The 72,089-nt window shown below is 47.7% G+C and overlaps 1 long non-coding RNA gene across 1 annotated transcript; it reads left to right on the top strand.

The window, feature by feature from the left end:
* Positions 1–49,320: 49,320 nt before the first annotated feature.
* LOC147691739 (uncharacterized) lies at positions 49,321–65,781 on the top strand. Its single transcript, XR_015299790.1, has 5 exons — positions 49,321–50,032; positions 50,120–50,308; positions 52,256–52,434; positions 65,159–65,304; positions 65,382–65,781. It is a non-coding gene; the product is annotated as an uncharacterized LOC147691739 (long non-coding RNA).
* Positions 65,782–72,089: the final 6,308 nt, after the last annotated feature.

Raw genomic sequence — 72,089 nt, 5'->3', positions numbered from 1 at the left:
GGATAATAATGGATAGTGGTGGGTGGAAAATTACTATTTCTACTCTGAAGTGTGCTTCCCTCAGGGAAAGTGCTGGATAGTGGTTGTGATAAAATTACTATTCCAACTTCGATGGATGCTTGACTCAGGGAAATTAATGGATAGTGGTGGGGAAAAAAATACTATTCCTACTCCGAAGGGTGCTTGCCTCAGGGAAAGTGTAGGATAGTGGTGCGAATACATTTACTATTCCTACTAGAAGGGTGCTTGCCCCTTGGAAAATGCTGGATGCTGGTGGGGGCAAAAATACAATTCCTACTCTGCCAAGTGCTTACCTCAGGGAAAGTGCTGCATGGTGGTGAGGGTAAATATTCCAAAGGGTGCTTGCCTCAGGGAAAGTGCTGGATAGTGGTGGGGATAAATTTACTATTCCTACTCCGAAGGGTGCTTGGCTCTTGGAAAATGCTGGATTCTGGTGGGGGTAAAATACTATTCCTACTCCAACAAGTGCTTACCTCAGGGAAAGTGCTGCATGGTGGTGGGGGTACATGTACTATTCCTACTAAAATGGGAACTTGCCTCTGTAAAAGTGCTGGATGGGATAGGGGATAAATAACATTCCTTCTCTAATATGTGCTCGCCTCTGTAAATTGCTGGATGTTGTTTTTTACTTTCAAAATATTTTTTTTAAATGTAATTATTAATTATACATTTTCATATGTCAACAGATAACTGCATCAACAAAAAACAGTTGGAAACAATTACTATATATTTTTGTTGAAAAGAATGAAAAGAAGACCAACACAAAATTATTACAAAAGGTAAATTATTTTGAAAAATGTACATGAAAAACCACAAAAGCAATGATGTTGTAAATTAAAACAAGTTCCCTAAATAGAATTACATCCCATTTACATTTTTAAAACAATGTAAATATTTATATTCTTCCAGATATTACAACTATAAACATCTTAACTTTTCGGAAAGTCAAGCAACAAAACAAGAAACATCTGCAGGTGATTTTTACATTAAAAAATGTCAAAAAAGTTTCTTAGCAGAAAAGAAATGAATAGTATTTAAATACAAAAAAAAGCTCTTCTCCCAAAAAATAATACTTTTTGAACATAAATAAATATGTAATTTGTCTCATAAATAATATTGCAAAAAAGACAAAAACTATTGTAAAAAAACATTAACCTGTTCTTCATTAACCCAAACTATTTAATTCTATTTCAGGTGAATATTTTTCCAAATATCACCAACAACGAACAATAATATTTTTCTACTATTTCAGACCACAATAAAATTCAACCTGGTCAAGAAGCCAAAAACCACAAGAAAAACCTTTCAAAAAAGGTAAGATACCCAACATTTTACATAAATAAAATTACTTAACCATATTTTTCTCCCTAGAAATCTTTATTTGAATAAGATAACACTGATAAAGCGCATACAATCTTTTGCCTTTCAGAATCAGCTAATAAACAAAACCGTCCTCCTAAGTAAAAGCATCAAGCAATATCTTTTCAAAAGGTAAGAATCTAAAAATATTTAACAATAAAACAACGTTACCATCTTTCGCTCCCAATAAAGCTTTTTTTAAGTAACATATCACCAAAACTAGAAATGCACCATGTTTAAAATATTAAATCTAAAAACAACAATTGATGGACAGAATGCAGAACAATGTCATACATTCACCCATTACAGAGATCTGGGCCTAAATCCATCGTTTTTTTGCACTCCACACCACCCCAGTTCAGGGGAAGGGTATGCTCAGACGTGAGTCCCGTGCTCTCCACACCACTGGGGTCAAGCTATCCTGGGGCTGATAGCCAGAAACCGGTCCTAGGATGCTTGATTCCGGTCCAGGGAAGACATGGCTTTGCAGTTTGGGCTGGACTGTTCCCATGAGGCTTAGGGTCAAGGCTGATTTGCATATGGCCATGTATGAACTGGGGTGGTGTGGAGTGCAACAAAACGATGGATTTAGGCCCAGATCTCTGTACTGGGGTGAATGTATGACATTGTTCTGCATTCTGTCCACCAACTGTTGGTTTTGCATTAAAATATTAAATCTAACTTCAAACAGCATTAATTTTAAACAGTAAAAAAACGTGCAGATATTGTACTGTTTCTTTTTCTTCAAAACAGATAAACACTAGAAATTAAAAATAAACCAACTTTTTTTTTCTTTTTCTATCCATATCAGAAAATGACTTAAAATCAAGAAGTGAAATATATAATCTCCAGCCAGGGAATCCGTCTACTCAAACATAGTGGGTTTGTTCATTGTAAGGAGAGACTAACTGAGCCCAGATGTCACTGGAGGTGTGTGCAATACTACTCAATGCATGCAACAGGGAGAGCGGTTACTCTTGGTGACTGTGTTTTAAAACCACAGAACATAACCACTCTGCCTCTGCAATGGAGATTAAGGTTAGAGAAACAGTTAATGAAATTAAAGATATTGCATCCTCCTCCAATGAACCCCGTGGTGAAGTTTTGAGGGAGGTAGCACAACACATTCCACCACATGTTGCAAGTAGTATGCCCACAATTCCTAATCTGAAAAGAATCGTTCAGATATTGTACTGTTTCTTTTTCTTCAAAACAGATAAATACTAGAAATTAAAAATAAACCACCTTTTTTTTCTTTTTTCAATCCATATCAGAAAATGACTTCAAATCAAGAAGCGAAATATATAACCTCCAGCCGGGGAAACCATCTACTCAAACATAGTGGGTATGTTCATTGTAGGGAGAGACTAACTGAGCCCAGATGACATTGGAGGCGTGTGCAATACTACTCAACACATTCAACAGGCAGAGCGGTTACTCTTGGTGACTCTGTTTTAAGAACCACAGAACATAACCACTCTGCCTCTGCAATGGAGATTGAGGTTAGAGAAACAGTTAATGAAATTAAAGATATTGCATCCACCTCCAATGAACCCTGTGGTGCAGTTTTGAGGGAGGTAGCACAACACATTTCACCATATCTTGCAAGTAGTATGCCCACAATTCCTAATCTGACAAGAATTGTTCAACGTAAAAAACAGGCTAGTAACCCACAGAGAGTAACACCCCAAACCTTTTCTGACATGATCATTCCACCTGAACTCTCTGTAACTGTTACTAATGAACCTTTTCTTTTGCATGACAACAAAAACCCTCAAAAAAGAATTGTAATCTTTAGCACACACCATAATCTTGTAATTTTGGAGAACAGTGATATTTGGATGATGGATGAGACGTTTAAAAGCAGACCCCATCCACTCACCCAAATATTCACTATTCACACATATATTAATAACAAAGTAGTACTCTTAGTTTAAAGTTTACTCCCTGATAAACAATCCTCAACATACAATGAATTATTGTCAGTGATAAAAAGTAAAACATAAAACAAAAGTCCTAGAAAAGTACTAATTAACTGTGAATTACCTATTATTAATACTATTATGAAATTGTTCACAGATACCCATATTCAAGGATTCTTTTTCACATTTCTCAGGCATATTGGCGAAAAATTAAAAAAACATACTTAGTTGAGGATTATATCTCAGATAGCAAACTACAGTTTGAACTAAAAAAAACTAACAGCTCTTTGCTTTGTTCCTCCTGACAGTGTAGACAAGTACTAGACTTCAATTTCAGAATCGGAATACTTTACATCAAAGAAAGATAAATTGGCACCTATTCTAAATTATTTCGAAGACACGTGGATTGGCCATCTAAGCAGGTCGGGTCGTAGGAGGAAGCCACGTTTCCATGTGAAGTGGTGGAACTGCTAGAGGGAGGAGCAAAAACAAAAAATGCCATAGAGGGATGGCAAACTCCTTCAATAAATCAATTGGCAAACCTCATCCTAATTTCCATATTTCTTGGAGATTTTGAGGAAGGGGCAAAGTTTCCAAGAAATGGGAATGTCAAAATTATTAACAGGTAGTCTGAACCCACGTATATCTAAAAGAACAAAAGAAATGTCTGAAAGTCTATTGGGTGCAATTCAACAGTTTACGTTGATGGTGGCTTCAGACTACCTTGATAATCATGCACACATCCTACATTTCTAACCTACACTATCTTCTTACTTGCCTGTTTTGCTCTAAAAAAATAACCCTAATTGTTTTGGATTTTTTTTTTAAATATTAATTTTAATATCAAAAGTCGGGTCTCCTTACCTTCAGATGTCTTAATTTTTCAACTCTTGGACTTACGTAGCATCCATTTTTTCTCTAAGAGTTCTTTTTCTTTTTTAAATCCATTGCAAATAATACACATTCCTTTTGGTAAATCCATAACCCGAATAATCTTTTAAGGTATGCACATTTATTTTAAAATAAAAAATGTGTGCATACCTAAAAAATGCACCCCAAAAAAACACAAAAAAGTGTTGATTTTCTGAAAAAAAAAAAAAAATCCACTGATGCAATCCAATCTAATTCGAAAACCATTGCAATTCGATACCAAGTTCCACAATCTATCGCCAAAAATCCATCTCGATAAAATGTAAGTCGCACTTCCAAAATCCCAAAAACAAAAAGCTAATAGATTTAAAAATATGAGATCTTCTATTTTCCCAAAAAGATTACCTTTTTTCTATCATATTAAAAATACATCTAACAGCGACAAAGAAAAATCTGTTAAAAAAAAAGTGGCAAACTGATTTAAAGTGAAATTGTTGGTTAACACGCAACAAAAGTATCAAAAACACATTTATTACATGTATCTACCTACCTCCTCTCTCCTTACAATAAACATTACCACTAATCTATGTATTTTTTTGTTGTCTCCCTGATTTTCCAATGCCTATGTAACTATTTAATTACTAATTTTATTCTTAATTTTATTATTAATTTTACACACATATAAAATTAATTTCCCTAATGATCCTAATTATTGCACATTTTTTATATTTGTTTGTTAAAATTTAAACTATTAAATCATCAAAATGTATAATATATTTTTATTTTCTAATCAATTTTTAAAATGTATTTAATTAAACTTAGTTTGTAATTCCCTCTAACAAAACTATTTTCACAAAAGTTAAAATATTATTTTGATGATAATTTATGCTCTAGTATTATCTTTAATAACTGAGTATTTTCCTAAATTTCCTAAACTTATTTTTTTCATTCAAATGTTTTTATATATTATAAACATCCCTTTAATTCTCATTATAATAGTGAACATTTTTTTTATTAAACACACTGTAGGATTAATTTTAATACATGCGTAATATTAATATATATCAATGTATGTATTTTATTTATTAACTTACAAATACTCTTGATCTTAATTTAGTACCTGAGTATTAACAATTATTTACACAACAGTTACTTATTTTTCTAATATTTTTTTTTGAATCAATCTCTTCTCCCTAATAATATTGATTTATTACAATACATTAATTTTACTAAATTTTAAAATATACTCTTTTAAAAAAATATATATTTATTTGCATTTTCAATCAATCAATCATGACATTTATAAAGCACACTACATACTTGTTAGGGTCTCAAGGCGCTGGGGGGGGGGCGCTGCTAGTGATCAAAGAGCCAGGTCTTGAGGAGTCTTCTGAAGGCCAGTAGGTCCTGGGTCTGCCGTAGGTTGGTGGGGAGGGTGTTCCAGGTCTTGGCGACGAGGTGGGAGAAGGATCTGCCGGCAGCGGTCGTTCTTCGGATGCGCGGGGACTGTGGCGGGGGCGAGGCTGGTGGAGCGGAGTGGAGCTGGCAGGTGGGGGAGTAGAAGTTGAGTCGTCTGTTGAGGTATGCTGGGCAGTCTTGTGGAGAACTTTGTGTGCTGGATGAGGAGTTTGAAGGTTATCCTCTTGTTGACGGGGAGCCAGTGCATGTCTCTCAGGTGGGGTGTGACATGGCCGCGGCGGGGGATGTCGAGGATCAGACGTGCTGTGGCGTTCTGGATGCGTTGCAATCGTCTCATGAGCTTTGCCGACGTTCCTACGTAGAGGGTGTGTCAGTAGTACAGCCTGCTGGTGACGAGTGCCTGGGTGACTTTTCTTCTCCTCTCAGTGGGGATCCACTTGAAGATCCTGCGGAGCATTCAGAGGTTGTTGAAGCAGGATGAGAAGACGTCCTTGACCTGCTTAGTCATGGAGAGGGTGGAGTTGAGGATGACATCTAGGTTGCGTGTGTGGTCGGTGGGTGTCAGGCTGTTCCAAGTGTTGTCAGCCACCAGGAGTCGTCATAGGCTGAAGGAGTGGAGCCGAGGATGAGGACCTCTGTCTTGTCCAAGTTCAGCTTCAGTTGGCTGTTCCTCATCCATTCGGCGACAGCCTTCATTCCTTTGTGGAGGTTGGTTTTGGCAGTGTGAGGGTCTTTGGTGACGGAGATGATCAGGTGGGTGTCATCGGCGTACGAAATGATGTTGAGGTCTTGCTGTTGGGCGACATGGGCGAGGGTTGCCATGTAGATGTTGAACAGCGTCGGGCTGAGGGAAGAGCCCTGGGGTATGCTGCAGATAAGTTCTGTGGCAACGGAGTTGAAGGGGGGAGGCAGACGCTCTGAGTTCTGCCGGAGAGGAAGGATGTGGCCTTCTCTTGGTTCCCGGCGTCGTGTAGGTGTGTTCGTAGTGTGCGGTGGCAGACCGCGTCGAAGGCGGCTGACAGATCCAGGAGGATGAGGGCTGCTGTTTCTCCGTTGTCAAGCAGGGTCCTGATGTCATCGGTGGCAGCTATGAGGGAGATTTCAGTGCTGTAGTTGCTGTGGAACCCAGACTGAGACGGGTCCAGGGTGCTGTTCTCCTCGAGGAAGTAGATTTTCTCAGTGACCTTCGCCGGGAACAGGAGCAGGGAGATGGGCCGGAAGTTCTTGAGGTCCTTGGGTCTGCCTTGGGTTTCTTGAGTAAGGCATTGATCTCGGTGTGCTTCCAGCTTTCCGGGAAGGTTGCTGTCTCAAAGGAGATGTTGATTACTTTCCGGAGGTGGGTGCGATAGCTGTGCTGACTTTGTTGAAGATGTGGTGAGGGCATGGGTCTAATGGTGATCCAAAGTGGATGGTGTTCATGATCTCGCTGGTGTCCTTGTTGTTGATGCTGGTCCAGGAGAGCAGGCGGTTGGTGCAGATGGTGGTCACTGGGGCGGTGGTTGTCGGGGCAGTCATGGCGTTGAAGCTGTTGTGGATGATGGCGATCTTTCAGTGGCAGAAGGTGGCAAGCACGTTGCACAGGTCTTGCGAAGGCAGGATGTCGTTGGTGTTGGATCGTTCCTTCACGATGTTGAAGAGCTCTTTGCTGTTGTGTGCGGTGTTATCCAGGCGGTCTTTGAATGAGGCCCTCTTGGCGGCTCTGATGAGTTGATGGTGTCTGCAGTTGGTGTTCTTGTGGGCTGCATAGCTGTCCGGTGTTCGTTCGCGGAGCCAGTTCTTCTCCAGTTTTCGGCATGTTTATTTGGAGGCCTGGAGGTCTTCGGTGAACTAGATGGCTTTCTTGTTGGTGTGGCTTTTGGAGGGTGTCTTGAGCGGGGCAAGGGTGTTGGCGCAGTCGTTGATCCATTCTCTGAGGTTGCGGGCGGCGGTGTCGGGGTAGATGGAGTCGGTGGGTGGGCTCTGGGTGAGGGTGGTGGTTAGCTGGTCATCTGTGACCTTGCTCCAGCAGCATCGAGGCCTCTGATGGGTGCGGTGGTGAGTGGTCGGCTGCCTGAAGGTGAAGTGGATGCAGTGGTGGTCGGTCCAGTGGGGTGTGGTGGTGTGGTTGAAGGAGACGTGGGGGCTTGCGGTGAAGATGGGGTCAAGCGTGTGGCCGGCGGCGTGGGCTGGTGTTGTCACGAGCTGTCCGAGTCTGAGGTTGGCGAGGTTGGCGATCAGGGTGGTGGAGTTGGTGTTGTTGTTGTTCTCGGGGTGGAAGTTCAGGTCCCTGAGGAGGATGTAGTCAGTGGAGGCGAGGGCGTGTGTGCTGATGAAGTCGGCGATGGAGTCACTGAACTGTGGTCAGGGTCCGGGGGGTCTGTAGACAAGGGTGCCTCTGAGGGTGGTGTTGAGGTCGGTGTGAATCTGGAAGTGCATGTGTTCAGCAGTGCTGAGGGTGTCATTGGTGTTGGTCGAGACTCTGATGGTGTTCCTGTGGACGATGGCGATTCCTCCTCCTAGGCCGTTAGTGTGGTCAATGCGGGTGATCTTGAAGCCTTCCGGGATGGTTATGGCGATGTCGGGAGCTGAGTTGGGGTTCAGCCAGGTCTCCATTAGGAAGACGATGTCTGGGGAGGTAGAGTCGAGCGGGTGTTGAGAAGTATGCATCTAAAATAGTTGGGTCCTTTGGTTGGTGGTTTTGCGGGCCGAGTGCTGGTGAAGCTGCAGTTCCGGCAGTGAAGGGTCCTTGGGTGCGCTTCGGGGTGGCCTGGTAGCAGGTGTGTTCTCATCCTGGGTTGAGTTTGAGGAGGGTGCTGGCATTGTAGCGCTGTCGGGCATTGTGGTGTTTGCAGGGGCCAGGGGTTCTGGCGATGGGCGTGGTCCAGGCCCGGACGGGCGCAGATGAGCTTGCCTTAGGTGCGCCTTCAGCGCGCCAGTGGTGCATCTGCTGCACGGCCTCCATATAAGGGTAGGTGGGAGGGAGGAGCAGCTGGGAGGCGGGAGCAGGGCAGGCGAATGGGAGTGCGGGGGGTGGGTCGCAGGAACTCAGCAGCAAGAAAACGGGTGAGGGGCACCAATTTGGTGAAACAGGAGTAAACAAGATGGCACAGAAAGAAAAGATGGGCACAGAAACAAAGCAGGAACAGCAGATCTCAGCAGAGGCACACAACAACACAATTAGGCAGATACAGCAATACAATGCAGGTGGCGAGGAAGGCACAGGCAGGTGGAGCCGTGCAGCAGTGTCGGGGGCGACCTGCCTGTGAGCAGCGTTAGAGCAGGGTTAGAGGTCGCACTTTCAACCAATACAAAACAGCTAGCTTGTGACAATTAGTGACAATCGCGTCAAAGCACCAACATACTACCCACCTCAAAAGACACATCACCCCCCTCATTCCATGAACCGGGGAGACACACGGTCTCGTCGTAGGTATCAAATCTGGCAGGAACCTCCCCATCTTCCTTGTCTTCCACAAGGGTCAGAGACACAGGCCCCAATCTGGAGACCAGTTATGTCCAAAAACTGTGTTATGCTAGTCAACTCCCAGGCCTCCATCCAATCCATGGTAGTTTGTCCATTTCGCCCATACCCTATGGAACTTCCGGGGGCACCCTCTCGCTCTGCGTGTAACCCTTTCTGCCGCCATATACATGTCCATCCCTCTCCTCCATTCTCCTAATTGGGGAGGTAGCGACGCCCCCATGTGCGTGCCACGTCTCTTTTTGCTATCACTAATGCCAGTAATGCAAAAGTAAGCTGCGGGCGTTCCAAGTCAACATCTCTGGGTATGCCCAGCAGTACAAATTTAGGATCTAGAGGGAGTGTTTTGTCCAATACTTTACTCAGTTCTCCCAATACGTGTACCCAATATGTGTGTATGATGGGGCAGTCCCAGATAATATGATAGAAGTCCCCCTGTGGCTGTCTGCAACGCAGGCAGTGCGGTTCGCTGGCTCTTCCCATTCGATGGAGTTTGGCCCTGTTATAATACACCCTGTGTAGTATCTTGTATTGGATAAGTCGGAGGCGGAATTTAATTGCCACCTTCCTTAGGTGCATCAGGGCCGCCTCCCATTCCACTGTTTCCAGTGTGCCCAGGTTCTGCTCCCATGTTTCCCTCAGTTTCCCCAGTCTGTCTGGCATGTTATTATTCAGTGTCCTGTACGGTAGAGAGACTGCCTTGTTGGGTATCTGCTCTTGCAGTAGGCGTCCCTCCAGTGGGGCATAGTCTGGCAGTGGAGGGGAAAGTGAGCTTTCGGCTGTCCAGGCATGTCACAGTTGCGCATACTTAAAAATTTGAGTAGAGTGCAGCCCATACTCCGTTGCCAGTCTCCTGAAGTTCTCTCCTCGCCACCACATTGCCTAAATTGGAAATGCCGATGGAATCCCAACCTCCAAAGCCCTTAAGTTTGTTGAGTTCCCTCAACCAGGTGCAGTTCCAGATCGGTGTCTGTTTAGTTGGTTTGTGTGCCCAGCCCATTGCCTTAGTCGCCCTGTCCCAGACTTCCAATGTTATTTGCATGGCCGGGAGTAAGCGCCTCCTATCTTGCCCCATATAGAAAATATAAGCATGGCATGTGCCATTGTGCCCTCTCTAACCTATAGGAGGGGTGATCAGCCGGGACATGGATCTAATCATTCACCGGTCATGGATCCAATCATTCACCGGTGCCAGATGCTCCACCCAGTAATAGACCTCAATGTCAGGCAGGGAAATCCCTCCGTTATATTGGTTTCGCTGCAGCGTGCCTAGGGCGATCTGTGGTTGCTTCCCGAGCCAGAGCAGGGAGCACAATTCTGCATCTATCACCCGAAATGTCTGCCTGGGGAGGGGGAAGTACTCATTTTGGAGGGCATATAGGAAGGAGGGCAAGGTGATAATTTTGAACATCGCAGCTCGGCCAAGGATCGTGAGAGGGAGTGATTTCCACCTCAGCGCGTCAGCCGCGAAGTTCGTTGTGACCCACTGAATATTGTTTTTTTTAATAATTCTTTTTATTGAAAGAAAACATCAGCAAAAGAGAAATTGTACAGAGGTTCATTCAAAGTTGCAGATTCCACAGTGGGGGGTTACAGGATAAACAATACAAATAAATGAAAGGGAATTTCACAGGGAGGGGGGTCATCAAGAACAACATGTCGGGGTGGTGTACAAATTTCTCTGTGGCGATTCCAGGGCCCCCAGACCATCGACCACTTTTGAGGGCAACCCCTTGCAAGATATGTTGTTTTCTCCCTGAACATACACCAATCTAAATTGTTTTCCCACGCTTCCAAGGTGGGAGGTTGCTCCGCACCCCACAACTGGGCTATGTTCCTTTTGGCTAACATAAAACCCAGAGTGGCTCATTGTGTTTGCGAGGTGTTTAAGTCAGTGGGCTCCCAAATATTCAAGAGGCACCTCCTCGCCTTCGGTGCCAGGGGAATCCCCAGTACCTTATGTAGAGTGTCATGTATTTTGCGCAAGTAGGTGGTAATGTATGCACACTCCCAGATGATATGAATAAAGGTACCTGCTAGACCACATTGTCATTTGCATAGCCCCATGTCCGACAGTCCCATGCGTTGGGGTGCCATGATGTAGATCCTATGTAAAATCTTAAGCTAGACTAATCCCAGGCAGGCTGGGATGGCAACTTCCCTTGGGGATGACACTGCTATCTGCCAATCTTCGTCATCCAGCTCTACCCCATCCTGTACCCATTTCTCTCTTAACGCCTTAAGTGGATCAGCTTTGTGGTTGATTAGTTTTTTATAAATCAAGGAGATTGTTTTTTCAGGGAGGTGGCCATCCAGTACCCTATCTTCCAGAGGTGAGGCCTCTGGGAGCACCATGTCCCCGGGCAACACCGAGAAAAGCAAATGCCGGACTTGCATATAGCGGAAGTATTCGGTGTTAGCTAGTTCATATTCTTGCTGCATTTCCCCAAAGGATTTATTCCTCTCCTTCCCCCAGATATCCTTGACAGTGGAGATACCAATAAGGTCCCATTTATCAAAACCCTTTGTCCTCCAGACCTTGCCCAGTCTCTTGGAGTCCCAGAGCGGGGTGGCCATGGTCAACTTGTGTCTCCAACCCAGGGAACTCGTACCATCATGCCAGATCTGGGCTGCATGCCTCGTTAGCCCTGTTAATGCCAGTTTCTTCAGTTGGGTACATAGGGCCCTGTGATACCTACCCCCGGGGAGAAGCCATCTATCCATGGCATACCCGGGATCGTCGAAACGACCATATGTGCCATGATTTATAGCAGCCAGCTGTGAGGCCCAATAGTATTGTCTGATATCTGGGAGGCCGATACCCCCGTCGTACCAAGTAAGTGTCAGTTTGTTCAGAGCAATGCGGGGCCTGCCTTCCCATAGCAGACTCTGCTGAAGGCCCTCGATCTCACGAAAGTTACTAGCAGGCACACCATCCAAGGTATTTTGCAAGGCACAGAGAAAGCGAGGCAGAGCCATCATCTTAAAGATGGCTGCTCTACCCAACAATGAAAGAGGAAGCTTCCTCCAGTGGACAATGGCACTCTTAAGGCTCTGCAGGGGGGGAAGGAGGTTCCGGGCGTACCTAACCGAGGGGTCCAGCGAGACAAAGACTCCCAAATATTTGAACCCCTCCGTGTTGACCTGTATGGACAGTTTCGTGGAGGGACAGTGGGGTCCCCCCATTAATATAAATATCAAGGATTTCTACCATTTAATCAAGAGTCCCGAGTATTTCCCAAAGGGGGCCAGGACATCTAGGATCACAATAAGGGACTTACGGGGAGAGGTCAGGTAAAGCAAAATGTCGTCTGCATATAAAGATATGCGATCCTCCCATTGGGGGGACCACCGCATGCCCCTAATCGATAGCTCCCAACGTATCCAGCGGCTAGAGGCTCCAAGGCCGGTGAAAAGAGAAGGGGGGACAGCGGGCAGCCCTGACAAGTTCCCTGACCAAGCAAGAACGGAGTTGAGGCTCTGTTGTTCACCACTACTTGGGCCAGCGGTTCCGAGTATAACAGACGCATCCACCCGATGAATTCGGGGCCGAACCCAAATTTGGCCAAGACAGCCCACGGGTAGGGTCATTCAACTGTGTCGAAGGCCATTGTTGCGTCTAGCAACGCAATTATGGCAGACTCCCACAGAGTGTGAACCCTGTCTATCACTCTGTGCAGTCTACGCAGGTTAAGAGACGTATTTCTACGGGGCATGAAGCCCGTCTGATCAGTGTGGACCAGACTACTGATCACTTTCACCAGTCTATTTGCAAGGAGCTTGGCCAGGATCTTCGGCTCAGCATTCAAGAGAGAAATAGGCCTGTATGAGGCACAGTCTGTTTTAGTCCTGCCCTCCTTATAGATCACAACCAAAGTAGCCGGTCTCTGTTCCCTAGGTAATACCCCTTTATCCCTAGATTCCACAAACGTTGCTTTCAGATAAGGCGCCAGTTTGTCTGGCTTGAGTTTATAGAGCTCGATTGGAAGCCCGTTGGGGCCTAACGCCTTACCAGAATTCAAAGAACGGATTGCCAGGCCAATCTCGTCTACTGCTAGGGGGCTATCTATGTATTCCCGATCTTCATAGGAAAGACACCAGAGCTGTATGTCTCGGAGCAATCCCTGGGATTCAATTTCTGAATGAGGGGACACCGATGCGTAAACCATTTGAAAATGGTCTGCAAACTTATCTACTATGTCCTGTGGTTCGTTAAGTGATACCCCTTCCCCCATTAAGAGCTCAGGGACAAGGCGGCTAGCCCATTCCCTCTTGTCCAGCCATGCGATAAGTTTCCCAGCCTTGTCCCCGAGGTCATATAGTCTGCCCTGCTAGTCCCTACCGAGAGCTCTGGCCCTTGCTGTGACCAGCTCTCTGTAATCGTGTTGCTTAAGGCTCAACAGATGAATTTTAGCCTGCGTTACCCCGGGTTCCAACTCTCCTTCCAACCTACTTATTTCAGTCTCCAACGCCACCACCTCCCTCTGCCTCTCCCTTTTAGAGCTCGCTATCAAGGACAGAGCCTGACCCCGGACTACAGTTTTGAAGGCTTCCCATAGGGACTGGTAAAAGGACACCGATCCCACATTCTTTGTGAAGTATTCATCTAGCGTTGCAATGAGATCTTTGCGAATTTTGGAATTCCGCAAATACCAAGGATTGAGAGGGGCCACCCTCCCTGCAGTACCCTGATTTACAACTATGTGAACCCAAAGCGGAGAGTGGTCTGAGATGCCTCCGGCTAAGTGTATGGCCTCTGTTATGTAGGACGCTTGTGCGGCGGGAACTAGACAGTAGTCTAGACACGAAAGACTGTTGTGGGCCCCTGAGTGGAATGTGTATTGCTTTTGATCTGAATGTAACAATCTCCAACTACTGACCAGGCCCATTGCATCAATGAAATCCGGAAGCCATTGTGTCGCCTGCCCTGTTTCTCATGGGGGATGCCTGTCCATCATGCCAGAGGCGACTGCACTAAAGTTCCTCAGGAATGGTGAGTAGGACTGCCCCCAAATCAGCAAATGTCGTACCCTGTAGCCCCGGAGGATAATATATATAGATAGGAGTGTAATGCGTCAACCTTCCCACATGCCCGTAACTCCAGTATGCCTGCCTCTCCCGTCTTCCCAGGTGGAAGTTACTGCCAATAGAAACAAGTTGCAAATCAAAACGCCCACCCCCCCTGGAACCCGATGTGAACCCTGAGTGTGCGACTAATTTGTATCCCATTCTGTTTAGAGCTTTGCACGAATTCCCAAATAGATGTGTCTCCTGAAGCAGGACCACATCCGGCGCTTGCCTTTTATGATACTGTAGAACCACACCCCGTTTGATTTTGTCCCCAATCCATTTACGTTCCAACTCAGAAACCTCACTTCTCTCCCCCCCATCATCCACTTGGTAGAATTGACAAAACTCCGCTCTTCCTTTGTCAAACAAGTGCACTGTGATGATGTAACTAACAAATCAGCCAACAGGTGAACCAAACAACCCTCCCCAATACCCCTCCACCCGCTGCCCTGCCCACTGGGCTCCAAACTGCCCATTGGAAAACACATAGTGCCTGTCACCCCGAAAAGATTCTAAGAAAGAGCAAAACTTAGGGGGTAGCAGGTCACGAGCTCCAGCCCGTGCCCCAGATCTATGCAATAGTCAGTCCTCCTAAAGTGAGTAATAGAAATCTATAAGACAACTTGCAGCCCCATTATCTCAGCGCAAATGTTCCACCTCCCCAACCCCAAAACAACCAAGATCCACCAAGTGGGCAAACCGAGTACTCAACAGGCCTCAGCTTCCGGGTATCTGACTGTCCGCCTGAGTACCATCACCACGGTCCGCTGGGGTCCGATTTCCTTGATATTTAAGCCACTCCGCCACTGCTTCCGGATGATCAAAAAACCATGCCCGACCCTCCACCTCACATCTGAGATGGGCCGGGAACAACATTGAGTATTTCAAGCCTTTGTCCCGTAGGTCTCGCTTCACTGACATAAAGGATCTCCTCTGTTTATGCACTCTCTGTGTAAAGCTGGTCGCCGCAGGGAGCGCCGCCAACACACCGCCTCCAGGCCCTCACGTAACTCAACTCCCAGCAAGATGGCCTCAGGGTGTGCCCAGCTCCCAAATGTCCTCCTCCATAGGAGTAGAGAGCCAGCTGCAGGGGCAAAGGAGGACGAGGGGGGGAGAAAGAGCCCCACACGACAGCCGAGTCCCGCAAGTGCCGCTAATCTTCCGAAACCTACCACTCTAGGTCACCCGATGATCACAGTGAGGCACTATCATGAGAAGGCCCAATCTCACCTTCTTATTGCCAGGTAAAGTCCCACCACTCAGCAAACAGTTTTAGTCCTAGATCCACTGATGTGGGCTAGAAGTCCTCCGTTGTCTCGCGGATCTCCAGCATAGCCAGAAGAGGGGGGGGGGGAGCAGGGTCTCAGACTGCGCTCATCCTCTGCTCCCGGGGCCGTGATCAGCGCTGCTCAACTTCCGGCCGTAATGGCGGCCGCTGCCTCACCTCTGCACCCACCACACCTTGGTGCCTCTCCGCTGCTGTTTCTGCTGCCCCCACCACACACAGTCACGATCAGGGCCAACAGGGCGATCGCAGGCAGTCGACTTCAGCGGTCATGATCCAGCTGCCAGGGCGGGCTGGGAAGGCACCACCGCTGGGCCAGCTCTACTACTGTGGACCCCGGCCTCAAGGCCCAGTACAGGTCGGTGCCTTCCGATGGCTGAAACTCCCCGGTCCAAAGAGGTATGAGCCCCGGAGCAGGCCAGCCCAGATCTGGGATCACTTAGGTACAAGGGGCTGCACACAGGACTGCCGGATGGACTGTCAGGATAGACGATGGGGCACTCGGGGGACGGAGCTCACATCCTACACAGCCATCTCAGCTCGCGCTCGGCCACGCACCCCGCTGGATATTGTTTTGATATGAGAGGTTTATGTCTATGGTAAGATAGGTTCTCAGATACGTGAATCCCGTCTGCGCTACCTGGAGTGCCCCAGGGAGAGGAGGCTACGTCTCCCTGGCCCGTGCGCTATACAGGACTGATTTATGCCAATTTATAGCATAGCCCGGGAAGGACCCATACTTGCCCAGAAGCTCAAACAGTGCAGGGACTGTGTCATCGGTTGGGTAACATATAACAAGATATTTTCCGCATAGAGCAAGATCTTTTCTTCCCCCACATCAGTTGGTGTAATTTGAAACCCCTGTATCTCCCTTTTCTGCAGATCTCGCACGCCACTATTTCGATTGTGAGAGCAAATACTAGGGGGGACAACGGGCATCCCTGTCGGGTACCCCGTCTGATGGGGAAGTCATCAGACAACAGTCCGCTCACTTTAACCCGAGCTCGGGAGTCCGCATAAAGGAGTCCAAAACATTGTCTGTGTTTTGTCCAATGCCAAACTTGACTAGAGCCGCCTCTAAAAAGGGCCAGTGTACAGCGTCAAACGCTTTTTATGCATCTAAGGAGAGGAACATGTTGGGATCATCACGGTCTAGCACCGCCATGAGCTAATTGTGGGTCCTCTGTAAGTTCTGTCTGGTCGCCCGGTCTGGTAGGAAACCCGTCTGGTCTCGATGCACCAAGCCTGAGATTACTTGGCATAGACGGAGGGCTAATATAGTCGCCAGGAGTTTGACCCCTATGTTGAGGAGGGAGATTGGGCGATACGATGCGCAATCTTCGGGGGCCTTTCCCGGTTTGTGGAAGGGAATAATCGTGGCCATCCTGAAATCTAGAGGCAGACTACCATCTTAGGCCGCGCCTCGAAACAGTGCTAAGAGATGCACCGCTAAGAGGTCTGCCCCTTTCCTATAAAATTAGGCTGGGAGTCCATTCGGGCATGGGGATTTCCCAGGACACAATTTAGTTATTACGTCATTAAGTTCGTCTACCGTTATGTCGCTTCCATCCCCCCCTTTCATCATCGTATAAGCTTGGGGTCTGGATAGTGTTCAGATATGCTAAAATCTCCGCCTGGATACCCAGTTCACGGGGCTCATAAATTTTTTTAAAATAGGAAGCAAACGCCCATACTATTTGTGCATCTGCCATTTGCATCTGTCCCTGTTGGTCCACTACGCTTTCTATCCATCTGGCTTCCGCTTCCTTGTGGCTGAGCCAAGCCAGGAGCTTGCCAGACTTATCTCCCACATCATATAGCCTATGAAGGGTTGCTTGCGCCTGCATTTTAGCCTCCTCTGTAGTGTTGTTGCGTGTCTGTCAACTGTCGGAGGACCTGTGGTGCCTTTCCTGCAAGATAGTGGTGTTCTAGCGACAGAATTTGGGTTTCCAAAGTGGTTAGCTCCTCTTGTGCCTTCCGTTTTTCCCAAGCTATTCGGTTTTGGGCCCTATCACTGTCCTATAGGCTTCCCACAATATAACGCCCAATTGCACCGAGCCTACATTGTCTGCAAAATACACTTTCGTGTCAGCCCAGAGTCCCTGTAACACAACTTTGTTCTGCAAGTCCTAAGCCGATACCCTCCAGTTCCCCTGCCTCGCCTGTGGCCTCCCTCCTCCCTTAACCAGCAGGGGAGAGTGGTCAGAGATTCCACGTGACATTCCCGTACTCTGCCTCGTGGACGGTACCGAAAACACTTTTCAGAAGGAAGACATAGTCCAGTCGTGAATGAACTCTGAGCACCTCAGAATAGTATGAATAGTGTCTTATGTCTGGATGTAGTCATTGCCATACGTCCACCAGACCAAGGGTATCCGTCAGCCTAGCCAGCTGTGTAGTCGGGGGTGGATCAATACGGTTCCCCGAGCAGTCCATGGGGATCGACATGACATCATTGAAATCACCTCCTATAATGTGTAGCGTACCCAGTGTCTCCAGTAAGATATCAGTCACCACATGGAGAGTCCTGGCCTGTAGCTTTGGAGGGGCATAGACCCACACTATAGTGACCTTCCCTGTCCCCCACATGCCTGTCATTCCCAGGTATGTGCCCTGGGGTCCGTCCATGGATGTGTTACCTTGAACGGGGGGACTTTTTAATCAAGATGGCTACCCCCACGAGAGCCCGCGGATAGCCCACATGTGCTAGGACTGTGTAAACTCCCCTCACCAGGCACCCACATTTTGTGCCTTAAGGTGGGTCTCCTGTAATAGGACCACATCTGGGTGAATCAGTTTTACGTATGAGGACACCAACTCTCTCTTGATTTTGTCCCCTAGAGCATTTACGTTCCAGGTGAGTATTGTGTAGGAGTCAGTCTCCATCCCATTCGCGGGAAGCTTATGTTCAGTCAGTGGACCCAAAGCATGGATGGTTATGTTGTGGCTCTAGCGGGGGAAGCAGGTGAATGTGCATGCTGCCGTGACTGCCGTGCAGTGAACCAAAACAAAATAAAATAAACCCAACAATAGGAACTGGTGTAACCCACCCGTTCTCAACCCCCCACCCCACCTCCCTCCTCCCGAATGTCGCATCCCCCACTAGTCGCTGGAGAATGGGCCCTAGGGTGGTGGAGGTCTATCGCCCTCCCAAGCCCAACTTACGACACACGCAGTGTTCCCAAATTCCTCTGAAAGGGAGCCTCCCTTAACAGTGAAGGCCCATGAAAAGGCAACTCTGAAACAGAAAATAAGAAGAAAGAAGATAGACAGATAGGAGAAAAGACAAAGAGAGAGTGAAAGTGATAAAGAGGGAGGGCTGCAGGGAGTGTCTTCTAACTCTCTGCCGGTTTTGGCAGGTGGAGCAGTTGAATAAAAAGAAAGAAGAAATGGGGGGGTGGGAGTCGAGCTCACATGCTCTGGAGTTTCAGTCTATGTCCACAGTCAACCTCGCAGGCCCCTGGTCACGAATGCGAATCTGGTGGTTCTCCCTGTGAGGCCAGAGCGTCCGCTGTTGCTTCTTGTTCCATTGCAAATATTCCAGCCGCCAAGGGGTGCATGGAGGGGCCCTCGACCTCCTCCTCACTGGAGGAAGAGTCCTGTATTCAGGCTCTGTGTCTGGACCAGGATGATCGGAAAGATGAAGAGTGCAGGAGCCCGCCGAGAGACGATAATCTAATGTACAACCACTGTGCCTTCTAGGTCTGCCAGTGTCTTTTAGTGTATAGGGGGTTGCCTCCATAAGTCGATCTTTGAGAGCCTGTCGGGGTCTCAGCGATCTTTGTGGGCCCGGTGACCGTCTGGTGCCTCCCACTAATGACATATTGCGGCGCGGTGGTACCTCCGGCCGTTCCAGTGTGGGTCACTCTTCCAGCCATTGCCATGCCTCTTCCGAGGTCTGGGAGAAATGGGATCTGCCTAGGAACATCACTTTCAGCTTTGCAGGGAAGAGTAGCATGTATTGGATCTTATGCTTTCGCAGTTTGGCCTTTACGGAGTCAAAGGTGGGTCTCTGTTTCTGCACCTCTCTACTGTAGTCGGGGAAGATCATTATGCGCACATTTTCATCTCCCCGAGCTTCCTGGCTTCCCTGAGGATCATGTCTCTGTTCAGAAAGTTCAAAAAGCAAACTATTACTGGTCGTGGCTGCGCTCCTACAGGTGGTCAGGCCAACAAGACCCTGTAGGCCCTCTCTATAACAAAACAGGTGGAGAATTTTTCTTTCGGGAAGGTGCGCAGAAGCCAGGAATGAAGAAACTCAGACATGTTCGTTCCCTCAATTCCTTCTCTAAAGCCCACAAAGCGGAGGTTATTGCGACGTGCGCTGTTTTCCGCAGCGTCCACCCGCCACTGTAGGTCTTTATGTGATGATTGCAGGTCCGTCATGCCTTTACGTAGATCCTGTAGCATATCTTCCGCCTCTCCCAGCCCAGTCTCTGACTCCGTGACCCTATCTGCCAAGTTCAGTAGGTCCTGTCGCAAGAGCGTCACCTCTGTGCCCACTGCACCAATTTTACCCTCCAGTGCCGTTCTGGAGGCGTGGAACGCCTGGAGGAGGATGCCCGTGTCTGAACGGGCGGTCGGTCATTCCTCCGGAGGGGGATGATGACCTTCGTATAATGGTCCATCTTGCCCTGTTGCGGCGGTTTCGGTTCTCTATCTTTACCCATGGTCGTTGTTGTTGGGTAGGGGTGTGTGCGGGTTTCTCTTGTTAATGAAATTCCTCCAGGGAGGTGCTCAGCTCATTCAGGCAGGTGCATCCAGCTCTGGGAGGGTCCTCCTATGGCCCTTGGTGGTCTCGAAAACAACAACAAAAGAGTGTTCATAGCTCATCAAGAAGGCGAGATTCAGAGCACTAAGAGAAAAACAACACCCATTTGGTGTTATAGAAAGCCCCCACTCACCGACCTAGTTGGTGACATGCTTCATCATTGGGCCCCACTGGGAGTGGCCGAGCGCCACCCCAGGGTGCTTCAACGCCAGATTTACTGCGGAGCGGGTAATGTGAAGTCGTGAGTGGCTAGGTGGTTGTATAGGTGCATAAAGGAAGTGTAAGTGGTGAGGTTAAAAATTTCTTAATTGTATCAAAAAATTCCTTTATTGCCTGATCAATAAGACATATTAAAATATGTGTAGGAAAACTGAGCCAAATAGATTGAATGGCTTGTTTCCTATAGATTTACGTGCTGGTCAACATGTTTCTGCCAATGTTGGTGTTAATTTACCTGGCATTCGTCAGGACATGTAGTGTACTAAACCCCAGCGGTATGGACACGCTAAGGCCCACCCTACCAAAGGACGTGAAAGTAAAAAGTTATGTCAAAAAAGTGCAACAAAATGATAGGTACTCGCAATTTTGGAGACCACGCAAAAATGAAAAAGGGACTTGACAGGTGAGATTCTATCACACCATAGACCTCAGGAGGGGGGTGGTGACGCAATTGGCACACCGCCCTCAGCATCAAGCACCCGCTTGGTACCTGCTACTACCCTCGGGAACCGGGTCTCCCCACCTGCCATCAAGCAGACTGTACAGGGCTGGTATAGTCACAGCCCTGGCATCAGGGGCCTGCCACACCTTTTTGTTTCCCTTCTGAAGACACACTGCAGCATCTTCTACAAACATAATGCTGGGCACTTTAGCTTAGCCCATCAGCATGTAGCCTACATGCCAATCCGCCTTTCAACCCACCCTTTCTCAGCTCTGAGAGACTAGAAAAAAGAAACAGGCTGAAAGATTAAGCCTGAGCAGTGGATCAATATCAACCATGTAATGATGGTCACTGTACAGACCCAAGCTTCCTGCTTTAGTGCTTGAGGCAGGAACTCAGACTGGGAGGGAGCTGTGCACATTATCTGAGTCTGCCCGGAGGGCCCATTGAGCACTGACAGTAAATAAAACATGTTCTAAAAATGTTGGGTGTTTATGGAGGGGGGGGAAAGTGTGTGTATGAGAGAGAGAGTCTGTGGGGGATATTCTCAAGAACGTGTGATAATTATCGCAAAATTAGCTTAACGCAACTCTTCACATTGCAGTTCATTGCGGGGAAAATAACGCTGTGTTAACGTTGTATTCTCAATACGTCGTTACCATGCGATAGTCACATGAAAACGCTTCAAATAACCGCATTAAAATCTACGCGATGCCGCCAAAATGCTAAATACGAACCCAAAAAATGCGGCGATGTCCCAAACCGTGATACAAAAATCAGCGAGAACTAGCGACAGGCCTGCAATTCCCATGCATCATGCTGGAAAATGCACCAGAAAAGCAGAGGAAAAAAAACTGTGAGATGACAATGTACGAGTACAACCCCACATCCGTGATGTAGAACAAATGTCCATTGTCCCGCATCAAATAGGCATATCCTCACAAACAGTCACAATGTACATTGTCATGCAGTCTGCATGTAAACTGCGCCAATGCGGAAACATACATGAAACACACTCTGAAACTTCATCTCCCCTTCACATTGCAGAGGGACTATCAACACCTCCTGCACACAGAAGTGTCATGTTTATGATCAATCAAGTGTGAACGCATGGTTGAATGCAGGGGCTTTGAGTCCCCCTTACGTACAAGTTGCTCATGTTGTGGGACTTGAGTCACAGGGTGCATCCCTGCATCATGGTGGTACATATTTAACACAAAAAGGAGTCCTGTTGTAACTTGTAGGTTACAAATGACAGTAAACAACACGAGAGATACCAGAAGTCTGAATGCAGGAACCTATAAAGTGTTCATTCTGTAAGACAAAACCAAAAGGTTAATGTATGAGATAACAATCATAAGTGATATGGATGTGGAACTTTAAGGAGAAGAAATGACTAGAAAGACAGCCTAAAGAGTGCTTGAAAAAGTACCCATCAGCCCGCTCAATAGCGGAGCATCGTCATCTGGGTTGCATGGTTGAAATTGTGGTATCCAATGTGCCTTTCCTCAGGACAAACCTAAGGCTAGCAGAACTTGGACCACTTTGTTGACCCTCAACCATTAAAGATGATCAGGTGCAGACTGAGAGGGCTTAAGTTGCAGTGCTCAGAAAGTTGTGAGAAAAAGAAGGAAAAAATTGTAATCCACGTGTTCTAAAAATACCTATCTTGATGTCATTTGAGAAACTTTATTGGGTCTGACCATCAAGGTGGTATGATTAAAAGCAGAGTGAAAAATAGCATGCAAGGAATTGCTATTCACCATGAATGTAAACTGGTCGACATGTTTCAGCCTGGATAGGCTTTCTTCAGGACCTATGATGCACTACTGCAACATTTACTTACTGTGAAAAACTACAGACCAGCTCCACTTCCTCCAATGAGAAAATGGTATTTCTTCTCCCAAATTGTAGGGAGGACCTCCCCCTCGGCTCATGACACAGAGCGAGGCAACGACGGAGAGTGCGTGGCCTCCTTCACTCTGAGCCAGTGCCAGGTGAGGTGAGGCTGTCGGAGGCAGTGGTGGAGTACGTCAACGAGAAAGGAGTACTGCAGGCCTGTGTCGCGGAAGCCTTGATGGTCTGAGGAGGCTGCCAAGGTCGCAGGCCTCGGGCTCGGAGCTTGCGCCAGCACATGGTGGGCCCTCTTTGACACATGCCGGTGTCAGCAGGTGGGCAGTGAGGCCTGTGTGCACAGGGGTGGGCAAGACGGGTTCGGGGACCAGCGGCCCGAGTTGCAGCAGGCGGAGAGGATCGCAGGCAACACCACTCACGGCGACGGCTTCGGCCTCGTGGCGGGCGGGGTGAGAGGCGCAGCCCTAGCAGACACGTTGGGCATTCCGGAATGGAACCAAGCCCAGAGCTATGTGCTTTTATTCATACCCCTACGCTGGCCTGGCGTACTCTGGGGCAGCCTACTCTGCTCACGCTTACAGGGGGGGACATAACAAGGTACATTGCCGCGATCTTCCCCATTGGCTAGGGTGACATGGTTGCGTCCACTGTCCACTACACTCCAAACACCAGCAGTGTATGTCGACATGGATATCTCTGTGGTAACCATACTGTTGTCTGGCTAGCACATCCACGCCACACTTGGCATTGTGTACATCCTCATTCATGGGTCACTTGTCTCCTTCGCGGATGTATGATGTTACAACGCGTACTTTTAGCACGCATGCCATTACCACGGATTTTTTACAACGCAGGTCATTTTACAACGGAAACCTTTACAACGCAATACACTACATCGCAGATACTATTACAATGCATACCATTACAACGTAAGTATAGGTAAGTAAATAATATTAATATATAATGTAAATAATTATTTTTGTATTATTTAATTTAATTAATTATTATTTAATTATTAAATAAGTGTATTAATAAAATTAATTTTAATTTTATTATTTGTAAATATATATTAAAAATACCTCTGTACCCCAAAACCCAAACCCAGCCCTAAAACCTAAAAATACCCCTGTACCCCAAAACCCAAACCCAGCCCTAAAACCTAAAAATACCCCTGTACCCCAAAACCCAAACCCAGCCCTAAAACCTAAAAATACCCCTGTACCTCAAAACCCAAACTCAGCCCTAAAGCCTAAAAATACCCCTGTACCCCAAAACCCAAACCCAGCCCTAAAACCTAAAAATACCCCTGTACCCCAAAACCCAAACCCAGCCCTAAAACCTAAAAATACCCCTGTACCCCAAAACCCAAACCCAGCCCTAAAACCTAAAAGTACCCCTGTACCTCAAAACCCAAACCCAGCCCTAAAGCCTAAAAATACCCCTGTACCCCAAAACCCAAACCCAGCCCTAAAACCTAAAACTACCCCTGTACCCCAAAACCCAACCCCAGCCCTAAAACCTAAAAATACCCCTGTACCTCAAAACCCAAACCCAGCCCTAAAGCCTAAAAATACCCCTGTACCCCAAAACCCAAACCCAGCCCTAAAACCTAAAAATACCCCTGTACCTCAAACCCCAAACCCAACCCTAAAACCTAAAAATACCCCTGTACCCCAAAACCCAAACCCAGCCCTAAAACCTAAAACCCAGCCCTAAAACCTAAAAATACCCCTGTACCCCAAAACCCGAACCCAGCCCTAAAACCTAAAAATACCCCTGTACCCCAAAACCCAAACCCAGCCCTAAAACCTAAAAATACCCCTGTACCTCAAAACCCAAACCCAGCCCTAAAGCCTAAAAATACCCCTGTACCCCAAAACCCAAACCCAGCCCTAAAACCTAAAAATACCCCTGTACCCCAAAACCCAAACCCAGCCCTAAAACCTAAAAATACCCCTGTACCCCGAAACCCAAACCCAGCCCTAAAACCTAAAAGTACCCCTGTACCTCAAAACCCAAACCCAGCCCTAAAGCCTAAAAATACCCCTGTACCCCAAAACCCAAACCCAGCCCTAAAACCTAAAAATACCCCTGTACCCCAAAACCCAAACCCAGCCCTAAAACCTAAAAATACCCCTGTACCTCAAAACCCAAACCCAGCCCCAAAGCCTAAAAATACCCCTGTACCCCAAAACCCAAACCCAGCCCTAAAACCTAAAAATACCCCTGTACCTCAAACCCCAAACCCAACCCTAAAACCTAAAAATACCCCTGTACCCCAAAACCCAAACCCAGCCCTAAAACCTAAAAATACCCCTGTACCCCAAAACCCAAACTCAGCCCTAAAACCTAAAAATACTGCTGTACCCCAAAACCCAAACCCAGCCCTAAAACCTAAAAATACCCCTGTACCCCAAAACCCAAACCCAGCCCTAAAACCTAAAAAGACCCCTGTACCCCAAAACCCAAACCCAGCCCTAAAACCTAAAAATACCCCTGTACCCCAAAACCAAAACCCAGCCCTAAAACCTAAAAATACCCCTGTACCCCAAAACCCAAACCCAGCCCTAAAACCTAAAAATACCCCTGTACCTCAAAACCCAAACCCAGCCCTAAAACCTAAAAATACCCCTGTACCCCAAAACCCAAACTCAGCCCTAAAAACTAAAAATACCCCTGTACCCCATAACAAAATACCACTAATAATTGTTTTTAAAAAAAGATAAACTTACCTATAATTATACTTACGATGTAAGGGTATGCGTTGTAATAGTATCTGCGTTGTAGTGTATTGCGTTGTAAAGGTTTCCGTTGTAAAATGGCCTGCGTTGTAAAAAATCCGTGGTAATGGTATGCGTTGTAAAAAATCCGTGGTAACAGTTACATACCCTCCTTCGCACATGCCTTTGTTCCCACCTCTCAGTAGAAACAGGAAGAGACCCTGTTCATATTAAATGTTTTTGAACAATTTACATCAAAAGTAAATACAAGACATCAATTAACAATTGGTTCATTAATGTCTATATTCTTTCGCAACATTTAAAAATGCTAACTTTTTCTGTTTGTCAATAAACAAATATTATGCAAACATTGCATACAAAATGTTTTTATATCACACAAAAATTTTCAAAACATAAATATATAGTCTTTTATGAGACATATGAGTATCTTCTCATTGATGACAAGCTCTTGTAATTAAGCCCGATGCATTTCGGGACTCTGGGGTCCCTTCCTCAGGGGCATATCTGTAGACAAACAAATACAAGCAATGTGTTTTATTTACATTTGTACATGGAGGAGTTTTTACTCATCAATAAGTGGTTGTGTCAATAGATCCAACCCAAATCACGTGACATTCTGTGTACAGAACAGGCTTGGGGTAAAAGTTAGCACACCGAGTAATAAGTGAAAATTACCAAAGGAAAGTGAACCATTACAAAGTGTGGTGCCTGTTATTTGATAGAGTGCATCCTCGAGTGATGCAGGTAACTTGTAAGAACGAGGGGAAGTGACCAAGAACAAAGTACCTGTTTACAAAAAAGTGAGGCTCATCTTAGACAATAAGATTAATGTCTCAGGGAAAGTACGAGTCGGTTAAGTGCCCATAAGAATTGACAAACTGTGGGAAAGGAAAAATACGGTAAAAATGGAGCTTGGTGATAAAAAGTGCCAAGTGACAAATATCCAAGGTTATTCTTACCGAATTGATTGGCAACGAAATACTGAGTAATATGTTCTGTTGTGTGATCCTCCTGTAAGCAGAGCAAAAAGTTTACTATACAGCAGAAATGCAACAAAAAGTGATCGTGAATGTAAACATGCTGGCACTCACCCGATGGTGAAATAACTGACTGTAGCGTAATCGGCCGAGTCAATCCGCGATGAACCTCTGCGTATAAAAGCATCGGGGAAAAGTTTCCATGTAAAAAGGCTGGGAACTTTGTAAAGGATTTAGCCCCGATGGATAAAAACAAGGTTAAACAGAACTCTTACCCGAGAGTTTTATCGGCAATGGTAGAACCTGCGCGTACTCCGTGTAATCCAGAAGTGAACGCTGAGCGGTGGGCGCAAAGTTAATAAGTAAGGGAAAGAGGACTTGGTGATAATTTCACTAGAAAGCGGACTGCACGAACAAGCCAATTACAAATGCGGGAAAGTGCGGGTAGATAAGTGATAAAAAGGTTGAGAAAGGTAGTAAGAAGAAAAAAGAAGAAAAAGAAGACTCGATATAAGCTTATTAAGTAGCAAATATGACAGGTTGTACATTTCAAGATAACAACCATAATCGACAATCATTATAAAAAACAACTGTAATCCACCTGATCATTTAAACCTTTTGGAAATAAAGTTTCAAGGAAGTCTATCCAAAAGATTTCCCATTGTAATAATTTTTTACGATTATCAATGCCTTCCAACAATTTGACTACCTCAACTATCTGGCATCGTAACTGTGAAATGGTGTGCTTTGCCTCTTGCCAGTGGACAGCTACACTTGATGTTTTACTGTGTGTCCAAATAGTACTTTTGTGTTCCGTCAATCTTACTTTTAGTTTACGTTCTGTCTTGCCTTCATAGGCCTGACTACAAGGGCAATTTAAACAATAGACCACGTTAGTTGTATTGCAATCAGCAGAGTGTTTCAATTTTATATTTTTGCCTGAATGTGGATGTGTTAAAATATCCCGTTATGGTGTTATTGCAATGAATGCAATTAAAACAGCGCATTGTGCCTTTATGTAATTCTTTTTTTAATTTTTTTATTTAAAGACCTTTATTGGTTGTTTCATAAGTCATACACAGCTCAAGCCTACAACCCGGAGGCCGGCCGCTCTTGTTGCCAAGAAGAAATGACAAATCATGTCTGGTACAACACAGCCATTCAGCCGACAGCCCGGAGGCCCGGCGCCGAGTTAACTCAAGGGTGTAAAGCATTAACATATGGGGTATCAACAGTAGGGTAATGTCAACGTGCATCCCTGGGGGAACCCTATGCTGCCCTGTAGTGTGCGCATCCCCCTTACCCTGTTCCGCAGCAACTGCCATCGGTGTCCCTAATAAGGTCTAAACAAAAACTCAGAAAACTAAAAAGAAACTCCCCCCGCCCTCTCCCCAATGCACATCTATCCCACACTATCCCCAACTGCCTAACACTGCCTGTATCTAAGTCTATTCTAGCCTGTCGAGTTATGAAATCAAGATAAACAAAGCTCATCTCTCTACGCCTAGGCCGAGTGCTATGGAATGTTCCTGCCCCAATCCCTCGCCTCCAAGCAACCGAGTGAAGTACTAAGTAGCAAAAAACTATGGCGACCCTACCCCTGCCCTCATGCCAACTAACCTCCCGTCCCCTTAGTCAACATCTAAGTCAGCTCTGTCAAGTCGGAAACTATTCCGCTTCGGTAGAATTTGACTCTTCCAACTGTGCTCTCTCCTCAACAGTCTCCACCTCCTCCGCTACGTCTGACTCTCCTGCCCGCAGGCGCGCCTGGTAAAGGTCCCAAAAGTTCTTTGGGCGACTGGTAGGTGGTAACAGCTCGCTGTAATGCTCTGATTGTGTGCAGCAATACAGCATATCGAGGGCCCATATTTTCACTGTTGGCAGCGGTCCTCTCATCCAGCATATCGCCAGTACGCGTCTGGCGATTAGCATTCCCATATCCGCGAGGCGCCTGACGGCCACCGGCAGAGGCTTGGAGTATCCCATTAGCGCCAGCGACGGATCCGGTTTCAAATCAATACCGAGAATCTCTTTCAATTCTGCGTGAACGTCCTCCCAGAATTTACTGATCCCAGGGCAAGTCCACGCCAGATGCAAAAAATCTGCAGCCTGCTCGTGGCAACGCTCGCATTCCGACGATTGCCGGAGGCCATACCTATGCAGTCGCTCTGGGATGTAATAAACCCTCTGGAGAAACTTAAAATGTACCAGTTTGTGCCTACCATTTAGCAATATCCTTTTTGTGCTCGTGCAGCAGTATCTCCACATGTCATCGTCTATGGTGATCAGCAAGTCTTTTTGCCAGGCCGACCTGGCTTTCATGTACTGGTTCTCTCTGTGTGTCATTGCCGTCTTATATAGGGCTGTGATGAGCTTGCGGGGCGACTCTGTCTTAATGACATATGTGAGTTCCGGAACCTCCGGTGGCTCCGCCAAATCAGGCCCCAACAATTCCAGAAGAGCGCTGCGGACCCTGTGGTACTGAAAATTTAATAACAGAGAGCTATGGGCCGTGCCCGTCGCCACCTGTTCCCACTTTTTAATCGTACCTACCAGGAATAAATCTCCCATTGTGGAGATGGCCAGGCTGTGCAGCGCTTGTACTACGCCACGCTCTGTAAGCGGCAAAAGCCAAATAGCCCATTCTATTGGCATGTGGAGCGAGTATAAGAGGACTCCTCCTTGCACCTGCAGGAGAGAGTGCCAAGCGTGATTCGTGGCAGTGACAGAGTCCAATATCCCAGTCCTGCCATCCATCGGTCTGCATATCGTGGCCGGCAGGGACAGCGGGTGTGTACCCAAGTATGGAGGTGCGCTGCCTGCGCCACCCTGTAGTACAGCTCAAGATCCGGGGCCGCCAGGCCACCCATGTCATATGGGACCGCACTCTGGGCTGCTTTCCGCCCAAGAAAGCTTAATCATAGGCTGTGTCAGAGTTTGAAAAAAAGCTTTCGACAGCACTATCGGTATGGGGCTGAACAGGAAGAGGAGTCTTGGCAGCACAACCATTTTCATGATGGCTATGCGCCCCTTGAGGGAGAGCGGGAGTCTGCACCAAGCGTCTATACCATCCACCAGCTTACTGCAGCCAACCCCATTATTTTCCCAAAGTAGAACCTCAGAATCAGTATGAATCCTGACCCCCAGATACCTGACCGGGTCACTGGACCACTGCAGTGGGAATTCCATGTCAAATTGACCCGTTACCGGAGTGAGCGGGAAGGCGAACGACTTCGACCAGTTGACTCTCAAACCAGGCAGAGCTCCAAAGCGAACCACCTCCCCGAATATGGAGGACAGGTTGTGCTCTGGGTCACGGACATACAGTAGGGTGACATCAGCGTATGTCAAAACTGCAATCTTGTAAGTCGGGAAATTGACTCCCTTGTGCCCATGATACTCACGTAAGGCACGGCCAGTGGCTCCGCCACTAAGTCATAAAGTAGCGGGGATAGTGGGCACCCCTTCCTCGTTCCTCTTCCGATCAGAATAGGATCGGTAACCAGGTATCCCAGACGAAGTCGCGCCGTGGGTTTGTGGTACAGAGCCCCTATCATCTGCAGAAATGGCTCACCCACCCCAAACCGCCGCAGAACCAGGGTCATGAATGGCCACTCAACCGAGTCGAAGGCCTTCTCCATATCCAAGAATACTGCAACTGCCTTCGTATCCTGCCGAATATGCTGCATGGCTCCCAGAACCGTTCGTATGTTATACGTCAAGTTTCTGCTGGGGATGAAACCAGCCTGCTCCGGTGCAACCAACCTGTGGGCCAGGAGAGCGAGGCGAGTCGCCAACACCTTAGCGTAAATCTTGGCATCCACGTTCAGCAATGAGAGGGGTCTGTACGAGCTGCACTCATTGGGGTCCTTCCCTGGCTTGAGTATGGTGACTATAAGTGCCTCCCTCATCGAAGGCGGCATGGCACCATCCACACAAATGTCATCAAACAGCTTCACTAGATGGGGGAGTAATTTATCTTGAAAGGCTTTGTAAAAAGCTACCGTCAGCCCATCAGCCCCTGGTGCGCTACTAGAGCGCATGCTCGCCAGAGCCTCCGTTATTTCATCCCTCTCTATTGGTAACATTAGAAATTCACAGTGAGTGTTAGTCAGCTGCGGCAAGTCGATATGATCCAGATAGTCAGTCGCCTCATCGGTGAGGTCACCCCCTTTAGCGGAGTAGAGATCCGAGTAGTAATCTCTAAATTCGTTCGCAATGTCTAGCTCTTCAGTCACCGTCCGCCCTTCCGAGGTCCGAAACTTCAAGATTAGAGACTTCCTCCTACTTCCCTTAAGTATTCTGGCTAGTAAAGAGCTTGCTCGTTCCCCCTCCCCATATGTGCGCGCAGTGGCATATTTCCCCATATGCTGCACCTCTCTGTCCGCCTCTTCATGATAGTTTGCGAGCAAAGTTTTGATTTCTTCAGTCACTGCATCACTAGGCGAGGTCTGCTGTCTTTGCTCAAGGGTCACTAACTGTCTTTCCAGTGCCATTAGCCGCTGTCGGATGGATTTTAGCACGCTAGAGTGCTTTGACATCGCTATTCCTCGAATATAGACTTTAAAGGCCTCCCACACTGTGTGAAGGCTGTTGACCGAGCCTATGTTTGCCTCGAAGAAGACGTCTATCTCCTCTGCCAATTCGCCCCTGAACACCGGGTCGAGCAGCGAGTAAGGCGGAAATCGATTTCTTAGGAGATTGCAGTACTAGCAAGAGAGGGGAGTGGTCAGACAACGTCCGAGGCAAGACTGTGCAGGAACTAATTCGGCCCACAATAGAGGAGGCTGCTAACCAGTAATCTATTCTGGTATGAATGTTATAGTAGGCAGAGTAATGGGTGAATCCCCCCTGCGTCCAGTGCCTAATCCTCCAAACATCTTCCAAGTCTAGAGTAATGATTGCCTGCTGTATCGCCTGCGCTACAGCCGAGGGCCTACGAAGTGGGCCTGCCGATCTATCTAGCGCTGGATCGAGCACCAAGTTCAGGTCTCCCCCCCACAATATTTGTGCGGCAGAGTAAGAGCGTGCAATAGACGTCACTTTCTGACAGAACTCCGGGAAGTCGTAATTCGGGCCATATACGTTGATTATCAACAGGTCAAAATACAGCCCCGCACAACGGGATATAACATAGCGTCCCTCAGTATCGGCAGACAATAGTGTCTGAGTTAGTTTTGATCTAGGGTTGACCAAAGTTAACACCCCCCTTGAGTGAGACGTGAAGCCTGCAGCAGCCATGTTACCCGCCCAACCTCTACTGAGCAGCATTCTACTCGAGAGGGGGAGGTGTGTCTCCTGTAGAAGGGCAAGATCTACCTGTTGTCTCTACAAGTAATTCAACACCTTCCTGAGCTTGCGGTGATCATTAAGGCCTCACACATTCCACGTGAGGGCCCGGAGTAAGGCCGGTGAATCGCTGCTATTCAACGCGGGTGTAGAAGTCATATAGGTCATACAAGTACAGTGCTAACATCAGGCAATCTTCTAGGGATGTAACAGATGATGTGCAAAAACAAAAATACAACAATCCCCTCCACTCTCCTTTCTGCAAAGGACAGCCCGCAAACAGACCCACCCCCGCCCACAGCTGACCTCCCCCAACCTGGCCATGCCGACCCCAAGTCCCTCCCATCCACCCTCAATCCCTCCTCTTAGCTTCATCGACTCAAGGGAGTCATTAGGGGGCATTGTGCGCGGGGGCCAAGGTTGTTATGCCACCGTCTGTCTGTGCTTACATGCACGATATCACGGAAGCCCCGCGTGCCCCCCGCCGTGGTTCCATAAGCGCACCAACCAGCAACAAGGAGCAATTAACAACTCCAAAGCATTATCAACATACAAATAGTGCACAAGTCAGCGCAGCCCCGCCAGCCAGGTAGGTGCCCCATTACAACGGCGCCACAGCAATTAATTACAAAGACATCGACAATCATTAACTCTATCAACTCAGACAAACTGTGGGGTTCAAACAGCAACTTGGGTCACCCCGCTGAGTAATGCCCCCATAATAACAGGACCACCCAGCAGATGCAACCCCGTCCGTGGGCGTGTTTCTGAGCGCATCAGTCCCGGGGGGCTAACCTCCCCTCTCGCCTTACCGCATTACATGTTCAGCTGTGATACGGCCTCTACTCCTGCTCATCCAGATGGCTGTCTTCTTCAGCGTCAGTACGCTGCTTCATGGCATCTCTGCGACGTTACTTCGCCCAATTCTTCAGGGCTTGTTGCAGGGCCAGAGGGTCCGTAAACAAGTGGGAATGGCCTTGTCTGTTTACCCTCAGTTTAGTAGGGTAAAGCATCGCATAATCCAGACCCTGTTCTCTGAGTTGTTTCTTATAGGGAGGAAAGTGCTTGCGAGCCTCCTGCACCCTGGCCGTGAAGTCCGGGTATAATGAGATTTACGAGCCCTCATATTGTAGTGTCTTCTTCTCTCTGGCTAGTCGCAGCGCAGTGTCCCTGTCCCTGTAATTGAGCAGCTTGGCGATTACAGGGCGAGGCGGTGCGCCCGGGCGCGGGCGTGGGCCAAGTGAGCGGTGCGCTCTCTCTACAATAAACACCTGAGAGAAAGATTCTTCTCCCAGCAAGGTGATCAGCAATTTCTCAACAAAACGCTCCATATTACCCGTCTGTGTTGTCTCGGGCAGGCCCGTGATTCTAATGTTGCACCGACGTGAGCGAGCCTCCAAATCTTCAGTTTTATCCTGCAACGCTTGCATCATTTTTTCCACTTTCTTTTGGTCCGTGCCGAGTTCCATCTGCGACTCTTCGACCTCCGTGAGTCTCCGCTCCGACATGTCTAGTCTCTCTGCATGCTTATCTATCCTCTCCGCCATCCTATCCATCCGGTAAGTCAGGGCATCGATCTTGGAGCCCAAGGCGGCCATGCTGGACTGTAGGCCTTTCTCCATGGCCAGCAGGATCGCCTTTATATCGTAGTGTCAGCGGCATCGTCGTCAGTTTGCATAGTATCGTTCTCTGCGGGATGCAGCTTCCTGCAACTTAGTCCACCGATGCCCAAAGAAGAGCTTAGATTGGGTTTTATCACCTTTCCCCATCGCGGGCGCAACACCAAACCGAGCTCCGCTTCTGGTACTGCTCCGGGCGTTGCGCTCCTGCTTGTCGCCAATGCCCGTATCCTCCAGGTCCTCCAGTCATTCACTGTTCTCACCCCTCAAAAGTTCGCATGCATTGTCTCCGACCGCCACCTTCCAGCTGACTCTTACCGGAGCAGTCCACTGTGGGTCTTACTGTGCCCCCATAATGAGCACCGAGCTCACCGCTTGTGGCAAGCGCGGCAACTCACTGTCACAACTCACAGAGCTTCTTCTGTTGTCTGTTTTCACCCCTCCCTTATCGTCATAGGCAGCCCATCAAGGTACCCAGGAAAGCGATTCAGTTGGTGTCCGACCAGGAGCACCAGCCACCGGTCTGTTCCTCCTTATGCCTGCACAATGGCGTCAGCCACTCTGTCCACCGACATCTGTGCCCGGGCTGGCGTGCGACATCAAGGTGTCCCGTCACAGCACCACAGGCAGGCCTCACCTCCGTCAGGCCCGACAGCACCAGGTGTCAAATGTGCTAGGCTGCCTCCCCCGCCTCAGGCCCGCAGTCGAATGTCCAGGCGCCACTCCGTATGTCGGATTAGGGTGTATGGGGTCCCCCACTTTGGCTCCTGACAGAAGCGCTTCGTATCTGCAACAAGCGCCGCCGCGCAACAATGGCCGCCGCCTCTTCGCACCCAGGCTCTCAGCGCAGATCAAGGAGGTCGCCGAGCGAGGAGCCCTCTTCCCCAGGCAGGCGGTCGGCAGTCCACGCCATCAATGCTGCCCCCCGGCTGGATTTAGCAATTGCCCAGTAACAATCGGGCCGGTACTTTCGGGGCCAGGGGTGGGCGGAGCTAATCAGCTGCACGCAGTGTGACATCCCCCGGCCCAGGGAGTCACTCCAGGTCGCTGCTCAGCGGGCCATCGCGTCCATCTACCAGACTCCGCTCCCTCGGCGCGATCACGGCGAAGCAGCAGCACCGGGACGACAGCGCCGGACTCCTCTGGTGTTCGCCGGTACAGGGGGCCAAGTCCCAGGCGTCAGAGATCTGGCTGCTGCAGGATAATTAAGGATATATGGGAACCACTATGCGGAGCACCGGGTTTTACCAGCCATCTTGGTAGCCGGCAAGCTCCGCCCCCGCCTTTATGAAAGTCTTGATCTTGGTTCTCTCTGGAGGCGAAATAAGTTCCTGTAAGTTCTTGCCTCTAGTATATGCAAAAGTGGGTTTAATGTGAAAAATTCCTTTAAAGTCAGCTTCATTTTCACGTAGTTTCCACCTTTTGTTAATTATGTGTTTTATCTGAATAGAACGTGCCGAGTATTTTGACATGTAGGTTGGTGTATTAGACTTAATCTGTGTTGATTTGTTGAAAAGTGACATGTGATCCTTTCCTGCCAGTCTAGTTAAACTGGCCTGTAGAATTTATTCAGGGTAACCGCGATCTATGAATCTTTGTTTGAACTGCAATGTCTTCATTTTTTCATTATCTGGATCAGAACATATTCTTTTTATTCTAGCAAATTGTAAGAATGGTAGGTTTCAGATGAGACTTCCAGGGTGAAAACTTGTAAAGTGGAGTGTGCTGTTCCTGTCCGTGGGTTTTGCATAAACCTCAGTTTGAAAGCTTGTATGGTTTGAATCCCTTTTAACACGAGCATCCAAATAATTAATCTGTGTATAACTGATGGTATGCGTGAATTGGATCCTGGGATTCCTGCAGTTCAATTGATTTATTAGATGCTCCAGTTGTTTTTGTGTTTTGGTCCATATTAGGAATATGTCATCAATGTACCTTGTGTATTGCGCAATACCAGATGCCCATTTAGTGTTGTTTGAAATGTAGTTGTCTTCAAATTTCGCCATGAATATATATTGGCATACGCCAGAGTTCCCGAAAACCCCATTGATGTGCCTGCCAATTGGGCATAAAAGTTGGATTGCCATCTAAAATAACTATGATGTAGACAAAAATGCAGTAGCTTTGACAGAAAGACTTTGTCAACATCAATGTCTTGCATCTTGAGTAAGGCCCACTCCACAGATTCAAGTCCTGCCTCATGTGGAATTGACGTATACAGAGCAGTTACGTCTATAGTATACAGGCACCAGTGTTCCTGGATGTACGGTTGAATGGTTTGCAGTTTTTGTAAAAAATCAGTTGTGTCTCGTGTGTATGTGCACCATTTCTGAACAAACTTCTGCAAGTAGTGATCCAGAAATCTTCCCAGTGGGTCAAAGAGTGACCCTCACCCTGATACGATTGGTCGGAAAGGCGAGTCAACTGGATTCTTGTGAATTTTGGGTATCACATATATTTTAGGTCTTCTTGGATTGTTCGTTGTCAAATACAGTTTACATTGTGTGTCTATGTGACCCATCTCCTCAGCTTCCTTCTATAAGTTTTGTAAAATGGTTTGTAGTTGTAAAGTTGGATCATTATCAAGTAACATGTAGGTTGCATTGACCGAGACATGTTCATTGACCTTATCGTTGTAATATGTTGTGTCCATCATAATAAGGGCCCCACCCTTGTCTGCTGGTTTAAATGTGAGGGCCGTGTTGTTGGCTATCGATCTATTACGTCTTTTGTCATGTTCATTAATATTTCGTGATTGATTTTTCTTGTAATTTAGTGTGGATAAATCCTTCTTCACTAGGTTCTCAAATGTATCGAGCATTTTGTGTGAAATTGGCACTTGAAAATAGCTCAGTAGTTTAAATACTGTGATTTCATCTCCTTGATCGTTGAAAGATGTTTCAACAACATTGGTGAAGTAATGCTTTAAGCGTAGTTCATGCATACATTTATAGAAATCAACCTCTGTCTCCAATCTGGTTGTGCAGGTAGTAGGAACAAATTACATGCCTTTGGTCAATAGGTTATATTGCTGCGTAGTGAGATTGACTGAGGATATATTGATGATTAAGGTTTGGTCTTGCTGCTGCACAAAGTTTTTACGCCCTTTTCCTCGCCTAGTTTTATTGCAGGTTCTATTGTTTTCAATTGGTTGAGTATTTGCGGGTTCCCACCTCTCCCCACATTCTGCTATTGTGTGGCTGAGGTGCCATGCCGCTGATGGCTCATGTACATAGCTAGACCAGGTTACCACAGTAAGTTGTGTTGTCGTGTCTGGTGGGTGGGCATGTTGCTTGGCATGTGTATGTGAGTTTGTAACATGTGCATTACCAGAGTTGTGACTTGCGAGTAGCATGGTTGTGGAGTTGGGGTGTGTCGTGTGTTCATTTGGTACTTGCCAACGAGCAGAGCATTTCCATAGATGCCATCCTGGAAGTGCTGGTTGATGATGGACAGTCGGAAGATGTAGGAATCATGCACAATGCCTGGGTAGTTGGCGACGACATTGGTGAAGAGTCCTCCGTGGTCCACTATTGCCTGCACATTGATGGAATGTGTGTGCTTTCTGTTGCGGTAATTGAGTGCAGTGTTGGCAGGGGGCACAAGTAGGACATGTGTGCAGTCAATTGCCCCCAACACGTGTGGGAAGCCAGCTATGGCGTAGAAGCCTTGCTTGGTCTCCAGCTGTTCCTGCGCAGTGTAGGGGAAGTGAAGGTACTGAGGTACCAAGCTGATGATCCAACATATATGGGACACATTTCTGACCCAAAACATAAGCACAGCCGGGATTGCGTTTGCAATATTATTTTCTTCAGTACATTTTCATCTTGTCCATTTTTACACCGTTATTTTAATCCATTTATAATCCACATGTTCACTTGAAATACTTTTAGTCTTCATGCAAGGAAACGCTATTTTGCCAAATTTCTAATGCTCCTGCTGGGCCATCCGAACCTCACTTCAAGAACACGACTGAAGCCAAATTCATCCAAAGCAGTTTAATAAAATCCAATGCATTTCGGGCCTCTGGGGCCCTTCGTCAGGGAAAACTAGAAACAACAATAACACATGTTTTAATGTGACAACCAATATGTGCACTTTTAACATTTCATGTTTAAAGTCGCCCGCTCTTCTTTATCTCAAACAGTTGCAGTAACTAAAATACATTCTGCCTAATATGTCGATCCTCACCAAACCCCGTACAGTTTCACATAGGTGTCTTCCTGTCTTTCAATAAACTAATTACCATACTTTCTCACGGACTGCTGTCCATCTCGATCTACTCCTTTTCTTATTCCCAGTCGAGTGAAACATAACCCTCCCAAAACTCTCCTCTCCCCTCCACATCATGCTCCCCAACCCTCCACGAAAATTTTTAACAACCTTTGCTTTCCGAGATGACATTTATTCATATTATTCGTTCTCAGCTCCTACCTGCTAGGAAGTAACCGTCCTCCTCACTCCATTCTGAATAATGTTTCTACTTTCCCAATCGATCTCCTACCTTTAAACTCCACTCTAGCCTCTCCTTGCAAGCAGCCCTCCCCCTCATCCCTACGTAATTAACACCTGTGTCTTTTAAAAAAACTCCCGGGCTTCCCTGGAAAACTGCAATTCCCATAATGCTTCCCAGTTTGACCATTGCAAAATTATTAAACACATTAGTGCAACTTTAAGCATTTACAAAAAGAAGGCTGGCATAATCTTCATCTTGTGTTTTGTCCCAATTGTATTGATGTGATGTCCTCATACTTCTGACACCGATTAATAAACTTGCTTTGTGAACTCCGATGTTTCGCCTTGCAGGGAAGCCCGGGAGTTTTTTTTAAAAGACACAGGTGTTAATTACGTAGGGATGAGGGGGAGGGCTGCTTGCAAGGAGAGGCTAGAGTGGAGTTTAAAGGTAGGAGATCGATTGGGAAAGTAGAAACATTATTCAGAATGGAGTGAGGAGGACGGTTACTTCCTAGCAGGTAGGAGCTGAGAACGAATAATATGAATAAATGTCATCTCGGAAAGCAAAGGTTGTTAAAAATGTTCGTGGAGGGTTGGGGAGCATGATGTGGAGGGGAGAGGAGAGTTTTGGGAGGGTTATGTTTCACTCGACTGGGAATAAGAAAAGGAGTAGATCGAGATGGACAGCAGTCCGTGAGAAAGTATGGTAATTAGTTTATTGAAAGACAGGAAGACACCTATGTGAAACTGTACGGGGTTTGGTGAGGATCGACATATTAGGCAGAATGTATTTTAGTTACTGCAACTGTTTGAGATAAAGAAGAGCGGGCGACTTTAAACATGAAATGTTAAAAGTGCACATATTGGTTGTCACATTAAAACATGTGTTATTGTTGTTTCTAGTTTTCCCTGACGAAGGGCCCCAGAGGCCCGAAATGCATTGGATTTTATTAAACTGCTTTGGATGAATTTGGCTTCAGTCGTGTTCTTGAAGTGAGGTTCGGATGGCCCAGCAGGAGCATTAGAAATTTGGCAAAATAGCGTTTCCTTGCATGAAGACTAAAAGTATTTCAAGTGAACATGTGGATTATAAATGGATTAAAATAACGGTGTAAAAATGGACAAGATGAAAATGTACTGAAGAAAATAATATTGCAAACGCAATCCCGGCTGTGCTTATGTTTTGGGTCAGAAATGTGTCCCATATATGTTGGAGTTTAGTTTCATACGTGCAGTTTGGGCTAGGCACGACACATTTTAGCACGCCATGACAAAATTGAAGTTTAGAATTTCGGAGAAACTAAGGTGAAATCAAAGGTGTGCAGCTCATACTAATATGATGTTTACCAAGCTGATGTTGCCATCCAAGACAGTTGTGAGGAACTTTGATAGGGCTGGCTGTGAGACTCCTCTGAAAGTTGTTGGTTGGAAGGTACCAGAGGCCAACAGATGCAGCACAGCCAGCAGCTTTGTCTGCGGAGGTATGTTGGTTGTCTGCTGTGTTGGTACCATCAGCCTGTGGGATATGATGTTCAGGATGCGGAAGATGGTTGTCCTTTTGAGCCTGTAGTGGGCACTGACATCCTCTGGTGTTAGGTCTGTGAGGCTGGTGCGTTTTCTGACGGTCCGCTGTCTTTGTATGTGCTGCCTCTCTGGTAGTCCAGGGAGGGGGTGGCTGGCCTGGGGGTGCTGGCGGTGGGTGTTGTGCCGCAAGCTGCATGATCAGTAGCTCCAAGGCATCTGTTGTTCTTCTGGTGTGGCTCTGGGCTGGGCTCCCTTTTATGGTGCAGGTTGTCATCCGACTTTACACCAGGTAGGAGCAGGTGTAAAATCTCTGCTGCTAACGTGCCTTATTGCATGTTTTGGGATCTTATCGCCTATTTGACTGGTTGTTGAGAATGTTGCGAAGTGGTGTTTTTGCAGCTTTTTACACGGGTATGCCTACCCTTCATATCATTAGCGTTAGTTGCCAGGGTCATCTGTGGCAATGTTTTTGTGGCTGCTATCGCAGGTAAGCTGCTGATATGGGCTGTTAAAATCTCTGCTGCTAGCACGCCTTATCGCATGTTTTGGGATCTTATCGCCTATCTGGCTGGTTGTTGAGAATGTTGCGAAGTGGTGTTTTTGCAGCTTTTTACAACGGTATGCCTACTCTGCATATCATTAGCTTTAGTTGCCGGGGTCATCTGTGGCAATGTTTTTTGCGGCTGCTATCGCAGGTAAGCTGGTGATATGGGCTGTTAGCACCAGCTTGTGAATGGGTCGATACATTTATTGCTACTTTGGCTGCGATAAAGTGCAGATAACTCTGTGATACGTCCTTGAGAATATGCCCCTGTGTATGTGAGTAAGTGTGAGAATGAGAATGAGTGAGTGAAAAAAGTGTGTGAGCCTAAGAGAGACCGTGTGAGTGTGTAGACTGTGTGTGTCTGTGTGTGTTATGCTAGCAACTTTGCCACTGAATCTGGCATGTTGAAGGTAATTATTTGCTTATACAGAGACACCCCCGGCAGTATGCCAGTGCTTGCTTACTGGAGGTAATTTGTGGCTTAAGAAAGGGCGCCAATGGCTAAATGCGAGCCAGGGTATTTTAGAGGTATTTCTTGGTACATGGTTTACCGATGGCTAATTGCTGACACTAGCACATTAGAGGTAATTCTTTGCTAAGGGAGGACAACAATGCCATATGGGTGGGGGAATCAGGGGTGGAGAACAGACAACCATGACAAAATTCTGGCCCAGACGTAAGGGAAAGAATTTTGAACATATGGGTCACCCCGGTATGTGGAAGGTATCAATGAACAATTCTGGCACTGGAATGTTGTAGTTGGATGCCGGCATAAGCAGGACAGCCGTGGCATATGAGAGGCACCTATGACAGAATGCTGACCTTAGCACACTGGAGATAATTTTTGACAAAAGCGACACACCCATATCACAATTTGAAAAAAATGGGGTCAACTCCTCTGGAGAGTTAGGCTTAATTGGAACACCATGAAGGTACATAAATGTTTAATGAGTGCTCTTTGAGAGCCCATGGCTATTTAGCAAATTTATGGGGCAATTGTTCTTTTGAATGCACTGTTGCACTCAATTGTTTTGCAAAGTTTTCTCAGAGAGAATGTCGAGATGGCCCGCTAGATTTCAAGGCACGTAACTACCGCTTTGAAAGATAGCCAAAGATGATCTTGGGATGACTACTGAATGAAGAGTAGGAAAATGTCTCTCTGAAGTAAAAAACAGGAGTGGCAAAGTATGCATGTGTTTTAGTAGGCGTGGCATAGTAAAAACATTTTCAGAAGCAGTGTGCTTGTCTTGGGAGGTGAACTCCCCTTAAAGTTTTGAGGTCTTGGATGAGGAACGAGAAGAGAAGGTCATATATCACCAATGATTTTGCTACAGATATCGACTAGACATGGGCAAAAAGGTGAACTCTTTTGGGCTTGACATATGGTGGGTGGATTGGGCGACTGGGAGAATGTGTCTGTCAAATGTCACCTGTCCTTAGCATCATGTGGAAAAAAACTGTGTGCAAGGCAAGATGGTGAGGGTACCCAGGGTGGATTTATTTTTCTTCCTCTCCCCTGCCTTTGTTCCCCATCTCAAAGGATGTCAATTAGGTCACAATATTCCCAGACAGACTGATGAGGGGAAAATGAGCTCTTAGAAGTCACACATCCCATCTGAATAACATTTGTGACACAAATCATTCAGCTGAGATGACTGACTTGTGGGAATGTGTGTTTCTTTCATAATATTGTTTATGTTAGGCTGTCTTAAAATCAAAGTGTCTGACACAGTATTACTAATTTTATTGTGTAACTTCCCTTTAATGTGTCAATAATTGACACTCGTCAGTCTTTCGTTTCCAACTGCTTCAGAAACTACTTTGATTTATTTGTCAGAACTGAAAAATGTGAAGTGAAAATCAAAAGGTAACTGTGTGGTTGTGCCCTAGTCAGTAGCTAATATAAAGGCCCAAAATACAGCCAATGGTAGCTAGACTCACTCTCACCTTTCAAATAAAATCATGTTAGTAGTAACTCTTTAGGGCAGTCATGTTCCTATCAAAGTATTAAGGTTTTCCTCTAGTATGTAAATAGCCCCACTCCCTCCTGTATGTTGTATATACCCCCATACTGTATTCCTTATTATGACAAGAAAAGCCAACGTACACGTTTGTCTTGTGGTGGTCATTTGTTGGCCGCAGTTTATTAGGAATAATAGGAAACATGTATATACTTTGCATCAGTCTATGTCATCACAACTTCCTTGGTATTGTCTCTTAGCCCTTCTGGGTCATTTCCTTTGCTAGGTTGGATTTTTGCGCCCCATTTGCGCAGGGAGGGAGTAGCTTCTGTCCCGGAGTTAGGCCATCTCGCTACCTTGTCCCACTGACTTTGTTGTGCCCTGCCATCGGGCGGGCACTGGGCTGCTATAGGCGTCTCCGTTTGCTACCCCCCCTATTCGGTAGGCCAAGTTAGCCAGCAGTGAGGCATCCCAGAGTAGGTGGTCCTACACACCTGTCCTTAGGCCAACTCAACCCAGCCATGAGGCATCTGAAGGTGAGTGGACCTATTCTGGCACACCGCCCTCCAGTGTGCCTCCGTACCAACCGCTATCAGCGTAGTTCTTCGCTACGTCTTGCTTCTTCCTCAGCTCTGCGACATTGCTGTTCCTTAGGAGTGGGTCAAGATTGGGCTTCGCCGTCGTTGCCTTTCCCCCCCCTCTCTGTGAACATAGGAGCTTGCCTGGGGGAGCAGTGCTTATATGCCCCCCCCCCCGATTCGCATTCCCCTCCCTGTAGGCCCCTCTTTCCATCCCGCCATGTCCCCATTGGCCGGGGTGTTTGCGCCACTCCGGTGGCCGCTGCGGGGAAAAAAAAGGGGGGGTGCTTCTTTGGCCTTTTCCTTTTCACCCCAAACACCGCCCCAACTAGTTTGCCTGGGGGGGGGGGGGGGGGGGCACGGCGCTGGTTATGGCGCCGGCTCTCGAGCCCCCTTCGGGAGCAGCCTCTGCTATAACCCCTGCACTCTGCCCCACTCCCTACTGTATGTCGTATATACCCCCATACTGTATTCCTTATTATGACAAGAAAAGCCAACGTACACGTTTGTCTTGTGGTGGTCATTTGTTGGCCGCAGTTTATTAGGAATACAAGGAAATATGTATACACTTTGCATCAGTTTATGTCATCACAACTTCCTTGGTATTGTCTCTTGGCCCTTCTGGGTCGTTTCCTTTGGTAGGTTGAATTTTTGCACCCCGTTTGCGCGGGAAGGGAGTAGCTTCTGTCCCGGAGTTAGGCCATCTCGCTACCTTGCCCGACTGACTTTGTTGTGCCCTGCCGTCCGGCTGTCAGGAATGGCTTCTTGGTGGGGCATTCACGGTTAGTTTCCCCCATCATCAAGTATTCTATGTTTGCAAAGACCCTTTGCTCCTCAATAGCTTGGTGCGCTTTGGTTACAAATTATCGCTGGAAGCAGGTCAGGCACTTCCCTGTTGCCACTGATTGCCCTAGGGGTTAGCGTTCTAGTGCACCCAGTGATTTTAGGCACAGCTGTATTGTGAAGCGCGAGTGTTTATCTAACGTCGCACTTCAACCGTCCATTTTCGTGAGGCGGACGTCAGTTCGCGCTCTCCTGTTCCGTTTTTCCAGAGTACTCTATTCCCCGTTATTTTCCTGGCTTCGACAGTTCTTTGTAGTCAGGCTCCTGTGAGCTGTCAGTTTAGTTTGCTCTTCGTGAAGAGATCTGAGCAGGCGTTTACTTGCGCTGCTTCCCGTTTCAGCCTCCCAGAGTTTGCCGACAGAGAGCCTCGTCAGAGTGAGCCAGCAGCGGTGACAGCATTCCTCCCCTCAGGCTCCATTATCCAGAGGCATCATTCACCGAGCAGTTTGGTGAGACCTTTCCTTTTGAGAGCGCTCGATATTTATAAGGAATTTTGCCTACGCTACTTAGTATTCAAAGACTATCTATTCAGAGACTTATTATTGTTTTGTTATTTCGCTGCAGTTAGGACTTCGAACCTAAAAATTAAAGTCTCAGTCATGAAGGATTATTTGCTCATGAGGAAATGAGTATTTCGAGAAGTCCTTCATTATTTTGAACACTTTGACAATTCATTCAGGAGTTGAAGCAGCAATTTGTTAATCTGGAGCGCCCTCTGCTGACCTATATTGGCGCCACCTTTGGAACTGAACATTTTAGACATTGGCATTTGGAATTTAGTTGGAGCACAGAAACCAGTGAACTCTTCTTCTGACAGTCTCAACAAGTAGATAAAAATATATATATATATTCTTGTGTACCACCTTTATTCTGCAGACTCCTCATCTTCTTAGAATTCCATATTCGCTGATGTTCTTTGCAGTAATGCTCCATCTAGAGATTCACTAGAGAGAGGCTAACTCCCACACTAAGTCAGGTAATTGAAAAGAGAGAGAGAGTGAATTTTAGATTAAACTGTTTAACTATGTGCTGGAACTTAGTAATGTTTTGTTAAATCTCGTAGGAAGAACACTCATCTCATCAGAGCAAACGAGGTGAAGACTCTTGTGTGGGCAGTCTCTCTGTTTTTCTCTTCCACTTCCCCTTTCCCCCGCGTCATTGAGGCAAGAGAAATCTGGCGCAGTGGTGTGAGGGAGTTGGGAGCACGCATCTTCTTCAGCCTGGCATTCCCGCGGATATCAGGAAATTTCAGGTACTAGTCTGACAGATTGAAGTGCCAGCGGTTGCTTTCCGCTTGGGTGCCATGGCTGAAGGATTGGATGTTAAAGCCCTGGGGTCCATTTTGGAAGGCTTACAGAAGCAGCTGATAGAGACTAGAGAAGAAGTTAGGAAATCAAATCTAGAAACTAGTTTCCTTCGGCAACGTTTAAATGAACTCACAGTTAGCCCTAGACCAGATTTTGGGGGTCAGAAATCTCCAACCTTTAATCCATCTCCATCTTCTTCTGAGCTTACTACTCAGGTGGTGCATGCCATGTCCCCTACCATCCCGCTAGCTCCACCAGAAAGGTTTATGGGAGATCCTAATAAGGCACAGGTATTTGTCATGCAGTGTTCTTTGCATTTTCTTTGCAAACCTATAATTTTCAAGGAGGACCAATCCAAGGTGGCGTTCATGCTGTCGTACCTGAGTGGGGATGCTGCTGCTTGGTCTTTGCCACTTGTGTCTACCAATGATCCCAAGTTATACAACTTTGAAGAGTTCAAGATGGAATTTTTACGAATTTTTGATCGGAGAGCAATCTCTCAAACCACAGACAATGAGCTCCTTGATTTGAAACAGGGGAATTGTGAAATAGTGGCATATTTCGCACAGTTCAACAAACTTATTGTGGAAACGAAGTGGCCATCAGAGAAAAGAGCGGCGATTTTCTACAGAGGTCTGAGAGATGAACTAAAGGATGGCCTAGCTCAGATTCCTAAAAGACCCACTGATGTTTCAGAATTGATTGACCTGGTTCTTCAGATTGACCAGAGACAATCTGAGAGGCGTTCAGAGCAGCGTAAGGAAAATCGGCCAATTCCTCCCAGGTTTGATCGGATTCGCTCTGAAGGAATTAAACCTAAGGATGAAGCTATTGTTGAAGAACCGATGCAAATAGGAACAGTCCGAGGTCCATTGAGTAAGGAGGAACGTGAAAAGAGAAGAGTCGGAAAATTATGTATGTACTGTGGAGGTTCAGGTCATTTTGTCAAAGAGTGTCCTCGAAGACCAAAGACGTCGTCATGGGTAAAAGAGAAGCTCCACCAGTAGACGGAGTTGCTCTGGTGGATGCAGAATCTAAGTCAACTCCTCTAGTACAGTCCTTGTCCAATACTATGCAGTTCTCTGCTCCACATCTCATTCTTTCTTGTCAAATTCATTTTGGAAAAGATCAACGTGCAACTGTCGCAATAATGATTGATTCTGGAGCCACCGGAAATTTTTGCGATATTTTATTTGCAAAAAGTTTGGGAATTAATTTTGTAAGAAAGACCAAACCTGAGCCTGTGCGAGCATTAGATGGTACTCCCCTATCCTCTGGTCCGATTGCATTCGATACAGAAGTAATTTCGGTTTTTGGTCCAGGGAAACATTGCAGTTTCATCTGCTTCAGTTTAATTGATGCCCCACAATTTCAGCTAATTTTGGGCTTGCCCTGGTTAACCGAACACAATCCGAAGATTGATTGGGCCAAGAGAACTGTAGATTTGAATTCTGAGTATTGCCTAGAACATTGTTTTCATCCTCTTCCCCAGGAGAAGGAATCAAGTGATTCTTATTGTTTGGCAAATCAACCGCAGATGATTTGTTTGGTGGAACTTCCAGATGTCCCTGTGCAGTACCAAGATTTGAAAGCCGTTTTTGACGAACAAGAAGCGCAAAAGCTTCCTCCTCATCGGGAGTATGACTGTACAATTGAATTGGAGCCTGGAGCATCACTGCCTTGTAGTCGCATTTATGCTCTTTCCGAATCTGAAAATTTGCATTTAAAAGAGTATCTTGACAAGAATTTGGCAAATGGATTCATAAGACCTTCTCAGTCTCCAGTTTCCTCCCCTCTTTTTTTTATTCCAAAGAAGGACAAGAGCTTGAGGACTTGCATAGACTATAGGGCCTTGAATTTGGTGACTAGGAAAAATCGGTACCCGTTGCCCCTCATCTCTGAGCTTTTGGACCAGGTGAAGGAAGCCCATGTCTACACAAAATTAGATCTCAGGGGGGCTTATCACCTGGTTCGGATGGCAGAGGGGGATGAGTGGAAAACGGAGTTTCGCACCCGATTTGGGCTTTTTGAGTACCAGGTGATGCCCTTTGGTTTGTGCAATGCTCCTGCGGCTTTTCAGCATTTTGTAAATGATATCCTTCTGGAGTTTCTGGATCGATTTGCAGTCGTCTATATTGATGATATTCTTATTTTTTCCAAGAATATTGAGGAGCATGTTTTGCATGTTAGAACCATTTTGGAATGCCTTTTAAAAAATCAACTTTACGTAAAATTGGAAAAATGTGTGTTTCATTCAACCAAGGTCGAATTTTTGGGGTTCATTCTTTCCCCAGAAGGTGTGTCAATGGACGAATCTAAGCTTAAGGCAATCCGTGATTGGCCTGCTCAAAGTACTGTGAAAGAAATCCAAAGTTTTTTGGGGTTCGCCAATTTTTATCGGCGTTTCATCCAGAATTTCTCTGAGAAGGTGAGCCCAATCACCCGTTTGCTTCGGAAAAATGAAAAGTTTGAGTGGGGATCTGAGGCTGAGAAGGCTTTTCAATTTCTTAAAGAATCTTTCATCACAGCTCCTATTTTGCAACACCCGGATCCTTTGGAACCATTTTTTGTGGAGGCAGATGCTTCCAATTTGGCTATTGGAGGAGTTTTGTCTCAACGCAATAAGAAGACTGGGCAGCTTCATCCGGTTGCTTATTATTCACGAAAATTATCCTCCGCAGAGCTCAACTATGCCATTGCAGACAAGGAATTGTTGGCAGTCAAGGATGCCTTCCTGGAGTGGCGACATTATTTACTGGGGGCCAGACATGTGGTCACTGTGTTTACTGACCATAGGAATTTGCAATTCCTTAAATCTGCTCGGACCTTGACACCGCGACAACTTCGTTGGTCACTGTTTTTTGCTGATTTTGATTTTGTACTCACTTACAAACCTGGAGTGATAAATGGGAAGGCTGACGCTCTTTCTCGTTTAAATGTGGGAGAAAATCCAAAAGCAAGACAAGAAGAATTCCTCATTCCAAAGGAGAAGATTGTGGCAATCTCTGTAGTAGATGAATTGGAAGAAAAGATTCTACTGGAATTTCAGAAGGAAGACTATTTGAATTGGGAATCTGAAGGTCCTAATCGTTCTGTAAAAGATGGGAAACCGATTTTTCAAGACAAGAGGTTCATTCCTGGGGAAAAGCTTCAAGTAGAAATCATTCAAATGTTCCACGATCAGCCATTGGCTGTACACAAGGGAGTGGCAAAGACCTTGGAGTTGGTGAAGTGGAACTTTCTTTGGCCAGGCATGGAAGCTCAGGTTCGACAGTATGTTGCCACTTGCGAACAGTGTTTGAAAGGGAAAAGTCTCAGACAATCTCCACAGGGACTCCTTATGCCGTTACCTGTACCTCCTTATCCTTGGCACACTGTGTCGATGGATTTCATTGTTGAGTTACCATCTTGTCAAGGGAATTCAGTCATTTGGGTGGTGGTAGATCAATTTTCCAAGATGAGTCATTTTGTCCCTCTCAAAAAGCTTCCTAATGCTACTGAATTAGCCTCTTTGTTTGTGCAACATGTAGTTAAACTGCATGGAATTCCAAAGGTAGTCATTTCGGACAGGGGCCCCCAATTTGTGTCTCGATTCTGGCGATCCTTTCTTAAGGGTTTGGGGATTGACACTCGTCTGTCCACCGGTTATCACCCAGAAACCGACAGACAGACGGAGAGAGTTAATCAGGATCTTGAGCAGTACCTTCGTTTGTATCTTATGGAACAGGAGGGAGATTGGCCTTCATTGCTTAGCCCAGCAGAATTTGCATACAATAACTCTGTACATTCAGCCACAGGATTTTCCCCTTTCTTTTTGAATTCTGGTAGGCATCCCAACATGTTGGTGGGCAGAGTAGATGTGGATGTTCCAGCAGCTGGGGAGGTCATTCAGAAGTTGCAACTAGCCTACCAAGTTGCCTCTTCTAATTTGGTAAAGGCAAAGGCAGCTTTCAAGAGACAGGCTGATAAGGGTCGTAAGGAGAGTCCAGTCTTTGAACCAGGGGATCAGGTTTGGATCTCCACACGCCATATGCGTTTGCGTGGAAATCGAAAGTTTCAACCCAGGTTTGTGGGTCCTTTCCCGGTTATCAGAATGGTAAATCCAGTGAGTGTGAGGTTACATTTACCTAAAACCTTAAAGATTCACCCACCCTTCCATGTCTCATTAATCAGGAAGCATCCCCCTAATCTTCGTAAAGTACTTCCACCCGCACCATTGCTTGTAGACTCAGTTGAGGAATTTGAAGTAAAGAGAATCCTTGACTCCAAGATCAGGAAGGGGCAAGTTTTCTACTTGGTCGACTGGAAGGGTTATGGTCCTGAAGAACGATCTTGGGAGCCTAGCTCCAATATCCACGCTCCAAGGTTGGTAAGGGAGTTTCACAAGACTTATCCTCACAAACCTAGGGAGGGGGTTTTGGTGGGGGGTACTGTCAGGAATGGCTTCTTGGTGGGGCATTCACGGTTAGTTTCCCCCATCATCAAGTATTCTATGTTTGCAAAGACCCTTTGCTCCTCAATAGCTTGGTGCGCTTTGGTTACAAATTATCGCTGGAAGCAGGTCAGGCACTTCCCTGTTGCCACTGATCGCCCTAGGGGTTAGCGTTCTAGTGCACCCAGTGATTTTAGGCACAGCTGTATTGTGAAGCGCGAGCGTTTATCGAACGTCGCACTTCAACCGTCCATTTTCGTGAGGCGGACGTCAGTTGGCGCTCTCCTGTTCCGTTTGTCCAGAGTACTCTAGTCCCCGTTATTTTCCTGGCTTCGACAGTTCTTTGTAGTCAGGCTCCTGTGAGCTGTCAGTTTAGTTTGCTCTTCGTGAAGAGCTTCTGAGCAGGCGTTTACTTGCGCTGCTTCCCGTTTCAGCCTCCCAGAGTTTGCCGACAGAGAGCCTCGTCAGAGTGAGCCAGCAGCTGTGACAGCGTTCCTCCCCTCAGGCTCCATTATCCAGAGGCATCATTCACCGAGCAGTTTGGTGAGACCTTTCCTTTTGAGAGCGCTCGATATTTATAAGGAATTTTGCCTAAGCTACTTAGTATTCAAAGACTATCTATTCAGAGACTTGTTATTGTTTTGTTATTTCGCTGCAGTTAGGACTTCGAACCTAAAAATTAAAGTCTCAGTCATGAAGGGTTATTTGCTCATGAAGAAATGAGTATTTCGAGAAGTCCTTCGTTATTGTGAACACTTTGACAATTTATTCAGGAGTTGAAGCAGCAATTTGTTAATCTGGAGCGCCCTCTGCTGACCTATATTGGCGCCACCTTTGGAACTGAACATTTTAGACATTGGCATTTGGAATTTAGTTGGAGCACAGAAACCAGTGAACTCTTCTTCTGACAGTCTCAACAAGTAGATAAAAATATATATATATATTCTTGTGTACCACCTTTATTCTGCAGACGCCTCATCTTCTTAGAATTCCATATTCGCTGATGTTCTTTGCAGTAATGTTCCATCTAGAGATTCACTAGAGAGAGGCTAACTCCCACACTAAGTCAGGTAATTGAAAAGAGAGAGAGAGTGAATTTTAGATTAAACTGTTTAACTATGTGCAGGAACTTAGTAATGTTTTGTTAAATCTCGTAGGAAGAACATTCATCTCATCAGAGCAAACGAGGTGAAGACTCTTGTGTGGGCAGTCTCTCTGTTTTTCTCTTCCACTTCCCCTTTCCCCCGCGTCATTGAGGCAAGAGAAATCTGGCGCAGTGGTGTGAGGGAGTTGGGAGGACGCATCTTCTTCAGCCTGGCATTCCCGCGGATATCAGGAAATTTCAGGTACTAGTCTGACACCGGCGGGGACTAGGCTACGAGCGCTGTCTTTGTTTGCTATCCCCCTATTCGGTAGGCCAAGTTACCCAGCCGTGAGGCATCCCAGAGTGGGTGGTCCTACACACCTCTCCTTAGGCCAACTCACCCAGCCATGCGGCATCTGAAGGTGAGTGGACCTATTCTGGCACACCGCCCTCCGGTGTGCCTCCGTACCAACCGCTATCAGCATAGTTCTTCACCACGCCATATGGGAGGCTTCATTCTCCCTGCGGCTCCCCCCCAACTACGCCTTACGCTCTGTCACTTGCCACCTGCTGACCCCATGGTGCCCTGAGGGCTGCTCCAAAATGTACCCCTGCCTTCAATCAACATGTGCATTCCCTCTTTGGCATATAAATCCGGGCTACCCGAGTGGATGAGCCCATGCCTGACCGTCGCCAGGCCATTCGATCTGCAGTAGTTGCTCACTGTGAGGTCCGGTTTCTTTTGGGATTTCTCGACTGCTTTTTTGGGTGTCTGCCCAGCGCCATCCGTGTCTGCTGATCAGCTCTGACTAGACCATTGCAGTCTTCCAGAGCACCTTGCCTGGCTAACTCCTTAGGTGGATGATCAACCCATCCGGATGCCATGTTGTGTACGCCCGCAAGTTTCTGGGAGGCTGCCGATAGCTGTTAGTATTAGCCCAGGTCTATTCAGGAAGGACCTCAGGGGGACCCATGTAATGAGATGCCTGCCCTAATCTGTCACTGCCCAGTCCGGCCTCGGCGGGACATCCTGCCCTGCGCTGGCTTTGCCCGCCCTGTCCCTGTCCTTAGACTGAGCATCCGTCGGTTTGTTGGATATAAACTGTACTTTGGTAATGGTTGGGAGAGACTCAACTCTAAATGTGAGTAGTTCCAGTACCATAGCACTTACGAATGCATGCGTCTCTGAAATACGCAGGCGGGAGTCCGCAGGGCATTCTGCAAGAAGGAGTTAGGAAAATGGTAGCTGTGCACCATCATGAGTAAGTGGCGGTTTAAATGTTTTTTTTTGTGCAATACGCAGCACTACCTAGTGCACGTGAACGTTCTCTCCCGGTATCTTATGACATCTTCTGCTACCTTATCTAGCCTCTCTACAGAATATGGCTGGAGATTTGGAAGCTTTTAGTCTCTTTGAGGATGCAGACTTAGTCCACATTCCATCCCGAAACAGAGAACTCAATGTACTCCCAACCATGCACCATTCTGAGCTTTACCTGACGAAGGGGCGTTTTAGGCAATAATCAATCCTGTGAATCTCCCCAGAGTATCTATCAGTGGAATTCAAAGTTCCACTCGCCTGCTGGACATACACCGGACCAGTGAGGATACAACGAGGCATGTAAAACGGAGGTACTTGAGTGCACGTTGAAGCCACCTTACAAGTGTTGCAAGGAGTGGTCTGTCGAGTGAACCACTACAGTTGACTAGGTTATATACAATTGCTGAAGGTACTGCACACCGCATTAAATGTCGCAATTATGCCCTGATTCATCTACACTGTACATATGCTATCAACCTTGTTGCCGATTTAATTGTGACACCAGAAGTCCAAGATGTCGAATACATGCCTTGATACATCCACATTGTATATATACAATCGCTGAAGACACTTCATACTACATTGTACATACAAATGTATGCCCTGTTTCATCTACACTGTACATATGCATTCACCCCCTTTTTTTGCCGAATGAATTGTGTATCATGTTCAAGGTACATACAACTGTATCGTATGTATGCCCTGAATCGTCTACATTGTACATATGTAATCACCTTTTAGGCCCATTGAATTGTTCATTATGTTCATAGTACACACAAATGTATCCACGTCTTTGTAAATACAATGATTGTCTGCTGTCTTTTACTTTGATTGCGCATTCACCTTTGCATCTCAGTGCTGTAAATCTCACTACATACATTTCAATAGGTTACTTGGACACATGAGGGATTCAACATCTCGTGAGACCCAGATGACGTCCTGAACATCCGGGCTCGTCTTTGCCAAACTGAGCCTTTCTAGCGTGCACTTTACGCACGTCCCGAACGGTTTAACAAGACGGAATGCCCGGCGGTCTGCTTTAATCTGCTCAATCAGCTTTTGCAAAGGTACGTGTGGCCTAAATTGTAAAGAATAGATCAGTATTCGGTAGGCCTTTAGATAATTTGTGTGATCAGAGACACCTTGTCACGTCATGTTCATAGGGACCGTGCAGCACCAGGCCCGTAGCTAGAGCTTGGGGCGCCCGGGGATATCCCTCAGATTTACCTGCCAACATAATCAAATTCTGCCTTGAAAAAGCCCACGTCCAATTGGCCACTAGGGCGAAACACGTGTTGGCTGCCTTTTTCGGGTTGTGTGTCCTGGCTGCAGCTAGTACACATAATCCGACCCTCTCTCATTATGAGCAAAACACCTGGCTGTATGGGCTTGGTTGCCATTAAGGATTCAGGGGATTTGTGGGAGAGGCGGGCTCACGATTTCAGCACAGTGCTTTCACTGACTGAATGGAAGGGAAGTATGGTGGTCTATTAATGACCAGCGGTTACATTTGCATATTAGGCAGCCTTCCATAGACCCGACTTTAAAAGAGGCTTAGTGTTCATTGCAAGCTCCTCAGACGACGAGCAAATAAACGGATACATAACAAGTTGTCCTGTTGCACTCCCGTGTATGGAGCCAGCATGGTCGGACGGGGACAGAAAATAAACACAGGTGCCAACATAAAAGTGGCTCCCATTAGTGAACCACGGTTTTACAAGTGACCCACATCTGCAAATCGGGGCAGTTTTGAACTTGTGGTGGTGTGGTTATTTCAGGGAAATCATGCAAAAAACGGCACACAATCCCATAAAACAGGCCCAGTCACCGCCAAAAACCGTGATCTGTCAGACCAACCCTTCTGGCACTGCCCTATTGCCCTATAGATCAGTTCCGTGTTGTGAGCCAGGACTTATCCAAAGGGATGTTGGAAAAATAGCAAAGCAATAGCTAGTCACATTCTCTGAATTATTGGTAGAGCACCAGTGCTCTCTGCTCCCTACCTCTTCTGCATACACACTGCCTCATCTTGTCTCTGTCTCTAAGTTCTGTCCACACACTACATCCTTTGCTCACACTTTGCTCTAAGCTGTTTCTGCTCAGACATCTCCGCTGACACACTGGGCACTGTTCATACCATGCCCCATCTCCTCACACACTGCCTCCATTGGCTCCCTGTCCTTTCTGTTCATAGACAAGTGCCTGTCCTCACACCATATTCCCTCTGCCCCTTCTCACACACTAGCATCTGCTCACAAATTGCCCAAAGTGCTCCCTGCCTGTTCTCCTCACGTGCCAACCCTTCTTCTCCCTTGACCATCTGCTCATAGTCTGCCCTTTTTGCTTACTCACTGCCACTTCTGCGCCCACACTGCCCTTTTGCTCTCACACTGCCACTCTGCTCCTTGACCCTTCTGTTCACACAGTACCCCCTACTCACACTCTGTCAAATCTGCTCCTTGAACCATCTGCATGTACGCTGCCCCCTTTGCTCACACACTGTCCCCTCTGTTTACACATTGCACCACAGCTCCCTGCCCTTTTTCATAACACACTGCCCCCTCTGCTCCCTGCCTCTTCCTGCTCACACTCAATTCGTTCTGCTTCCTGCACCCTCTGCTGTTGCCACGTGTTAGAACCGGCTGTCTCTAGTTGGCAGAGGTATACACTTCTGACAAATAGGGACACTCCTTTTCTAGTCAGGGCAAGGGGATCACACCCTTCGATAACCCCTGCTCACCCCCTTGGTAGCTTGGCAGAGCAGGACAGGCTTATCTCAGAGGCTGTGTGTTAAGCAATTATGACCACATACAGTAATAAAGTGAATACACTACAAATGGACACGACACAGTAGTATTATAAAAATAAGTATTTTTATATAAGACTTAGCACAAGACCAAATAACGGCAAAACTGTACACAATCGGAATAAATACGTTCGGGAAGGAAAAAGGATAGTTCAAAGGTAGTTTCTTCTTTAGCACAAGAGTCTTTTAGTATCAAGCAAATCATCTTCTTGGAAACAAAGTTCTTTAGCAACAGGGTAACTCACACGGGAGCTACACAACGCTGGGGCAAAGATAATCCACAGGTTCGGCGTCGACCGCGAGGAGCGCTGCGCCGGGCCTGGAGTCACACGGACCCCCAACAACACAGTACCTTAGAAAATTGAAGCACACGATGATCAGCGGCGTCGAGCACTCCGGCGTCGCGTCTTCGGTGTCGATCAGGCCACAGCAGGCGTTGTCGATGATGTAGTTGCACAGAGTGAGCAGCGCTCACGGCGTCGAAGGGCACACGGTTGATGCGATCAGCAGCGGGGCAGACACGAGGTCCTCTGGAGTTAGAGCCGTACTCCTACTCACTGGCGTTGCTGCTGGCGTCGGTTGGGCCCAGCGTCCGATCGTCGTGATTGCTGGTCCTTTCAGAGATGCTGGATTCACACTTCCAGCAAATAGCACTTTTAGCAGATGAAGTCCTTTAGCCCTGTGACTTCAGCAGGAGACTGGCACTCTTCCAGTCCTTGGAGATTTTCTTAGCAAGCGTGAGGGTACACACACAGTTCCTCTCTCCTGGTTCCTTGGCAAAAATAAATAAGCACTGCAGGATTCCCCCAACAACAGCACACTGGCAGAAGGGGTAGGCAGTCCTTTAGATCAGCAGGCTTCTTGTCCTTGGTTACAGGGTTCCTTGTCAGAAGTGATCTGATTTCCTAGTTCAGGGGTCCTTCTCTTATACCCCTTTTCGTCTTTGATCCCTTTGTCTATGCCGGGGGTTTCCCAACATCCTGGGTCTGCGGTGGGTGGAGCTAGGTAGTCGCACCTGGTCTATTCATTGAGCCGGGCCGGGTCCTCAGACGCCCCGCAGGAGGTGGAGCCAGCATTGATACTGGCAGGAGCAGAGCTATCGCCCTCCTGGCAGGAGGTGGGGATAGGATCGTCCATGGCAGGCACAGAGCCATCAGTCGCTTGGCAGGAGGTGGAGCCAGCATTGTATCAGGCAAGGCAGGCTATCAACAACTACTCTCCCCCTACTCTCAACGTAAATGTCCCACTCATCCCACACTGACTCATCCAGACCTCGGGGAGCCACCCAGCTCCTGTCACACACACGTAAGACCAGCAGAGACCAGATATGGTTAGACAAGAAAATAGACACTTTCTAAAAGTACTACTTTCGAACCCAGAGTCCAAAAACCATCCACACCAACGGATGCGTAATTAAACCCCGAGTTCAGGGATACCAAACTCGACATTGCACCGTACTCTCCGAGCCAGCTAGGATCATAGCGTTAATAATCCCGGCGGCCCATTCTATCCAACGGAGAGCAGGCTACCTCGCAATAGTGAAGCACTAAGATGGCGGCACTTCACTATCAGGACATGCCAACTTGGTCAGGCTTGTCCTACCTTACACTTACAATGCACCCTGCCCGGGGGCCTACCATAGGGGTGACTAACATGAAGTTAAGGGAAGGTTGGAGGGGCTGGCAGGTAGGTATACCTGCGCAGCTGACGTGACAGTGCAAGACTGCACGTGGGTCTCGCAATGACCGACCCGTAGACATTCTTTTCCAAGGCCGCTCCTGTGGGTGGCACAACACGTGCTGCAAGCCCACGAGCGGCATTTGTATTTACAAGCCCCGGCACTCCTGGTGCACTAGACTAGGGACTGACAGTAAACCAAATAAGCCAAACATGGATACAATAGATACATCATTTTAACAGAGGGAGCACTTGCGCTATGGCACTGATCAGCAGTGACACGGCGCCCAAAGCATATACCAGCAAAACATCGTAAAAACAGTAGAGGCAAACAGAAAAATGGAGGAGAGACTCAAGCCAATGATGTCAGGTCTAACACGTGTCCCCTCCAGCTGAAATGTGGGGAGAACTACCCTTAACCTAGGGAGTCCTCATCACTAAGGCGGAAAAATCTGGACAGACCATCAGCATTGGCGTGATCTGTGCCAGGGCGGTGTTCCACCGTAAAGTCCATCCCCTGTAGAGCAATGGACCACCTCAACAGTTTTGGATTCTCACCCCTCATTTGCATCAACCATCTGAGGGGCCTGTGGTCTGTCTGAACCCGGAAGTGAGTCCCAAACAGGTAGGGTCTTAGCTTCTTCAGCGCCCAGACCACAGCAAATGCTTCTCTCTCTATCGCACTCCACCTCGTTTCCCTGGGAAGTAACCTCCTACTGATGAAGGCTACAGGCAAGTCTCGGCCCTCTTCATTCACCTGAGCTAGAACAGCCCCCACGCCATGCTCTGAAGCGTCCGTCTGAACAATGAATTCTTTCGAAAAGTCGGGTGCCTGGAGTATAGGTGCGGTGCACATTGCAGTTTTCAGGGTGTCAAAGGCCGTTTGACAGGCATCAGTCCAGATCACGTTTCGTGGCTGCTTCCTGGAAGTCAGCGAAGTCAAGGGGTGCACAATGTTACCGTAATCCTTGACAAACCTCCTGTAATAACCCGTGAGTCCTAAGAAGGCTCTCACCTGCGTTTGGGTTTTGGGCGGTGCCCAAGCCAGGATGGTATCGATCTTGGGTTGCAGGGGGGCCACCTTACCACTCCCTACTTGGTGCCCCAAGTACACCACAGAACCCTGCCCAATCTGGCACTTACTGGCTTTGATTGTGAGGCCTGCTCCGCGCAGGGCCAACAACACTTCCTGGAGGTGGCGCAAGTGTTCCTCCCAGCTGGCGCTGAACACTGCGATGTCGTCCAGGTAGGCGGCGCTGAATTCCTCCAGTCCAGCCAAGACCTGGTTGACCAACCTCTGGAAGGTGGCGGGGGCATTCTTCATCCCAAAGGGCATCACCCGGAACTGGTATAGCCCATCTGGTGTGGAGAACGCTGACCTCTCTTTTGCCCCATCAGTCAAGGCGATCTGCCAGTACCCAGACGTTAAGTCAAACGTACTAAGGTACCGGGCAGCTCCCAACCGATCGATGAGCTCATCAGCTCTGGGGATGGGGTGCGCGTCAGTCTTCGTGACCGAATTGAGCCCTCGGTAGTCCACGCAGAACCGGAGTTCTAGTGAAGCACCAGGCGCTGCAGCCTTCGGGACCAAGACCACTGGGCTGGCCCAAGGACTGCTAGAGGACTCAATCACCCCTAACGCGAACATTTTGGAGACCTCCTCCTTAATGTACGCTCTGACCTTGTCAGTCACCCTGTAAGCCTTGTGCTTCACAGGAGGGCTGTCTCCGGTGTCAACGTCATGGACACACCAATGCGTGACACCCGGAACCAAGGAAAACAGATCCGGGAATTGTCCCAACAGGTGGCGACAATCCTGTTTCTGCTCAAGGGTCAGTGTGTCAGAGAGGACCACACCATCCACTGACCCGTCTTGCTCCTTAGCATACAGGAGGTCAGGAAGAGGCTCACTCTCCTCCTCCGTTCCAGCATCTGTAGCTAAGAGCATGCCCACTTCGGACCTTTCTAAGTGGGGCTTCAAACGGTTGACATGCAGGACCCGCAAGGGGTTCCTGGGAGATTTCAAGTCCACCAAGTAGGTGACATCGCTCTTCTTCTCCACAACCTTAAACGGTCCAGTCCACCTGTCCTTGAGCGCACAAGGTTCCACAGGGGACATGACCCACACTTCCTGACCAGGCTGAAGTTCTACCAGAGTGGCATTCCGGTCGTACCATCGCTTCATCTCCTCCTGGCTAGCCTCCAGATTCGCCTGAGCAAGTTCTCTGAAGCGCCGAGTCTGGTTCCGAAAGGCCAGCATGTAACTGTATACATCCTGGGAGATTGCTCCCAGCCTTCCTTGACCAGACTCAAAGGCCCTCTTACCGGGTGACCGTATAAGAGCTCAAAGGGGCTGAACCCTAGAGCCTTCTGCGGTACCTCACGGTAAGCAAACAACAGGCATGGCAAGAGGACGTCCCATTTCCGCCTCATTGGTTCTTCAAGACCCATGATCATGCCTTTCAGGGTCCGGTTGAATCTCTCAACCAGCCCATTTCCTTGAGGGTGGTAAGGAGTGGTGAACTTGTAGGTTACCCCACACTCCTTCCACAGAGACTTCATATAGTTCGAAATGAAGTTGGTGCCTCGGTCGGACACCACCTCTCTGGGGAACCCCACCCGGGAGAAAACCCCCATCAGTGCCCGTCCCACCACGGGGGCCGTCACTGTCCTGAGAGGGATGGCTTCCGGGTACCTTGTGGCATGGTCCACCAAGACCAGGATGAACCTGTTGCCCAGGGCTGTCTTGGGGTCCAGGGGCCCAACAATGTCAATACCCACCCGGTCAAAGGGGGTGCTGACCACCGGAAAAGGTTGGAGGGGAGCCTTCTGCTTCCTTCCGCTTTTCCCACTTGCCTGGCAAGTGCGACAAGTCTTGCAATGGATGTCTACATCCCTACGCATCTGAGGCCAATAGAAATGGGTGACAAGCCTGTCATAGGTCTTGTCCTGCCCCAGATGTCCAGCTAACGGTACGTCATGAGCCAACCCCAGTAGGAAGGCTCTGAAGCGCTGGGGTACCACCAGCACACGGGCTGACCCAGGCTCAGCAGCCTTAGGCTCGCTATACAGGAGGTCGTTCTCCCAGTACACAAAATGTGACCCTGACTGATCACCTGAGGATTGGGCTGAGGCCTGCTGCCTCATGCCCACAAGAGAAGGGCACACCTTCTGTTCCGCACAGAATTCCTCCCTGGAGGGACCACCATCCTGCTGCCAGTGGGTCAGCTCGGGCAGATCTCCCAGTTCGGCAATTTGTTCCCCTGTGGGCTCCAGGGCATCCCCCTCAGGGTCTACCTCCTTCTGGACCACGGGAACGACGGGGGCCGGTTTCCCGCGCCTCCTGCCTCTTCTCTTCACAGCTGGGTCCTGGGCCATACTTTCAGGCTCCGGGACCCCATCAACACCCTTACTCGCTGTCATGGATCGAGTGGTTGCACACACCCACTCTGGCACACCCAACATTTTCAAGTGCGCCGCTCTCTCCACCTTAGCCCAATGGGAGTCTTCCAAATCATTGCCCAGGAGACAGTCGACAGGCATGGCGGGCCTCACAGCAACCTGAAGAGTACCTGAAACTCCCCCCCATTCAAAGGAAACCTGAGCCACCTCACACTCTTTCTGGGAGTTATCGGCAGCTATCACGGGGTAGAATGCGTGGGGAACCACCTGCTCTCTGGACACCAAGTGACATTTGACAGCTGTCACACTCGCTCCGGTGTCTCTGAGAGCTTCCACTCTATGGCCATTAATGGTCACCCACTGCCTATATTTACTAGTGTTACTAGGCAGAGGGGGTGGAGGGACCATTTGCATGTCTCCTAGCGAGACCAGGGACATTTCTGCGGGACCCCTCCCACCATGGACAACCATCTCCTCCCCTCCCAAGGCTACACTTGCCAACTGACGAGGGGGCGCACGCGGCGGTGCATTCGAATCCTTCTTGGGACACTGGGGGTCATAGAACCGGTGTCCCACCTGCCCACAACCGTAGCAGGTTAGGGGGCCCCTATGAACAGGTTTACCCGTTGGAGCCCCTGGCTTCTTCTCAGGGGGAGGCTGGGAACCTTTCCCTTGGTTCCCTTGGGGATTACTTTGGGGCCCTTTCTGAGACTCCTTCTGTTTACCCTTGTCCCCCCCACTCTTCTGCTGGGGACCCTGCCCACCTTTGGCTGAGTCTCCCACTGGACCCTTGTGGACCCTGGTACTGACCCAGCGGTCCGCCTCCTCAGCAAGTTTTCTAGGGTTAGATATCTTGCTATCAATCAGGTGCTGGCGCAGCTCTGGAAAACAGTTATTAGACAAGTGCTCCCACGCAAACAAATCATAGAGAGCTTCATAACTTTCCACTTTGCTGCCCTTTACCCAACCATCCATGGCTCTGCAAAAATAAGACACATATTCAACCCACGTCGTACCAGGCAACTTCTTGCATTCTCTAAAAGCTTGTCTGTACTGCTCGGGGGTTAAACCATATCGCAACATTAAAGCATCTTTCATATGAGCATACGACATCCTATCCGCAACAGGCATGTCTAACAGGGTATCTCTTCCCTCATTCACAAAGCGACCCCACAACCCCGCTCCCCAATTCTTCTCAGGGACCTGGTGGGCCAACAATGCTAACTCATATGGTTTAAACCACTGACCAATATCTTCATTCTTATTGTAATCTTTGATCACATCTTTCGGGAAGTAAAACTTACTTTCTGCAGGCTCGGATGGAATGCTGCCACCAGAGGGATTCAACTCTAACTTTTTAGCTTGGATATCCAGTTCCCTCAACCTGGCTTCACGCTCCAAAGCTAACTTCTCTCGTTCAAACTCCAACTTTTTGATCTCTAAGTCAGCTTCCCTTCTACCTCTTGCATTTTCTAACTCCAACTGCCCATTTATCTTTAGCCTTGCCATCTCCATGTTGTAAGCTCGCTCTTTCGCCCTTTCTTCTCTTTCTTCAGGGGAAAGACCTTTGGAGGAAACACTGCTTCCGGGAGAGGGCACAGGTCCATTCACTGGCACCTCCTCATCCCCTTCCTCTGTGGGTACCACCACCACATCAGAGGGATTTCTGGATTCCCACCAGGCCTGTAATGCTTTATAAAAATCATCTTTTCTCGAGAGGCCGGTGGTAGGAACTTCAAACTGGTTGCAAAAGTGTTTCAGCTCATCTTTCTTGTATCTCTTTAGCTTACTCCTCTCAAACTCTTCAACAACAACGATAGCAGGGGCAGTGACTCCGTTGTCACTCATGGTTACAACTGGCAGTGTTCAGAAAATCAAGTTTCAGAAAAGCGAAGAACAAAAATAGGATCCTTCCGAATCAGATTGTGACTGCGCTATGGTCTGCTTTCACTACGTAGCGCACACTAATCACTGTACACGGGTCATAAATGCAAGGTCCAAATCCTCACCGCTGCATCCAATGTTAGAACCGGCTGTCTCTAGTTGGCAGAGGTATACACTTCTGACAAATAGGGACACTCCTTTTCTAGTCAGTGCAAGGGGATCACACCCTTCGATAACCCCTGCTCACCCCCTTGGTAGCTTGGCAGAGCAGGACAGGCTTATCTCAGAGGCTGTGTGTTAAGCAATTATGACCACATACAGTAATAAAGTGAATACACTACAAATGGACACGACACAGTAGTATTATAAAAATAAGTATTTTTATATAAGACTTAGCACAAGACCAAATAACGGCAAAACTGTACAAAATCGGAATAAATACGTTCGGGAAGGAAAAAGGATAGTTCAAAGGTAGTTTCTTCTTTAGCACAAGAGTCTTTTAGTATCAAGCAAATCTTCTTCTTGGAAACAAAGTTCTTTAGCAACAGGGTAACTCACACGGGAGCTACACAACGCTGGGGCAAAGATAATCCACAGGTTCGGCGTCGACCGCGAGGAGCGCTGCGCCGGGCCTGGAGTCACACGGACCCCCAACAACACAGTACCATAGGAAATTGAAGCACACGATGATCAGCGGCGTCGAGCACTCCGGCGTCGCGTCTTCGGTGTCGATCAGGCCACAGCAGGCGTTGTCGATGATGTAGTTGCACAGAGTGAGCAGCGCTCACGGCGTCGAAGGGCACACGGTTGATGCGATCAGCAGCGGGGCAGACACGAGGTCCTCTGGAGTTAGAGCCGTACTCCTACTCACTGGCGTTGCTGCTGGCGTCGGTTGGGCCCAGCGTCCGATCGTCGTGATTGCTGGTCCTTTCAGAGATGCTGGATTCACACTTCCAGCAAATAGCACTTTTAGCAGATGAAGTCCTTTAGCCCTGTGACTTCAGCTGGGGACTGGCACTCTTCCAGTCCTTGGAGATTTTCTTAGCAAGCGTGAGAGTACACACACAGTTCCTCTCTCCTGGTTCCTTGGCAAAAATAAAGAAGCACTGCAGGATTCCCCCAACAACAGCACACTGGCAGAAGGGGTAGGCAGTCCTTTAGATCAGCAGGCTTCTTGTCCTTGGTTACAGGGTTCCTTGTCAGAAGTGATCTGATTTCCTAGTTCAGGGGTCCTTCTCTTATACCCCTTTTCGTCTTTGATCCCTTTGTCTATGCCGGGGGTTTCCCAACATCCTGGGTCTGCGGTGGGTGGAGCTAGGTAGTCGCACCTGGTCTATTCATTGAGCCGGGCCGGGTCCTCAGACGCCCCGCAGGAGGTGGAGCCAGCATTGATACTGGCAGGAGCAGAGCTATCGCCCTCCTGGCAGGAGGTGGGGCTAGGATCGTCCATGGCAGGCACAGAGCCATCAGTCGCTTGGCAGGAGGTGGAGCCAGCATTGTATCAGGCAAGGCAGGCTATCAACAACTACTCTCCCCCTACTCTCAACGTAAATGTCCCACTCATCCCACACTGACTCATCCAGACCTCGTGGAGCCACCCAGCTCCTGTCACACACACGTAAGACCAGCAGAGACCAGATATGGTTAGACAAGAAAATAGACACTTTCTAAAAGTACTACTTTCGAACCCAGAGTCCAAAAACCATCCACACCAACGGATGCGTAATTAAACCCCGAGTTCAGGGATACCAAACTCGACATTGCACCGTACTCTCTGAGCCAGCTAGGATCATAGCGTTAATAATCCCGGCGGCCCATTCTATCCAACGGAGAGCAGGCTACCTCACAATAGTGAAGCACTAAGATGGCGGCACTTCACTATCAGGACATGCCAACTTGGTCAGGCTTGTCCTACCTTACACTTACAATGCACCCTGCCCGGGGGCCTACCATAGGGGTGACTAACATGAAGTTAAGGGAAGGTTGGAGGGGCTGGCAGGTAGGTATACCTGCGCAGCTGACGTGACAGTGCAAGACTGCACGTGGGTCTCGCAATGACCGACCCGTAGACATTCTTTTCCAAGGCCGCTCCTGTGGGTGGCACAACACGTGCTGCAAGCCCACGAGCGGCATTTGTATTTACAAGCCCCGGCACTCCTGGTGCACTAGACTAGGGACTGACAGTAAACCAAATAAGCCAAACATGGATACAATAGATACATCATTTTAACAGAGGGAGCACTTGCGCTATGGCACTGATCAGCAGTGACACGGCGCCCAAAGCATATACCAGCAAAACATCGTAAAAACAGTAGAGGCAAACAGAAAAATGGAGGAGAGACTCAAGCCAATGATGTCAGGTCTAACACCACGCCTCTGATCCTTACCCCTTCTGCTCTCACATCTTGTCAGTTCACATATTACACAATATGCTCCGTACCCCGTCTGCCCACACACTGTCCTTCTCCACCTGACCTTTTTTTCGTTTGATTTCTATGTAGCCTTTTTGCTGGCACACTGCCCCCTCTGCTCACACGCTTATCTCTCTTACCTGCCTCTTCCCCCACACAGTGTCCCTTTGCTCACACATCACCCCGTCGGATCACATACTGCTCCTACTGCTTCCTGTCACACTGCCCCTTCTTCTCTGTCCTTGTAGCTCCTCGTAGAGAAGTACGACCTCTTCCCTACTGTCACTGATCACTTCTCTTCAGTCTTCCTGAACAAAGGGATTTGGATTACAGTGATTCCTTTCTTGCAAGAGCAGTGAGCAGAACAATGGGATTGCTCAGACCTTGTCCCAACCAGCATGATAATGATTCCTCCAAACCTGAAAACATTGCTGGGGCTCATGCCCATAGCCTCATAGAAGTTGATGCCCATGGCTAGAGCATTATGTAAAAACATGTAGTACATTTGAACGAATCTCCACCGCAACCGCGCGCCACAGTACATTAGGGAACACTGAAAATGTTCAATAAAAGTACTCACGTTATTTGAGAGGTGACGTCCAAGTTGGGCACGAGGCTGCAGGGGGGGCATGACAGGTACTCGACACTTCAGCTTGGCAAGTCTGAATGAGGCCCTAATTATTTAGAAATAGTGTGAAGGCGGCTGCAATAATTTCGGCAGGGGCCGGGGGTAAATTAACAGCTGAGCTAAAGGCACGGTGACAGCTCGGGTCGGTGCGAGGTGCCTGCAGCAGCGTTGTGAACGCCGGCGCCATCATTCAATTTGGGACACTGTGATGTGAAAGACAAGTAATATACAACAGACACCACCAGCAAAACGGCCAGCACGGAGGCGCGCAACTTCTTCAACTCCCGAGTCCCGGCCTGCTCAGCAGCAGGATGTGACGTCCCCTGCGTGGCTGCAAAGTAGCACAACCTGACGTCAGGCTATCCGTCAGAGCAGCGCAGCAGGTGAATGATTTTCAATAGTGTGTGAGTTGACTGAGGCAGCCAGTAGCTCCTGATCACAGCTAATACAGTACACAAAACACTAAAGGCCCGTTGCGGCGCCCTTTATCATTTATTTGGGGGCACCGACACTACGGTGAGTGTCCCCAAATAAATTATAAAGGCTGTCGCAACGCCGCCCCTTAAATTGTGCCGCCTGGGGCGGTCTGCCTCCCCCCCCCCCCCCCCCGCAACCCTCTAGCTACGCAAGTGTGTAGCACTTTTAGGATGTCTGAAGTGGACGTTAAATATACTTATCAGTTGCCACGTTTGTTGGGAGTTCTAACGGGGTCACATTTAGAGGACTTTCACTGTTCGAATTCTAGGGCCTTGTTTCGCCTCCTTCTCACGGGTCTTCCGTAATTGTAAGCATCTATGGATTCTTAGTATTTACTTTTGCGAAGGGGACCCATGACAGCCCAGTCCACAACCACTACCTATTCCTTTAGGTTGCCTAGTGCGCACACTGGATGTGCCATGTCCACAGATGTTGTACGTGTATCCTTGTATGTGCATCTATATACGATTGCAGGCTGACACACGGTCTTATCCTTTGATTCCCAGGAAGTCTCGGACATCATTCATGGATGTTTACAAAATTGGTGCATGAAGGTTCTGCGCACCCTTGAACCTTGGACCCTTGGTGAATTAGACCACTGGGTTTATTTTTCAAGACTTACCTGTGTAGCAAGGCTTGGCACCAGGCTTAGGTCAGTATAATTACCACATGTCCTCTTAGCCTACCCACACACATAGTGCCTGTTCTAATCAACATTCTCACTTGTAGGTTGCCATCCCATGTCCTGAAGAAGACTTGCAGCTGAGGCTTCACTCTCCCTCATTGTATCAGTCGAGTCGAAACGTCTCCACGTCGGTCTCCACCTGTCAAGACCTGTACCTACCTCCATCTCAACATTCCATTGAAGATGCATTACTTGCACATTTGTATATTTACAGATTACATGTAAATTAACGTTTCACATTGGGCAGGTCTACTTTGTCTCGTTTTGATTAACAGTAACTCTGAATTTATCTAAACTGTTTGTATTATATATTCTTGTGATTCACCCCTTCTCACTACCCTCCACCATCACTTCCCCATTCCTTTTCTTGCTCGCAACCTCTATATATTGAAAAGTAAATATTCTGCTGACAATTGAATTAAATACTGCTGTTGAAAGCAAATGAAATTGGCTGGCGCTTAGATTCATTTTTTTGTGTGGGTCTTCTACCCATGTTTCCATGAATGACTATTGAGTATATGTATGTAGAAACGCTTTTGAATATTAATTATTAGTTTTGTAGTACTCCACACAACACAGCTTGTACATATTCAAATTCAATTCATGTGAAATTGGTCACGGACCACTTCTTATTCCCGGACATACACCGGAGCTCCCACTGGGGTATGTAGCGTGTTCCTTTTTTTTCTTTCTTTTTTTCTTAAATCACAGCTTATCCTGGTGCCCTCAAATATGACATATGGAAGTGGAAACCATAAACAATTGGAAGTGCCTGTTCTGCTCTGTGGTCGAAAGTGCCATCCACTGTGCACTTCGCTTAACGCCCACAAATCTGATTCCGCTGGGGGATCTCTGTGTGTGAGGTGTCCGGGGACATTTAAGAGTGGTGCGTGACCCCTTGTGTGTCGCTTTGGGAAAACCCACTCTACTCCTTCACTTTTGCCTTGCCTATCGGCCAATCAATGAAAACCGGACCTTCCATCTAATCTCTGATAGAGTGTCCCACGGGTTATATGGCAGAACTATTAGTGAGATGGTATAACCATTGCACAACGCTGACACTATTCTTGTCCATTCGCTGTCACGCCTTTAGGCTTTGCACGAGTGTCCTGCACACTGTCAGTGACCTGGCCAAAGGGCGGGTGTCACCCAGGTTATTGGCAGAATTCTTAAACCGCTGCTGCCATGTTACACTTCTTGCAAACACACTGCCACTATCTTTGAATATTAGCTATACACGCACTTAAACTTTTGCCTGAGTGTCCTGCGCACTGTCGGTGACCTGGACAAAGGGAGCCCACCAAGGCCTAGCCGTGGCTCATACTGTCAAACTGTTCTGGTCCGGGGACCCCAAAATACCTTTTGGCCCAGGGGCGCCCATAACAGAAACATAATTCTGTTCCGCATCACTGCTCCTTACTTTTTTTTTTTTAATATATACATTCGAGCGTGCATGTGGGCTACCCTTTCTTTCCTAATCCTTCGCAGTATTTCCGTTCCGAACTGTGCGGAAAAGTGCCTTTTGTGTCTAGAATTGTATTTGAACTGATGGCGCCCACTTCCCTCGCCTTGTAATTCTGCTTGGCTAGCGCTACCTACACCTAGCGCATTTTTCAACACCGAGCGCACTGCATCCCGCCGCTCCGGCATGGTCTCAGGACGAATACTGACTCTGCAGCCTTGGTAATCCGCATTCTGAACTTCAATCGCCCCGGCTGCGGGTTTGTGCACTCACTCTGGGCCCTGACCTCTTTTTTTTCTTAAACGAAATCACAGGTTTGGGTGAGGCAGCCTTTACGCCTCAATCACAGACAATCACCCTCTCTGCTTGGTATTGAAACTGACATCCACTGTATGGGCCCCCTAGACCCCCCGCTGACGGGACAGGCCCTGCCCCGAGTGCTGGAAAATAGCAATAAACATATTGCAGTCCGTAGACATGGGACCCCAAGGTCACCTCCCAGGTCATGATGCATAGGTCGCTTTGCCACAAAACAGGCCAGTTCCCTGGAATAGTGATATGTACCCTATTTGGTGTGAAAGCAGGAGTTTCTGGCAGGATTTTTCATTTTTTTTGGTGCTAGGCTCCAGGGTCTTTGGTATTAAATGGCAATACATCTGGTGTCCTCATGTGGATGAGAGGTTCCTTTTGTGGGGGTCTCTTTAGTGCTATGCCGAGGAGTTGCATTTTTTTTTTGTATTCTTTGACATGAACTTGACCTGAATCGGGTATCAGAGTTCTTTACATCGCACCAGTTCTGTTCCTCGAGGACCCACATTTATTCTCTGGTTAGGCACAGGGAGATTAAGGGGCAGATTTACAAGCCCTTTGCGCCGCCGATGCGTCACTTTTCCCATGTTAAAAATGACTGAAAAGTGGCGCAAGGGGCTTGTAAATAAGTCCCTAAGTGATCTGGCCAGCATCACGGGATAAGTAAGAGACTTTGCCGGGCCTATTTAACTCTATGCACCAGGGAGGCCGCAATAACAATGTTTGGTTCTAGCTTCTGAGAGATTTTTGAGCATATATAATTAGAACCATAAGTGATTACTGAGTGTTGCACGACACCCGCGTGAAAGGCGCGCGCTTTTAACCCTGACAGCCTTCCGGCGAGACCTGCTCTCACAGCATATGACCTAACAGTCCCTGGTGGGTACGCTATACCGAGCAGGAAGAGCGTTTCCATCTGAGGCCCGAGCACCGACATCGTTCGTTCGGAGGTGAGACCGCGCAGTGACTGAGCACACCATTTTATTAAGGGCGGGCGCCGGAAGATCATTTGGCGATGTGTCCGCCGATACACTTATAAGTGCGATCCTTAGAAGTGCCAGGCCAGGGTTTTGGTTATAGAAGCACCGTGAGGTGCCGTCTCCCGCTGTACGCCCTAAATCCCGTGTATAGCGAGACTTTTTATCTAAACCTTCAGACCTGATCTGCCCTGAAAGGTGGTATTTTTCGAAACAGGGACATCTAATATAGTTTGAGCGCTTTAAGAATTGCAAACTCCGACACGGTCTCCGTTCTAACCACTGTAAGTAGCTGGCGCGCAAAATTGCTAAGTTCCCTAACTACTGTGCAGTATTTCTCTATAATAAAACCTTTCCTTTCAGAGCCGTTCTCGTGGCATGACTGGCCCTCCAAACAATACCTTTCTGAAATGAGAGCTTTCACCGCCAATTGGAAGGTAATTTTATACTCGACTTGTAATATGTCACCGCAAAAATGGTTCAGCACCCTCTGCCATTTGCGGACAGCATTGTCCTTTCCCTACTCCATTACGCATTTCTTTGGGGTGTGCCAGAATCTTGGATTGAGTTTGGTAATCCCCATTATGCATACACTCCACCAGCAGGTAAGGACTATGGGGCAGATTTATGTTAACTGGCGCATCCCCAGGGATGCGCCAGTTAACATGCGCCACAGTGCGCCACAGCTCCGCCAGCCATGGTGCGCCGCATTTATAATGCGGCGCACCATGGTGCAAAAACGGCACAGATGCGTGACGCATCTGTGCCGGAAATGTGTCGCATTGCTGGAGTTGCGTCGCAAGCGCGACGCAGCTCCAGCAAGGCTCGGGGGTGCCCCATTTTAACAATGCTGTGTCAAGACCTACGCCTGCTTCAAGCAGGCGCAGGCTTTTGAAGCAGCATTGGCTTAAAAGTGACTGAGTGAAATGTCATAGATTTCACTCAGCCACTTTTGCGAGGCGCACCTGCCCCGGAACGCCCACCCTGCGCCGGAACGCCCACAAGCGGCGCAGGGCTTCACAACGTGACGCATCTGCCTAGATGCGTCACGTTGTAAATCGTTTGTAGGGATGCGCCACGTTTACGCCGCCTTGCGTGACGCAACAGCAGCGTAAACGTGGCGCAAGGGCCTCATAAATGTGCCCCTCTGTCCGGTTAGCCTCGCGGCGACGACACCCTGCCCGATGACCCACCTAAACATTCTTAGCCCTTCGAACATTCTGCTGCAGGAACTTAAACACAAGCGCTCCTAGAGCCTCAAGAGTGCGCTAGCCTGCATGGACTTGTTGGAATCATTTCATTGGAATATGCCATAAAGTGTGGCACCTCGAGTGATTTCTAGCCATGCCGCTCTATAAAGCTTATCGATGCAAATTTCTGTGGCGCGAACTCGACCTACGGTAAAGAAAACATTCCCGGTTAGCCTTAAATATTGTCCATGCTCAATGATAGGGGGCCACCTTCATGGAATTTTGGCTGAATACCGCCACCGTGTGGCTATTCGGAGCATTATTGCAGCTACTTTCTCTGCTTTCGACAGACCCGAGGCCAATTACACACTGCTAAATCTACGGCCGCTTGTTGAGCCCTGAAGCGATTCAAACCTGCTTCCCTCTTTACAGTCGGGAGTCTCTGTTGCCCCCCTTCCCGCACGCTGCGCTAACTCTCTGTGTGGTGCGAGACCTGCCCAGTCGGATTTGTCCTGCGTGATGGCCGGGCTCCTTTGACCATGACACCGCCGTTTGTATGATTTAAATTTCAAACATTAAATCAGTAATTCTCCAAAAATAAACACATGTGCACACTTTTTGCGACGTTACCGTGGCGATAGAGGCTTCGCCTTCTTTACAAGACAGAGATAAGCCTTGGCTTAATGTTGCCTTTTAAATAAGGCCCCCTGTCGCGCAATGCTAAGCGTGAAAGGGGTGGGCAGTGGGTGTTGCAGTCAGTGTTCCAGTGCAACACCCATTGATTTTGACACTGCCCCTTATTTACAAGGGCACCATAAATAGGATTGAGCACCAAAATTAAGACCAGAGAAAGCCAGGTCTTAACTTGGCAAAACGAGGAGCAATCATTTATTTCTCCTCGTTTTTGCTTTTTCCATGTGAGTTGCCTTGTACAGCACACATGGAAAAAGCAAAACGCCTTGGATTGTTTATGTTCAGAAAGGTGACCGTTCCTGCACATAAACAATCTTTTTAAAAAATGCCATTTTGTAACTTCAATGTGTGCTGCATTAAGCAGCACACATAGCAGTGACAAAACAGCATTTCAAGATTGTTTATGTGCAGGAAGGGGGACCTTCCTGTACATAAAGAATCTTCCCCTGCATGCAGACACCCTTGCACTATGGTGCCTGCATTGGTGCTACACTGCTAAGTGTAGCACCAGCACTGGGGGAAGCGCAGGGCTGCACCATATTCTTGCAAATATGGTGAAGCCCTGCGTTTCTGAAGTGGCGGAGCCTATCGTTAAGCCAAGGAGGCTAACAACACGCTCCGCCACTTCTGTTGTAAATATCCCCCTTAGTATTTCATTTTCAAAGAATTTGCAGAAAACAAAACAATTTAATGGGAAGGTTGGTGATGCCACTCTGTGACTAACTTTTAATTGGTTAGTTTTATTTCGCAGCACAGGGCTCCTGCTCCCATAAGGGCCACACTTGAAACCCAAAGCAGCCCTGGCAAATGTTTTCAAACCAGTCGCTATACGGTGCACACCAAGTGCAGTGAGTGAGCCTGACCACTACAAAGGGGGCTTTGGGAGGCTCTCCCCCCAAGAAATTTAGGAAACAGTGGTGCATTCTAAAAGACAATTATCATTATATATTAAATTGCATTAGCTTTTAACGAATAGTAAATAAAGACTTTACTATGCACTAGGATACGACAATCTTTGTTGGGGTTCTTCAATGATTCCTTATTATCAGACTTCAACAGTGCCTCTCATCTCTCCATATCCTCTCCATCACATGTTTATTTGTTTTATAGCATCTCGCATACCATTGTAGGATGTCAGAGCACTTTACATCACACACATATAGAGACAATGAATCATACGTGTAAATCAGTGTATAGAAAATGTTACACAAGGCAAAGGGTACTACAAGGTGTAGGATTCACATGTCATTCATACTGGTAGGCATTTTTAAAGAGTACTTGGTCTAGAGAAGCACAAACTTGGAATTTAGAACATCACCCAGTTGTTAGCATTGACTTTAACAATAAAAATGTATTCCGCCCAAATAAACCTTTTTAGCAGCATCAGGATAATGAAAGACTGGGGAAAACATAATTTACTACCTTCTACCATGCAGTTTGCAAGCAGCTCTTTATAGGTCACTGTGCTAGATTACGGTTGTCACTTATGAACTGCACAGTAACAAAATAATCTCTGTGACAAAAGCAGTGTAATACACTCCCCTATGCACATAAAATACTGTTTTTTAAAATGCATGACTCACGTCCTTTGCAGTAGGGATATTAACCCTCTGTGCTACATTAGAAAACTCAAAGCTGCCACTGGACAAAACTCTCATCTCTCCTGCAAGTGCATTAATCACTGGCTTTATTTCGACATTTTTATTGCTGCTCGAAAACTGCTAATTAGACAAGGAACCTTGCAGTGCTTTTAAAACTGCCTCCTGCGGACCCCCTGGGAATGTGTCACGGACCCCTTGGGGTCCGCGGACCACAGTTTGGGAAACACTGGTCTACGGTTCTCGACTTCTCCACTCCGGTTCCACCGATTGTGGACCCAAATTATGTTGCCGCCGCCTTGGTCTTCAGCCATACAGCCAGCCGCCCATGGCCTGTGAGGGCCTCGGGGGAAGTTAAGGTTGCAGACCAGTCTTCCCCCGGGGCTATTCGCGCGATGGCCCGGAAGGACACGTGTGGGAGGGTTTAGAGCAGGGGTCTTCAAACTGTGGGGCGTGACCCCCAGGGGGGCCGTGGAGTGGTGTGAAGGGGGTCGCGCCTTCACAGTCACACATCTGCCCTGGC

This window comes from Lissotriton vulgaris, chromosome 9 (assembly GCF_964263255.1).
Source record: "Lissotriton vulgaris chromosome 9, aLisVul1.2, whole genome shotgun sequence".
Lineage (NCBI taxonomy): Eukaryota > Metazoa > Chordata > Amphibia > Caudata > Salamandridae > Lissotriton > Lissotriton vulgaris.
Note: the sequence above shows the minus strand (reverse complement) of the source record. Positions and strands in the feature narration are given on the sequence as shown.